The sequence below is a fragment of the Triticum aestivum genome, chromosome 2B (assembly GCF_018294505.1).
Source record: "Triticum aestivum cultivar Chinese Spring chromosome 2B, IWGSC CS RefSeq v2.1, whole genome shotgun sequence".
In the NCBI taxonomy this organism is placed as follows: domain Eukaryota; kingdom Viridiplantae; phylum Streptophyta; class Magnoliopsida; order Poales; family Poaceae; genus Triticum; species Triticum aestivum.
In genome coordinates this window covers 209,276,066-209,348,154 of record NC_057798.1, presented here as the reverse complement: position 1 = coordinate 209,348,154, position 72,089 = coordinate 209,276,066, and positions in this window count along the sequence as shown.

Below are 72,089 nucleotides of genomic sequence, written 5' to 3'. Positions count from 1 at the left end.
TACGCTGTGGTGTTCCATGTGGCGTGAACTTGTGAAACTATTCCATATTGTTTAAAATGAAGGCCAAACTCGTAACTCAAATATTCTTCTCTACGATCAGATTGTTGAAACTTTATTTCCTTGTTACGATGATTCTCCACTTCACTCTGAAATTCTTTGAACTTTTCAAATGTTTCAGACTTGTGCTTCATTAAGTAGATATCCGCATATCTGCTCAAATCATCTGTGAAGGTCAGAAAATAACAATACCCGCCACGAGCATCAATACTCATTGGACCACATACATCGGTATGTATTATTTCCAACAAGTTAGTAGCTCGTTCCGTTGTTCCGGAGAACAGAGTTTTAGTCATCTTGCCAAAAAGGCACGGTTCGCAAGCATCAAATGATTCATAACCAAGTGATTCCGAAAATCCATCTTTATGGAGTTTCTTCATGCGCTTTACACCGATATGACCCAAACGGCAGTGCCACAAATAAGTTGCACAATCATTATTAACTTTGCATCTTTTGGCATCAACATTATGAATATGTGTATCACTATGATCAAGATTCAATAAACCATCACCATTGGGTGTATGACCATAGAAGGTTTAATTCATGTAAACAGAATAACAGTTTATTCTCTATCTTAGATGAATAATCGTATCGCAATAAACATGATCTTATCATATTTATGCTCAATGCAAACACCAAATAACATTTATTTAGGTTTAACACTAATCTCGAAAATATAGGGAGTGTGTGATGATGATCATATCAATCTTGGAACTACTTCCAACACTCATCATCACTTCCCCTTCAACTAGTCTCTGTTTATTCTGTAACTCCTATTTCGAGTTACTAATCACAGCAACCGAACAAGTATCAAATACTCAGGGGCTACTATAAACACTAGTAAGGAACACATCAATAACCTGTATATCAAATATACCCTTGTTCAATTTGTCCATCCTTATTATCCACCAAATATTCAGGGCATTTCCGCTTCCAGTGACCATTTCCTTTGCAGTGTAAGAACTCAGTTTCAGGCTATGTTCCAGCTTTGGGCTTCTTCGCAGGAGTGACAACTTGCTTGTCTTTCCACTTGAAGTTCCCTTTCTTTCCCTTTGCCCTTCTCTTGAAACTAGCGGTCTTGTCAATCATCAACACTTGATGCTCTTTCTTGATTTCTACCTTCGTCGATTTCAACATCACGAAGAGCTCGGGAATCGTTTTTGTCATCACTTGCATACTATAGTTCATCACGAAGTTCTAGTAACTTAGTGATGGTGACTAGAGAATTCTGTCAATCACTATCTTATCTGGAAGATTAACTCCCACTTGATTCAAGCGATTGAAGTACCCAGACAATCTGAGCACATGCTCACTAGTTGAGCGATTCTCCTCCATCTTTTAGCTATAGAACTTGTTGAAGACTTCATATCTCTCAACTCGGGTATATGCTTGAAATATTAACTTCAATTCCTGGAACATCTCATATGGTCCATGACGTTCAAAACGTCTTTGAAGTCCCGATTCTAAGCCGTTAAGCATGGTGCACTAAACTATCAAGTAGTCATCATATTGAGCTAGCCAAACGTTCATAACGTCTGCATCTGCTCCTGCAATAGGTCTGTCACCTAGCGGTGCATTAAGGACATAATTCTTCTGTGCAGCAATGAGGATAAACCTCAGATCACGGATCCAATCCGCATCATTGCTACTAACATCTTTCAACACATTTTCTCTAGGAACATATCAAAATAAACATATGAAAGCAACAATGCGAGCTATTGATCTACAACATAATTTGCAAAATACTACCAGGACTAAGTTCATGATAAATTTAAGTTCAATTAATCATATTACTTAAGAACTCCCACTTAGACAGACATCTCTCTAGTCATCTAAGTGATCACGTGATCCAAATCAACTAAACCATGTCCGATCATCACGTGAGATGGAGTAGTTTCAATGGTGAACATCACTATGTTGATCATATCTACTATATGATTCACGTTCGACCTTTCGGTCTCCGTGTTCCGAGGCCATATCTGTTATATGCTAGGCTCGTCAAGTTTAACCTGAGTATTCCGCGTGTGCAACTGTTTTGCACCCGTTGTATTTGAACGTAGAGCCTATCACACCCAATCATCACGTGGTGTCTCAGCACGAAGAACTTTCGCAACGGTGCATACTCAGGGAGAACACTTCTTGATAATTTTTAGTGAGAGATCATCTTAAAATGCTACCGTCAATCAAAGCAAGATAAGATGCATAAAGGATAAACATAACATGCAATCAATATAAGTGATATGATATGGCCATCATCATCTTGTGCTTGTGATCTCCATCTCCGAAGCACCGTCGTGATCACCATCACCATCGGCGCGACACCTTGATCTCCATCGTAGCATCATTGTTGTTATGCCATCTATTGCTTCTACGACTATCGCTACCGCTTAGTGATAAAGTAAAGCAATTACAGGGCGTTTGCATTTCATACAATAAAGCGACAATCATATGGCTCCTGCCTGTTACTGATAACTTCGGTTACAAAACATGATCATCTCATACAATAAAATATAGCAGCATGTCTTGACCATATCACATCACAACATGCCCTGCAAAAACAAGTTAGACGTCCTCTACTTTGTTGTTGCAAATTTTACTTGGCTGCTTCGGGCTGAGCAAGAACCGTTCTTACCTACGCATCAAAACCACAACGATAGTTCGTCAAGTTAGTTTTGTTTTAACCTTCGCAAGGACCGGGCGTAGCCACACTTGGTTCAACTAAAGTTGGAGAAACAGACACCCGCTAGTCACCTGTGTGCAAAGCACGGCGGTAAAACCAATCTCGCGTAAGCGTACGCGTAATGTCGGTCCGGGCCGCTTCATCCAACAATACCGCTGAACCAAAGTATGACATGCTGGTAAGCAGTATGACTTGTATCGCCCACAACTCACTTGTGTTCTACTTGTGCATATAACATCAACGCATAAAACCTAGGCTCGGATACCACTGTTGGGGAACGTAGTAATTTAAAAAAAAATCCTACGCACACGCAAGATCATGGTGATGCATAGCAACGAGAGGGGAGAGTGTTGTCCACGTACCCTCGTAGACCGTAAGCGGAAGCGTTATGACAATGCGGTTGATGTAGTCGTACGTCTTCATGATCCGACCGATCCAAGCACCGAACGTACGGCACCTCCGAGTTCAGCACACGTTTAGCTCGATGACGATCCCCGGACTCCGATCCAGCAGGGTTTCGGGGATGAGTTCCGTTAGCACGACGTCGTGATGATGATGATGATGTTCTACCGACGCAGGGCTTCGCCTAAGCACCGCAACGATATAACCGAGGTGGAATATGGTGGAGGGGGCACCGCACACGGCTAAGGAACGATCACGAAGATCAACTTGTGTGTCTAGATGTGCCCCCTGCCCCCGTATATAAAGGAGCCAAGGGGGAGGGGGAGGTGCCGGCCGGCCAAGGAGGGTGCATCAAGGGGAGTCCTACTCCCTCCCTTCTTTCCTAGTTGGAGAAGGAGAAAGGGGGAAGGAGGAGGAAGAGGGGAAGGAAAGGGGGGGGGGCGCCCCACTCTCCTTGTCCTATTTGGACTAGGGAGGAGAGGGGGCGCAGCCCACCTCTTGCCTCCTCTCCTCTTCTCCCTTAGGGCCCATGAAGGCCCAATAACCCCCGGGAGGGTTCCGGTAACCGCCCGGTGCTCCGATAAAATCCCGATTTCTCCCGGAACCATTCCGATATCCAAATATAGGCTTCCAATATATCAATCTTTATGTCTTGACCATTTCGAGACTCCTCGTCATGTCCGTGATCACATCCGGGACTCCGAACAACCTTCGGTACATCAAAACTTATAAACTCATAATAAAACTGTCATCATAACGTTAAGCGTGCAGACCCTACGGGTTCGAGAACTATGTAGACATGACCGAGACACGTTTCCGGTCAATAACCAATAGCGGAACCTGGATGCTCATATTGGCTCCCACATATTCTATGAAGATCTTTATTGGTCAAACCGCATAACAACATACGTTGTTCCCTTTGTCATCGGTATGTTACTTGCCCGAGATTCGATCGTTGGTATCTCAATACCTAGCTCAATCTCGTTACCGGCAAGTCTCTTTACTCGTTCCGTAATGCATTATCCCGCAACTAACTCATTAGTCACATTGCTTGCAAGGCTTATAGTGATGTGCATTACCGAGAGGGTCCAGAGATACCTCTCCGACAATCGGAGTGACAAATCCTAATCTTGAAATACGCCAACTCAACATGTACCTTTGGAGACACCTGTACAGCTCCTTTATAATCACCCAGTTACATTGTGACGTTTGGTAGCACACAAAGTGTTCCTCCGGTAAACGGGAGTTGCATAATCTCATAGTCATAGGAACATGTATAAGTCATGAAGAAAGCAATAGCAACATACTAAACGATCAAGTGCTAAGCTAACGGAATGGGTCAAGTCAATCACATTATTCTCCTAATGATGTGATCCCTTTAATCAAATAACAACTCATGTCTATGGCTAGGAAACTTAACCATCTTTGATTCACGAGCTAGTCAAGTAGAGGCAACCTAGTGACACTATGTTTGTCTATGTATTCACACATGTATTATGTTTCCGGTTAATACAATTCTAGCATGAATAATAAACATTTATCATGAAATAAGGAAATAAATAATAACTTTATTATTGCCTCTAGGGCATATTTCCTTCAAGTTCCTCTCTCATAATAATTTTCAGTAGCATCATGAATAGATTCATCAATATAACCATCACATAAAGCATTCTTTTCATGATCCAAAAGCATAGAAAATTTATTACTCTCCACATAAGCAATTTTATTCTCATTCTCAATAGTAGGAGTATCATACGAAACTTGAATACTAAAAATTGTTCCCACATTAAAATAGTAATGTTCAGCAAAGGGATAATCAAAATCATGACAATAATTATCACTACTTTTTATAACATAAGTATCATCACAATAATCATCATAAGTAGGAGGCATGCAATCATCATAGCAAATTTGATCATTCAAAGTAAGGGGACTAAAAAGATCCTCTTCATTAAGCATAGCCTCCCCAAGCTTGGGACAAACATTAATTGCAGCAAATAAATTCTCAAAAATATCATTATCATCAAACATAGCATCCCCAAGCTTGTGGCTTGGCATATCATAAGCATAACCACTCTCATCATTAATAGTATGAATAGCACCAACGGTATAACAATTGCTATCATCATAATTTCCCAAGTTGGTGCCAAAAAGATTTCCAAGATTATAAGGAGTACCATTATCTTCCCAATCATAATCATCACAACAAGCAATAGTCATAACAAAATCATCATCAATAGTGCTTTCGGTCATTGTGCCATAAGACATAGAAGCAATATCATCATCAAGTGCATCATCCTCCACAATTATTTTTGATTCATTTTCATGAGGCACAACAATAATAGGAGCAACATTATTTGGGAAAGATACCTTTTTACCTCTCTTATTTCTTCTTTTATTCTTCTTCACCACATCATATGTGGGTTTGATTAATTTTTTCAAGCTTCTTATTGATGAGATTGGTTGGATAGGAAGCTCCTCCTCGTTACCTAATTCATCATGATAAACACTAGGAGGGTTTTGGGAAATATTTTCCCTTTCATTAGTACTCTCTTCATATTCCATTTGTTTTCTTGTCTTTAGGTAGTTGGCAATATAAGGATTCTCAATGCAATTTACCACACAAAACATATAAATTTCTTCTAGATCAAAATCAAGAAACCTCTCTGGATTTGGAAAACCCTTAGTTATACGTTTCATTTCCTCATACCCCACAAGAAGACTAAGCTCTTTATGACGCTCAAGGGTAATCAAGTTATCACAATTTTTGGACACGATTTGATCATGAAATAATTTGCATTGGAGATTTAAATGACCATGTTTATTGCAAAGTTCACAAGGATGGCGAAAAACCACATCTGTTAGCACAATCATCTAGCCTCTCTTGCAACTTTTTTGTTTCTAAATATTTATGCTTCTCACAAAATCTATCTTCCCTTTTTGGTGTGCAAAGGCACTCCCAATTCACTCCGCAAAAAGTGACATGCTTATAAGAAACATTTTTGTCATGACGTGCAATCGTCATTAGAATTTTGGATATCCAAAGAATTCACACTAACAACATTGCAATCATGCTCATCATTCAAATATTTTGTGCCAAGCATTTTATTGACTTCTTCTTCTAACAATTGAGCACAATTTTCCGATGCATCATTTTCAAGAAAGATATTATAAAGATGATCAATAATATGATGCAACCTCAATCCGTTTTTTTGTAGTTTTCTTTTATAAAACAAACTAGTGATAAACAAGAAACTAAAATATCTGATTGCAAGATCTAAAGGTATACCTTGATGCACTCACCTCCCCGGCAACAGCGCCAGAAAAGAGCTTGATGTCTACTACGCAACTTTGTTCTTGTAGACACGTGTTGGGCCTCGAAGCGCAGAGTTTTGTAGGACAATAATTTTTTTCCCTCAAGTGGATGACCCAAGGTTTATCAATCCATGGGAGGTGTAGGATGAAGATGGCCTCTCTCAAACGACCCTGCAATCAAATACAAGAAATCTCTTGTGTCCCCAACACACCCAATACAAAGGAAAATTGTATAGGTGCACTAGTTCGGCGAAGAGATGGTGATAAAAGTGTAATATTGATGGTAGAAATATATTTTTATAATCTGAATAAATAAAAACAGCAAGGTAGCAAATAGTAAACAGGTACAAAAGTGGTATTGCAATGCTTAAAAATGAGGCCTAGGGTCCGTACTTTCACTAGTGCAACCTCTCAACAATGCTAACATAGTTGGATCATATGATTATCCCTCAAAGTGTAACGAAGAATCACTCCCGAATTCCTATTAGTGGAGAACAAAAGATAGGAATTGTTTGTAGGGTACGAGACCACCTCAAAGCTATTCTTTCCGCTCGATCTATTCAAGAGTTCGTACTAAAATAACGCAAAGCTATTTTTTCCGTTCGATCTATCCTAGAGTTCGTACTAGAATTACACCAAAGCATATTCATATTCATAATACTCAATCCACACAAAGAACTACAAGGAGACCCCAAAGTTTCTATCAGAGAAAAGATAATAAAAACGTGCATCAACTCCTATGCATAGGTTACCCCAATATCACCGGGGGAATCTGCGAGTTGAATGCCATAACACATATCAAAGTGAATCAATATGATACCCCAATTGTCACCTCAAGTATTCATACTGCAAGACATATATCATGTGTTCTCATCTCTGAATATTCAATCCGACAAGACAAAACTTCAAAGGGTAAAGACTCAATTCATCACAACAAGAGTTTAGAGGGGAGAAACATCATATGATCCGACTATATTAACAAAGCCCATGATATAGATCACGAGAGAGAGAGAGAGAGAGAGAGAGAGAGAGAGACCAAACACATTGCTATTGGTACAAACCCTCATCCCCGAGGGTGGACTACTCCCTCCTCATCATGGTGGCCCACGAAGACATTCGTGTCGAAGATAATGACATGTGAAGACACTCACTTGAAGATAATGGAGTGCGAAGAAATAGTTTGTTCCGTAGTTTCATTCTCTTCTTTCTTGAGTCATAGGAACCACAGAACTGTCAAATGGGGTCCAGGTGAACAAAGTCAGAAAACTAACATGATGCTCAACCCAAAACGTATATCTTCGAGTGAAGACAATGAGATAAAATCTTATCCTGAGTTGGATAGGCCAGCTTTGCTTGTAGCCCAAGTCAATGTAGCAACCCGACCTCAGACGGTCAAGTCTCTGTGCTTAAGTGTCATCCCTGGAAGAGAAAGAAAAGCTTGTGTGCGGTCAAGTTGGATATGATGAAGGCGTATGATAGGGTGGAGTGGGAGTTTCTGGAGAAGATCTTGGTTCGATATGGTTTTGCTCCTGCCTGGATAGCGATGATTATGCGATGTGTCACCTCAGCGAGTTTCTCAGTCAAGCTTAATGGTGGATGTTCTAGGGGTTTTCTTCCTTCTCGTGGTCTGAGACAAGGTGACCCGCTCTCCCCATACCTTTTTTTGTTCTGTGTGGAAGGTTTCTCGGCTCTGCTTAAAAAGGCTCAAACGGATGGAATGATCAAGGGTGTTTCTTTTGGGAGCACTGGCCCCCATGTAACACACCTGTTATTTGCGGATGATAATATAGTCTTCTTAGAGGGTTCCAAAGAGAACATGGAGGCTCTGAAGGAGATTTTGGTTACCTATGAGAGAGCTTCGGGGCAAAAAGTTAACTTGGAGAAATCTTCTATCTTCTTTGGGAAGGGGTGCCAGGATGGGGTTAAGTCTGAGTTGAAAAGTGTTTTAGGGATTCAGTCTGAAGCCCTAAGTGAGAAGTACCTTGGACTCCCAACACTGGTTGGTAGATCTAAGGAGGGGACTTTTAAGTATGTAACAGAATGTGCAAAAGGAAAAGTGACAGGTTTGAAGGGACAAGGACTGTCTAAGGCAGCAAGAGAGGTGCTTGTTAAGTCTGGTCTCCAGGCAACACCTACTTTCACCATGAGTTGTTTCCACCTAGCACAGAAAACGTGCCGGAACCTGACTTCGATCTCGTCGAAATTCTGGTGGGGTGGAATAAATGACGAAAGGAAAGTGCATTGGATCTCATGGGAGAAAATGTGCGCTCCAAAGAGAGATGGTGGGCTTGGCTTCAGAGACCCGATGGCCTTCAACCAAGCACTGTTGGCAAAGCAAGCATGGAGGATTTTGACGGTGCCGGAGTCTTTGGTGGCTAGAGTTATCAAGGCTAGACATTTCAAGGACAACACAATATTAACAGCCACTTGTCCTTCTAATGTGTCCTATACTTTCAGAAGTGTACTGCATGGTAGAGATTTGCTGCGGAGTGGACTCATCTGGAGAATTGGTGATGGGTCAAAGGTGTTGATCCATCATGACAACTGGATTCCAAGAAAAGGAAATTTGAGGCCGCTTGGACAAGAGTATGTGCATGGAATGACCAAAGTGGCCGACTTGATGGATGAGGCCGGATCATCATGGGGCAGTGATAAAATTGATGCTGTGTTCAAGGCCAGCGATGCGCATGACATTAAATAGATTGCCATTGGGGGCCCCATTCGGAGGACTGCTTGGCGTGGAATTACACAAAAAATGGGGTGTTCAACATGAGGTCAGCGTATCATTTGTGTATGTCAATGAGAAGGGCGAGGTCTGGACAGCCAGAATCCTCAAGTAATGTTACTAAACACAAAGGGTACCTGGCACTCTGGAATACTAATGCACCAGCAAAGGCGAAGATCCACGTTTGGCACATGATTAGGAATGGATTGGCAGTGGGTGCTGAGCTCCATCGTCGTCGAATCAAACCTTGAGTTTTTTGTGTTGCTTGCGGGAGAGAAGAAACCATTTTTCATCGTTTTTGGGCTTGTCAACATTCCACTCAATTTTGGTAGACGTTGTGCTCGGAAAAGGGCGTCTCGGTGGCCTCCCCACCGATCCCGATCGACTCCCAGGGCGCCTTGTCTCGCTGGTTATTGCAGTGGTTCTCAGGGGCGACTGACGAAGAGAAGGAGGCAATGGTGCATGTTGTCTACGGTCTTTGGTTGGCTCAAAATGAGGCGAGGGATGGAAGGAAAATTGCCCCACCACATGAAATAGCGGATACTGTATGTGCTTTGATTTTCGAATGGCGAAATATTCATGTGCCAAGGGTGAGACAGGAGAAGCATTCTATCAACCAGCGATGGACGCCGCCCGATGTGGGGTGGATCAAGGTAAATTCAGACGGAGCAGTCACAAGGAATATCAATAAGATTGGTGGTGGAGCAGTGTTGCGAGATCATCAAGGAGCCCTGGTTGCTGCTACATGTCAAGTATTCCATGCTCAGACTGACCCGGAAGCAGTGGAGATATTAGCATGCAGGGAGGCGCTGAAGCTTGCGGTGGACAGAGGTGCTACAAATGTCCATGTGGAGATGGATAGTCTTGCTGTGGTGCAAATGCTCAAAGACCCGAATCGAAACATGGCTGCAGTTGGCCCGTGGATACAGGAGTTAAAAGAGGTGCTTCGTTCCTTTGATAATTTCAAAGTAGAGTGGGTCAGACGATCTGCTAATGTTGTCGCGCATAAGTTAACTAAGGTAGGTGTTGGTGACGAACTTTGTAAAGTTTGGATTGGGGTTCCCCCAGACTTTATTCTCGATGTAATCTCGGATGACATTCCAAGCTATGGTTAAATAAAGCGGCAATGTTAACCTAAAAAAACATTTTTATATTATGAGACGCGGCAGTAATAAATAAATAAACGACCACCACCGATTGACTCAAAGTTTAACTTGTAGGGGGCCTGGATTATCGACGAGAAGCTTCGGGGTCTAATCTAAAAATAAAGTGGGAGTACCAGCGTTTGTCAGGCCCGGTTGGCCATGTTGCCAATTATACGTTTCTTTGGCGCGTCCTCTTTGATTGCTTTACGTCTGTTCCTTCCAACCACTAGCCGCGGCGCAGTTGCCGATGTTGATCGTCAGTTCAATACTGCGCGTGGACGGGCGTCGCCAACGCGACCGCCCCCAACTTTTCCGTTTCCTTCGCGAAAGGCATGAAGAGAGAACCCATCTCGTTTGCTTCTGTTCTGTGCGTGCCCAAGTGTCCTTCGCGCCGAACACGGTGACGGGTCTCCATCGAGTCTCGCATGGCAAGTGGTGAGCGCAGCCAGACACGCGGTCCGGCGGTCGAGTTCGGCCGGACGCATCATGCATGTTTTTTTCCCCTTTTAGATAGAGAAGCATCATGCATGCATCCCAGGACCAGGATGTACCGCTCGTCTTCTTGTGTTGGCTTCAAATATGAACAATGTGAATCTACCGCTGGGAGCGTCGAAAAATGCCAACGAAGGCCGAGCTCCACTGAGCTCGTCTTCAAATTTTTTTTTTCATAGCGCAAAAAATTCTAAATTTATTTGTGAACACACGTACACATGTATACTATGCATGTGTAAAATTTGGATATAGAAAAAAGACATACACATTTTTTAACGGGCCTTTTATTTTAATTATTGAGCGGGAATTTTGTCCTTTTTGCACAGCCGACAAATCACAACAATTTTTTGACGAAATTAAACACGTTCCTGTGGAATACATAGTCTCCATGGATTTTTTTCAGATTATTTTGAAATTTAATATCCTTTCTGATATTTTCAAAATACCGAGCTTACTAGAGCTCGGCCTCCAGAAATCCGCACTCCGGGAGCGCGGGCTACTGGGCCGGTTGTTGAGATAGGTAGGACTCGGCCACATTTTTGTACTAGTGATGCGTCTATTACACACAGACAAGTTTGGAAAATACCCCTGGAAAAAAAAGATAAGTTGGGAGATTTTCGTGGAATCCAAGCTAGAAGAGAAGTTGGAGATTCCTTAAAAAATAGACTACAAGTGCGAACCAACCCGTAATTGAGATGGTTAGGTGGACAGTGGTATCCCAAACCCATCAAGGTTCAAATCCTGGTGCTCACATTATTCCTGGATTTATTTCAGGATTTCCGGCGATGCGCTTTTAGTGGGAGGAGACGTTCCCGTCGACGACAAGCGCCTACGGTGACTTTGTAAATCTCAAGATGATATGCCGGCTCAGTCTCTCGGAGGTGCTTATAGGGGTAGGGTGTGCGTGTGTGCGTTCATAGGGGTGAGTGTATGCGTGTGTATATGAGCGCTTGTGTCTGCACTGATGCTAAAAATAGACTACAAGTGGAGATGCATGGTTGTACAATTTGCGGCAATAAAAAATCTTTTTGCAGACTATAAGTGCTAGAAGAATAAAGGGCATTCGATAGTCATCGGAGCAGAGTCGTCCAAGGAATAAAACAGTTCGATAACTAGGTGCACATTTTTTTTTGAACAAAGCAAGGCACCACAGGTGCCCAAATCCATTGACAGCTTCATCAGAGGTACAAGAGAGAGTACAGTAGTCTTAAGGTGTACAGAGGAGCTGAATGGAGAAGCAAAGATAGGTCGAGAACAAGCCAACCAGCTGAACCACATGTAAGGAAGTAGAAATAACAAAAGGTGAGAGAGGACTATCTTTAAAAGGCTAAGCAATGAAGAAAGTAGAAGCCTCTCGGACATAAATATAGAAGAGTGAAGTGCATCCTAGGTCCCCGAACTATTTCGAAGGTGTCATGTAGGTCCGCAAACTATGAAAAGTGTCATCTAGGTCCTCAAAAATCCTTGAACTGTAATAAGTGTGTATATATGTGACACCTCCGAAATAGTTCAAGGACCTACATGACACCTTTGAAATAGTTTGAGGACCAGGATGACACACATATTGCACTTTGAGGACATGGATGACGATTTTCATACTTCGAGTACCTACATGACACCTCTGAAATAGTTCGAGGACCTATGACGCACTTCACTCAATATAGAACTTCTTGGTTGTTGTTTGAGTGGAGAGCATGTAGAAGACCGAGCGCCAGATCAGAGAGCATTCAAAGTTCGTTGAGAGCAATTGCTGGCTGGAAAGGACAACATGGGAGATTTGTAATCTGCAACATTAGAAACATTAGAAATAGTACACTTTATGTATCTGAAATCCTGAAAGATTGGATTGTTGCAAGCAGGTCGTAACAGGACAGAGTGCAGCTGTATGATTAGCAGAAGAGCAGTCGAAGACTGGACCAAAACTGTTTTGATAAACCTGCTGTGCAAGGTTATGAGCCACACCATTATTGTTGCGCGAAATATGAAAAATTTGAGCCTGCATATGAGAAATAATCTTAAGAATTTCAGCTATTCCTTTTCTAGTATTCAAAGGGGCAGCAGAGTGCATAAAATTTCTAGCAACCACCGAAGCAAGATTAAGACAGTCCGTTAAGAAAATGGGTTGTTGAATGTGCAGAACATTAGTAAGCTGCGCTGCAAAAACAAGAGCAGTCACTTCAGCCTGAAGCGGAGTCGAAGTTGGAGGAGCTGAAGCCTGAACCTGAATGTTGAGTTCACCCTGAGATAAAGGAAGACATAAGTAAACACCAATACACGTTTTACTCTGACCATTGATGGTACCAGGTACTTTTTTAGTTCTGAAAGCAGCATCAGTATAGATTTTCGGGCCCTTGAGCATCATATCTGAAGTAATAGTCCGACCTTGAGGAGGTATGTGCTGAGAATCATGTTGATTATTAATGCAAATTTGATTATTAGGGTTTAACAAAGATTCATTTTGCAATGTATGATCCAAAGCAGCATTAATAATGTGAACTTGTTGAGGATGGTAATTCTTGCGATCAAACAGGAAATCATTTCTAACTTTCCAAATGCACCATAAAAAATTAAGAAGGCGCGCAAGAATGAGATGCATAGAGTTGAGCCCTTGAACAATAGAGTGGGATCTAATGAACCAAGGTTTGGAGAACCAAGCCGCTCTAGCAAAGTCACAAAGAAAAAACAGATGAATATCATCCTCGTGTAAATCACATCTAGAGCAGGTCTGAGTGATGTGAACAGAGAACCTACCTGCTCTCATACCTGTTGGCAAAGCTTTTCTGAGTAGTCTCCAAGCAAAAGTTTGAACCTTTGATAACAAACTTTTATCCTTCCAAACAGATTTAAGGAACTTTTTAAGATCTGAAGAACCTGCATAGGAAGTGATGAGGGGGTGCTATGGATCTCCTGCAAGCAAAGTTTATAAGCAGATTTAGGGGAGCATGTGTCGTTAGTTGCCAACGGCCAACAGAGTAAATCATCGTTGTCATCCTCAATAATTTCGGTGCTGATAACCTGAGAAGCGAAAGTATGTTGAAATAAAGCGAAGATGAGAGGACAATTCCAAGCTCTTTGCCCTGGAAGCCAAAGATTTTTAACCAAGGCAGGATAAACAAATCCAGAGTTTTGTGGAATAAGGAAATCATAAATAGAATTCCACGGAGGACACCAAGGCATGCTCCATAAAGAAATATTACCAGTAGTAATTTGATAAAAAGCATGTTGTTTAAGTTTGGGGAGCATTTTTATAATAGAAGCCCAGAAACCAGATTTAGGAGGAGAAGAATTGGCCCTCCAGATAGTCGAAGCAGGAAAATACTTAGCACGAAGAACACAAGATAAATGAGAAGAGGGATTGTTTGCCAACCTCCAAGCCGCAGCAAGGATGAGACTTTCATTGATAGCTTTAAGATTCCTTATTCCTAAGCCTCCTTCGTCTTTGGAATTAGTTATGTCCTTCCAAGCTCTGAGACAAAGACTTTTCCTGGATCCATCCTCCCTAACACCTGTCCACCAAAAAGTCCTAATGATAGCACTACTAGGAAAAGGACTACTAATGGCGCACTGGTTTTGCCTACTAATGGCGCATTAACAGTGCGCCATTAGTATCACGCCACTAGAATTTTTTACTAATGGCGCATCACTGGTGCGCCATTAGAATCTGGTATTCTAATGACGCACCACTCAGTGCGCCATTAGTATTGCCCACAGTGCGCCACTATTATCTGCTATACTTATAGCGCACCACATGGTAGTGCGTCATTAGTAACAATTTTTTTAATTTGTTTTTGTTTTTTCTTAATCTCAGGTCACTATTTCACATATGAGATATTCAACACATATATATACAACAAGCATCCATATAACAATCATATCCAACACACAAGTTTCATCATATATACATACATAGCCAATACATAGTTCCGTCGTTACATATTACAAAAGTTTCACATTGTTCATCCAAGCAGACTAAGGCATAGCCTAGTGGTGGGAAGGGGCTGATGCCTTCCCACCCATCCAGTTTCAAGGCATGGTACTTGCAATTTGGGTTTGTTGCACCAATTATATTGTAGGGGGTTCCCTTACAGTCTTTCTGTCAAAAAAAAAACACCGTTATCCATCAATTCACAAAAGTTTCACATTGATACAAAATAAAAACACAAATGGAAAAGAAGCACTCCATCCATGCAAGCTTCCGTCAATTAAATCAAATCTGCAAAATGATAAACAAGAAGTTAGAAGAAGAAGAAGTTAGGTAACTTAGGTAAAATGAAGCTAACCTATGTCATTTTGGAAAAGAAGAAGAATAAGAAAAAGACTATAAGCTTATTATGTAAACTTTATCATTTTGTGCTAACATAAGTTATTTTGAAGCTAACCTACAGGAAACTAAGCATATAAGCTCTAAGTTAGTATATTAGAGCCAACTTAGGTAAAAATGAAGCTAACCTATAGGAAACTAAGCATATTAGAGATAACATAGGTAACTAAGTATATATATATATATCATTTTGGATAGCTAACCTATAGGAGATCTGACATACCTGACAAGGTTCAGTTTTCATGCATTATTCTTCTCCTTCTTCTCCTTCCTCTCCCTGATGCGCCTAGAGCGGCGAGGCGGTGGAGGCAGTGGAGGCAGTGGGATGTAGTCTTCTACCACAATTGGCGTGGTCATGTCGCCCAGCTGTGGGATCGCCGGCGCCACCACCGGTGCATGGTCATTGTCAGGCACCACCACCATCGCGAGGCCACCTTCAGGCACGACCATCGCTAGGTCATCCTCAGCCACCTCCATCTCTTGCCCATGGTCAGCCACCACCATCTCTTGCCCTTGGTCAGCCACCACCAGCGCTAGGTCATCCTCAGCCTGATGCCCATTGTCATCCTGCAGCTCCTCATCCTCACTCTGCTCCTCTTCTCCCGCACTCCAGTCCGGATCATCCTTCTTGTTGTCTATGCTGCTGCCAGAATCGCTGCTGCTTTCGCTACAGCCAGAATCGCTGCTGCTTTCGCTACAGCCATAGTCGCTGCTGCTTTGGCTATAGCCAGTGTCGCTGCTGCTGCTCCCATTACCTGTCCAAAATGCAACAATGACCGTTAACAATCGATGTGAGACAAAGCCAAATGTAGAGGAATAAGAAGAGGCAGAACGTACCGGCGTCATCATCGGCAGCGTAGCGCATGCTACACATAGTCTTGTTGAACACCTTCACGATGAGCATGTTGGCATCGTCGTTGTACCTGAAGAGAAGGAAGTACCCCAGCTACAGGTCGTAGGCACGGTAGAACTTCTCCCACCCACGAGACAAGTACATGTGGCCCTTCTTGATCGCCAACTGAACATCCCACTGCCCGCAAAACCCGCTGCCGGCCTGTCGCAACTTCACATTATTTGGCGGATCTTCACCCATCAGCATGTTCATAAAACTGTCAGGCAGCCTCTGCAGTTTGGGACAATGAGTGATGTAGCAAACAACAGATATCGTAATGAGATGGGTGAAGGGGAGATCTCTCGTTTTATATACCTGCGTCATGGATGATACTGAAGCCTCAAGTATGATAGTGAAGAACTCGGAAGCATCCAACTCATACTGCGGTGTCGCAGATCGGCGGTGGCTGCTTCCCGCCATCTCTGATAAGCAGCAGAAGAGACCAATTAGTACCTATGCATGATAACAGGCATTAGTCGCAAGTACCCCATATGTCCTATTTTTAGCAAAGTAATGCTAAAATTCACGGAAAATGTCAGCATTACCTTTGCTGAAAATAGGACATATGGAGTACCCGAATTTGCCGGAACGGAAGTTAATCGACATTCCGGCAAACTCAAGGGCCTCTCGGGGTACCTGCAAATTCATCACGACACAATGGTCGGAGACAAAACCCAGCAAACTAGCACCACAAAGCACATAACAAAATTCAGTAAATTTCCAGCAACTACTCCTAATGCAAACAAGATTCACCTAGCAAGGTTTATTTGACATGGAGTAGTTTATTTCATAGAGTAAACATTAGCACTATTTGACAGTAAAAGGTTTTAGCTAATTTGAATTAACTGAAAGCAGCAGTACATCATTTACACTATCAGTACACTAGCAGTAAAATGTTCATTTACTTTGAATAAACAAATATTCAAGCAGATTTGCTTGTCCTACTCCTGCAGATCACCAAGCATCTTTTTTAATCCAGCTAATTAACTGAAACTTGCACTAAACTACTGTTGTCCCGCACTACTGCAAGTGCCATACTACTGCAAGTGCTATACTACTGCAGAGAATTATGCCCACTTGAGTTGGAGTTAATGACCTCGATAGACTGTCACTGGCAGTAAGAGAGTAGCACTACTAGTAATAGCCTTATAGGCATATTTATTTGGTTCAGCAAACATCCATAGCAGGAGATAGTTGTAGGTCTAGGCCATATAGGCATATTTCTGCATATGTTTGGGATGTCAGTAAGTGATGATACATGAACCGTTAGGAGCCTATCAAACCATCAACCCGCGTGTTGTCGAAAAGAAGAAAAGCCAGTTACCATTATCTTAATATTTTGCAATACTCCTAAGTCTTTGGTACTGGACAGTTGTGTCAAACATTAAACTGAATTTGTGTCAAACATTAAACTTGGAGTATATGTTGGTGCTTAACATTGCTTGAGGGAAAATATTGAAGGCAATTTATTTTATGAATTGCGTATAAAACAGACCAAGGATGTTGAATTCTCTTCTAAGTTTCCCCTACACTGAATGAATTAAGGCGATTTACTTATGAATCAGAACACTTAAAATATTGGATGAGTGGTCCATACTCTATTTTTTGTTTCTACTGTTCAAAGCATAATTTTAATTAAAAGCATAATTCTCTTGATCTTGTTGTCCAGGACATGGAGAGAGAGGGAGAAGGGGCAGGGAAGCTCACCTTGGATGGCGCAGAGAGGAAGCAGGGGAGCTCGGGGTTGGCGGCGAGGGTCACGACACCGTCCTTGGCTCGCCGGCTGCTACGGAGGTGACCGGTGGCGGAGGACGGCAGGGGCAGGCGGGGTGGGCGCGTCGGGGCCGCGCTTGCCGGCTGCTGCAGGGGCCGGAGGAGGCCCTCGCTCGTCAGAGGGAGGAGGAGAGGAGAGTAGCGGGCGGCGGGGTGAGGAACCCTAGCGCATGCGCTCGACCGATCCCGTTCGGGGGGCGCGGGGGCGGCAGGGGTGGAGTCCGGCGGCGGTCGGGGCGGCGGCGTCGGGGCAGCACAAGAACACAGCCAGGAGAGGCGGCGGCGTCGCTGACGGCGTGCAAGCGGGGCGGACGGAGGGGGTGAAGCAAGGCGGGACGACGAACATGGGGGGGGGGGCAGCGGGTGAGATCGATGAGGCAGGGGAGAGATTAGGGAGATTGGGGATTTAATTAGTGTATGACTATTCTAATGGCGCATCACCATCTCGTGCGCCATAAGTACGACTATTCTAATGGCGCACCAGCGCTCGGTGCGCCATTAGAATTTTATTCTAATCTAGCCCACTAGCCCTATCTACAACCTAACCCTATCTACAACATAACCCACCCACTAGCCCGACTGGTCAGCACGCAGCACACACACCAGGAGGTCCTGGGTTTGATTCCTAGGCTCCCCAATATTATTTTATGCATTTTAAATGCTGTTTTTTATATTTATTTGTGTTTAAATATGTTCAAACTTGTTTAAATCATAACAGTAATATTTTTTATAAAAACAGTAATAATTTTTTAAAAAATATGTTCAAATTTGTTACTTGGAAATATCATCGACGGCGGCGGTGGAGCGGGGGAGGGTGCGGGGGGTGCCCGTTGGCGGCGGTGGAGCGGGGGAGGGTGCGGGGGGGGGGTGCTCGTCGGCGACGGTGGAGCGGGGGAGGGTTGCGGTGGGTTGTCGGCGATAGTGGAGCTAGCGGGGGAGGGTGCGGGGGGTGCCCGTTGGCGGCAGTGGAGCGGGGGAGGGTGCAGGGGGGCCGGGTGCTCGTCGGCGGCGGTGGAGCGGCGGAGGGTTGCGGTGGGTCGTCGGCGGCGGTGGAGCTAGCGGGGGAGGGTGCGGGGGGCCGGGTGCTCGTCGGCGGCGGTGGAGCGGGGGAGGGTTGCGGTGGGTCGTCGGCGGCGGTGGAGCTAGCGGGGGAGGGTGCGGGTGGGATCGAGATCGAGATCAAAAAGTGTCCATGAAAATATACACGGTGCGCCATTAGCAGTTTTGCAAAAAAGTAAAAGAAATTATATACTAATGGCGCACTGCTTACAAGGTGTGCCATTACTTGGTAGAACTAGTAATGACGCACTTTGGCACCATACGCCATTAGAGTGTATGGAAAAATGGAAAAAAAATTCAATACTAGTGGCGCACCCAGTGCCTGGTGCGCCATTAGTGTCTTCCACACTAATGGCGCACCTCCGACCGGTGCGCCATTAGTATATAGTAGTGGCGCACTGCTTACCAGGTGCGCCATTATTATCAATCCTATCTATAGCCCTTTTCCTAGTAGTGTAGCAGTAAGTTTCGTAATGAATTTTTTTGAGAATAAAATATTAGCCATGTAGTAGACCGGAATGGCTGAGAAAATAGACCGAATAAGTTCCAAGCGAGCTGCATGGGAAAGCATATTAGCTTTATAAGAGGGCAACTTGTTTAAGAATTTGTCTAGCACAAAATTATAAGCAGAGGCTCTATTTTTAGGAGGTAAAATCAGAGGATGACCAAGGTGAGTGAACCTGTCATCAAGGTTAGCCACTGGAAAGATAAGTTTGATATCATTAATGATAGTTTGACTACATGGCTGCTAAAGAGAATAGCAGACTTATCCCAGTTAGGAATTTGACCCGAGAGGGTACAAAAGTGGTGGATCAAGTCAAACATAGTGTGAGCTTCCTGCAAAGTAGCCTGACCACAGACCAGGAGATCATCTGCAAAAAGAAGAGAATGAACAGAAGGGCAGTTTGGTCCAAGCGAAATTCCCTGCAAATGATTGGCCCGCAGAGCTTCATTAAGCATGATAGAAAGTTCATTTATGGCCAGGACAAAAAGATAAGGAGACATGGGACAACCTTGTTTGATACCTCTATGCGTTTTAAACTTAGGGGAAGGTTGACCATTAATGAGAACACAGAACATGGGAGAGGAAATACAGGCATGCACCAAGTTGATAAAATGACCATGCAGCCATTTAGGAGCAAGAGCAGAAACAATGAAATTCCACTCTAAACGATCAAAAGCTTTAGCCGGATCAATTTTAAGCATGAAAGCATTTTGTTTCCAGGATTTGAGAGAAAAGGAGTGTGCAATTTCTTGAGCAACAATAATATTGTCTGAAATACGCCTACCTTCGATAAAAGCTTGCTGAGCTGGATCAACATAGTCAGGAAGGTGGGGTTTAAGTCTATTAGCCAAGGACTTAGCAATAATTTTGTAAATGACATTGCACAGGCTAATCGGACTATAATACATGGGAACAAGAGAGACCAACTTTTTCAGAATGCGTGCAATATTTGTGTCATTAATGTGTGGAGGAAGGATACCAGTAGCATAAAAGGTAGAATTCAGGTTCGTTACCTCTTCGCCAATCCAATCCCATGTGGCTAAGTAGAACTCCATGTTGAATCCATCCGGTCCTGGGGAAGCATTAAGTTTCATATATTTAAGGATTTGGAAAATCTCATCTTTATCAGGCGTGGAATAAGTAGGATCATTGTTATCAGTGAAAGAATTCTGTTGAGGAAAAGGCCTGCACAGAGAATCATTAGGAGAAGAGAAAATATATCTGAAATAGTTAACAAAGGTTTGCATGACAGCAGAAGGTTTAAAGTGGATGATATTGTTTTCATCTTTAACTGAACAAATAGTGTTTCTTTTTCTACGTTTAAGAACAGCTTGATTAAAAAACTTCGTGTTACGATCACCTTTTGAGACCCAATTCTTTTTACTACGCTGTCTGTAGTATTGATTCAGCTGAGTAAGGGTAAACTCATACCTAGCAATGAGAGAGCATTCCAAGTCATGGTCTTGTTGATGAAAAGGCAATTGCTGCAAACCATTGATCTTGGCTTCTAAATGAGTCAGAGTCTGCTGGAGAGGCTTTTTCTTTTTACACCAAGTTTTGAGAGAACCTTCCAAAGAATGTGATTTCACTGCAAAAGAGGTGAGAGAGCTAGCTCTCCAAGCATTCTTAGCAAAGGAATGGAAATCATCTTCAGTAAGCCACCGCTTTTCAAATTTAAAGGCTTGCTTAGGCTTGACAAACTGACTGTCAGTCGAAATTAAAATAGGCGCATGATCACTGAGAATAATGGGGAGATTTAGAACTTTTGTATTAGGATAGTGGAAGCTCCAATCGGAGTTAACCAAAGAGCGATCTAGACGACGATGAATAGGTTTGGAAGTATTCTGCCTACCACGCCAAGTATAAGCAGGACCACTATAACCAATATCAAACAAGCCACAGTTTTTAACAAGAGAACGAAAAGCATGCATACGATAGTAGCTGATATTACCATTACAACCATCAACATCATAAAGGATATCGTTCACGTCTCCCATACATACCATGGGTTTACCTAGATTATCATAAACAAAAGAATCAACCTGATCCCAGATAACATTAGTCTGTTTATGATAGGGTCGCCATATATTCAAATGAGGCAAAAGTTGACCCCTGACGCAACATGAACTACGTTGGCTAGAATATAGTGAAAAGCAGCAGTATGAACAGAAACTTTGAGCTCATCAGTCCACATAAGCCAAAGACCACCCGAAGAACCTCTAGAAGGAACAACAAAGGCATTAGCAACGTCAAACCTATTGACAAGATTAGCAGAATGAACTTTGGAAGACTTAATTTCTGAAACAAAAGTTACCTGAGCATTAGTGGACTGGACCGCATAAGATCCGCAAGGTAAAGCATCCTATCACTGCCAAGGCCCCTGCCTATACCTCGGTAGTTCCAGGCAATGGCTTTCATGGCGGAGGAGGCGCGTTAGGGCCTTGCGCCGCTGCCCGAGAAAGAGTGAAATCCATTCCTTCAGCTTGCTGATAAGTGAGAGAAATGCGAGCTGCTTGCTAACTTTCGTTAGGATGATCTGCATTCCTTTGGCCAGTGGAGCTAATGTTATCTTGATCATCCACTGCGGCTTCACCTTTGCCGTCATATGCGCTACCACCAACATCCATACCCAAATAGTGGAGGCAATCGCATCTAGGAGGTGAGATAGGACCTTGATAGGAACTGTCTGCATCCGCACTAAGAGAGTCTGAAGGCGTCCTGATCGGCCAAGGATCATAACTTGCTCCTGCTTCATTGCCCTGTTCCTGAGAGTATCTGCTTTGGCCAACAGGCGATGCGACACCCAGACTTACCATAGATTTGCCGCAACCTCCGCACAAAGCACTGCTAGGAACCACCATACCAGTGCCACTATCACGGTGCCAAGTGGTAGCACCATAGCTACGCCTATGAAACTGACTGAAAGCGGCACGCATACCTCTAGATCTCCCAATCAAGGGAACATCCCATCTGCTAGTACCAGGTCGGCGGTGGCCCCTCGATTGATATGCATCAGTTGCTTGGGGGGGTCCAGATTTGATTCTTGAGGAAGAATCACCAGCGCGCGCAGCTCTTAGAGATCCCAAGCAGAGGTGGGGGAGGGACCCAGAGGGGGCCACATCTAGCTGAACCTCCATCGGCGGCGGAAGAGAAGAGGGCCGCGTGGACCAGAGGTGCTTCGAGGAGGCCCTGGCCAGCGAAGGCGGCACCAAGCGGCGCAGAGGCGACTCGGTGCGGATCTGGAGGAGCGCTGCCGACTGGGTCCTCCCGTGCGACGGAGTTAGGCTGAACTCCATCCACAGTCAGCTCGATTCTCTTCAGTGGTGGCAGAGGGGGATTAGGAAGAGCTGCAAGGGGGCGCTTGGAGTAGTATCTTGGTGGAGAAGGACTATACCTTACCTGGCCAAACGGGCCGGCCCGGCACGGCACGGCCCAGCCTGCGCTAATCGTGGCTGGCCCGGCACGGCCCGCCATGGCACGTTTAATAGCCGGGCTGTGCCGTGCCGGCCCACGGGCGCTGCTCCTTGGCCCAGGCACGGCCTGATTAGTAAACGGGCCGGCCCAATGGCCCGTTTAGCACGCTGGGCTGCACATATTCAGCCCGTTGGGCTGTTTTTAGGCCTATTGGGCTGTATTTTAGATATAAATATATAAAAAAAATCTGAAAATTATATAAAAAAATTAAACGGGCCGTGCCGTGCCGGCCCGCGTGCCCAGGCTCCAGGCCCAGGCACGGCCCAAGGCGTGCCGCGTGCCGGGCACGACCCGTTTAGCCCGTGTCGTGCCTGGCCCATAACGGGCCGTGCCGGCGTGCTCGCGGGCTGGCCTGCTTGGCCCGGCCTGTTTGGCCAGCTATAAGAAGGACTCTGTCTGTGTGTAGATGTAATAGGAGCTGGAAAAGGAAAATTCTCCATATTGGCAGAGAATGTAGTAGAAGAGCATATTTGAGAAGTGAGAGGAGCAGGCTGTGAACCCAAAGTAGTCAGATATTGGGGAGAAGTGGGATTTGCAGGTTCGTGCTGACGAGTGGTATGTAGGGTTGAAGACGAAAGGGCAAGGGAGGTGGGAGGAACAAAAGGACCAGTTTGCCCCTGCTTAGCCCGGGTAGGACCAAAAGGTTGTTGGCCCAACTGTGGCCCATGTGTTACTGATCCAACATTCTCCTCAAGTCCAGAGTTATACCGTGGGTCTATCAGGTGGTGCAAACTTGGGCCTGCCTGATTTCCTTCCCCCGTCTGAATCGGGACCGACAAGGCGGCCGTCAAGTGAGCTGGTCTGTTAGAAACTTGAATAGTGTTGTCTGGCGCGTTATTGCACCGCTCTATCTCTGACTGAGGAATTACTGCAGTAGGTAGTGGAGCAGTGAACCACAACTTGGACTGTGAACAGTAGCATTGAGAGGCTGTGTGACACACTAGTGATGCTGGTGTTGATTTTGAATCCCTATCTTGAGAGGAGTCTGTTGCTGCATCGGCTGAACTAGGATGCTTACTTTCCGTGATGACAAATCTTATATGCTTCACTCTAACGCTGTTCTTGAGAAGTTTCTTGAGATTTTCCTTTAATTTCCTTCAGGGTCTACTTCTGAAGCCTAACCAACTGGGGATTGTGGAAAACAGAGAAAGCAGATTGTTGTTCTTGAGCAAGAACATCTGAAGCTGTAGGGATGAGCTCTGCTTTATTCATCCATTGACCAAGATGAACTGATGGAATTTGCTCCAGCTGAATATGCAGTCTTTGTCTAGAAATAAGCAGATTATTTCTAGCATCACAATGTTGAACACTGTGAAACATTAAACCACAGTAAGTGCAAATACGGCCAATTCTTTCATAAACAGATAAATCCATGCAGCAGAGTCCTTCTGAAATGAAACCCAAACTTTATCCCTAACTAGTTTAGTAACAGCCATCCTAATAGTGCCCCACATATATTTAGATTTTGCAAAAAGCATGGCCTGACTAAAAGGGTGGAACTCTGACTGCTGACCAACACTATCCAAGATCTTTTGTAGAAGTTGTTGAGATCGAAAACGCAGAGGAACACCATACATACAAACAGTAACAAAAACAGAATCAAATTTGTAGTCTTGAATATCTTTTGTGGTGTCATTCGGATCCATAAACTCAATCAACAGATTATCAGAACCGATGCTCCAAGGCTAACGAGTGAAAACAAACATGGCTGCATCCAGAGTTTGGAAATGAGCAACAAAGATGTACCTCAAAAGCTGCGATATACCTTGATAATTATCTCTCCAAGCTCTGTACATGGATTGCTGCACCGTGCTGAGATAGATAATCCTTGGAGCTCCCCCTGTGACGGCTATTTTCATCAAGATATTGTATCTCGCATCCTGCAGCTGTTCCTCTCTTGCTTCTTGCAACTGAATCTGTAAAACTGGAGGATCTTACAGGGATAGACTTTGAATGTTGATCTCAATCCCTGGATCTGGGACGAAACTTTGAGAAGGTGGTTGGGAACCTACAATCGGCAGCTAGCTACGTGGATCATGTCTTTCCATCTCAAACATAGGAGGGTGAAAAGGAATGGGAAAGAAAGATGAAAGCAGGAAGAAATCAGCTAGAGAAAGCAGGGGAAAACAGAGTGGGAGGGGTGAAAGAGAGAAGAGCTTGATAGAAGGAGAGTAAGAGAGGAAGGAAGAGGCATGAAGCTAGTCCAGAGAGTCCTATACTAGGTGCACATTTGATGATTCCATATGCCAAATATATATAGTTTACGACCAAAAAAATCCATATGCCAAGGTAGACTCAGAGATTGACACAAATGAAGCTACATATTCTCCATAATCAAACTAAAGATCCGCACTATATATCTTCTAAGAATGATACTAAACGGATCTTGACGGACGACATAGTTAGCTTCCAACTTGTTTCTACTATGCTACTATGATCATGACTCTGCAAAACAAAGACATAGACAAGTTAAAGTACAATACAGAAATACGTACTAGCTCATGCAGCCATGAATGAACCTATCTCCAAAAAAGGAAAATGATTCAGTTTGTTCGGAACAAATTAGTTACCTGCAGAATTGCCCAATTATGGAGCAGCTTCAGGGGCTGGTGCGGCCCTCAGCGGTGGCACGGGTCCTGCTCCCCAAAACAAAACAAAATCACATTGATCATATTTGAACACGAGATAATGCACACAGTTAATATATACTCCCTCCGTAAACTAATATAAGAGTGTTTAGATCACTACTTTAGTTATCTAAACGCTCTTATATTAGTTTACAGAGGGAGTATAAGTAAGGAGAATAATAACTTACCTTCGTAAGATTCATAATCACTCAGACCCGCGTTACAGATTGTCTCCAGACCAAGGAAGTTTGCTCTGTCCAGGGGTGCTGACATGAGCTTGTCAAGGTCGCGGTTCTCCGATATGCAGCAAAGGCAGATGGGAGCATTCTCGAAGAGCGACCTCGGAGCATCTCCGGCCGTTTGTTAGGATCACAATGGTGTAGCTCTCGATATATTGCACTCGCTCGCAAATTCGCGTCTCAAGTAGCGATTACAAATTTGGGTACAAGAATGGAGAGAGGGGATCAGGAAGTGAAGAAGAACAATGTCGCCGCCGTTCTGATCCACTAGATACCCTAGTCTTCGAGGGGGGGAGCGCCTTAAGTAGCCGGCCAGTAGGTTGGGCTCACCGAGTCCACATCGGCCCAGTGTTGGCTTGGTTGGCCGCCTGATCCTGGTGGGTCGGGAGGCAGCGATGGAGTTGCTGCCACCTGGGTGCTCCTTGTCAGCGACTGGTGTAGGGTTAGCCGCAGTAGGGGCACTAACATCCCCTCCTCCTTGCGACGAGGCTTGCCCCCAAGCCTTAGCTGCTGGAAAATGGGCTTGCAGCACCACTCGGTCCTCCCAGGTGTCTTCAAGGGCTGACGCGTCGGACCAGCGAACGCGAAGCTGCTCGATCATGGTGCCATTTTTCTTGCGCCATCGCTGCTGGAGGACTGCGACAGGAACCACAGGAGCATCAATACGATGCAGGAGTTCAGTTTGAGATAGCGTACCGGGCTGTAGGCAGTTGCGTAGCTGGGACACATGGAAGACAGGGTGCACTTGAGCATGAGGCGGCAACTCCAGTTTGTAGGCCGAATCGTTGCTCTTCATGAAGGAAATATGCCCTACAGGCAATAATAAAGTTGTTATTCATATTTCCTTATATCATGATAAATATTTATTATTCATGCTAGAATTGTATTAACCGGAAACTTGATACATGTGTGAATACATAGACAAAACAGAGTGTCTCTAGTATGCCTCTACTTGACTAGTTCATTAATCAAAGATGGTTAAGTTTCCTAGCCATAGACATGTGTTGTCATTTGATGAACGGGATCACATCATTAGAGAATGATGTGATGGACAAGACCCATCTGTTAGCTTAGCATAATGATCGTTTAGTTTTATTGCTATTGCTTTCTTCATGACTTATACATGTTCCTCTGACTATGAGATTATGCAACTCCCGAATACCGGAGGAACACATTGTGTGTTATCAAACGTCACAACGTAACTGGGTGATTATAAAGATGCTCTACAGGTGTCTCCGATGTTGTTTGTTGAGTTGGCATAGATCGAGATTAGGATTTGTCACTCTGAGTATTAGAGAGGTATCTCTGGGACCTCTCGGTAATGATCATCACTATAAGCCTTGCAAGCAATGTGACAAATGAGTTAGTTGCGGGATGATGCATTACGGAACGAGTAAAGAGACTTGCCGGTAACGAGATTGAGCTAGGTATGATGATACCGACGGTCGAATCTCAGGCAAGTAACATACCGATGACAAAGGGAACAACGTATGTTGTTATGCGGTTTGACCGATAAAGATCTTCGTAGAATCTGTAGGAGCCAATATGAGCATCCAGGTTCCGCTATTGGTTATTGACCAGAGATATGTCTCGATCATGTATACATAGTTCTCGAACCCGTAGAGTCCGCACGCTTAACGTTCGATGACGATTTATATTATGAGTTATGTGATTTGACGGCCAAAGTTTGTTCAGAGTCCCGGATGAGATCACAGACATGACGAGGAGTCTCAAAATGGTCGAGACATAAAGATTAATATATTGGATGATGTTATTTAGACACTGTATGAGTTCTGAGATAATTATCGGAGTGCCGGAGGGTTATCGGCACCCCCCGGGGGAACTAATGGGCCTTTATGGGCCTTAGTGGGAAGAGAGGAAGTGCCAAGAGGGGCTGGCCATGCCCCCTCTGAAAGCACAAGTGCTCCCTAGGTGGTTTTGGTAATTAATGTCAACATATCTCTTGTTGGACTAACACTTTTATCTAGTATATTTCAGATAAGTTCAACAATGGAGTGGCATGGACTAAAGGATGTGGGAACTCCTTCAAGATGCTAAAGACAAAGGATTGGCTCAAGCTTCAAGCTCAAGACTCTTCATTTTACATTTTTAGTGGTCTAAGATCACATTGAGTCTATAGGAAAAGCCAATACGATCAAGGAGGGATGAGGTGTTGCTTAATGAGCCTCTTGCTTCATGTGCTTTGTGATATGCTCCAAAACCCTCAACTACTTTCCCACTTCCACAAATGACCTAAACCCAAAGCCAAAATCGGTCACACCGAAACTTCCTATCCGGCGCCACCGATTCCATAAGTCATAGCCACTGCCACAAACCCTAAGCAAATCGGTGTTACCGATAGGGATCTCGGTCTCACCGAGATGGGATTGTAATCTCTCTGTGTATGTCCATTATCAAATCGGTCTCACCGAGTTTGAGCAATCGGTACTACCGAGATTACAATGCAAACTCTCTGGAAACTTATTACCAAAATCGGTCCCACCGAGTTTGAGTAATCAGTCCCACCGAGTCTGCCTGACCAACTCTCTGGAAAGCTTATTACCAAAATCGGTCCCACCGACTTTGTGTAATCGGTCTTACCGAGATGACGTTATGCCCTAACCCTAATCATATCGGTCTCACCGAGTTGCATTTTGGTCCCACCGAAAACCCTAACGGTCACATTATTTGCTAAATCGGTATGACCGTGTTTAACGATTCGGTCCCACCGAGTTTGGCAGATTGTGTGTAACGGTTAGATTTTGTGTGGAGGCTATATATACCCCTCCACCTCCTCTTCATTCGTGGAGAGAGCCATCAGACTGAACCTACACTTCGAGCATACATTTTCTGAGAGAGAACTACCTACTCATGTGTTGAGACCAAGATATTCCATTCCTACCATATGAATCTTGATCTCTAGCCTTCCCCAAGTTGCTTTCCACTCAAATCTTCTTTCCACCAGATCCAAACCCATTGAGAGAGAGTTGAGTGTTGGGGAGACTATCATTTGAAGCACAAGAGCAAGGAGTTCATCATCAACGCACCATTTGTTGCTTCTTGGAGAGTGGTATCTCCTAGATTGGCTAGGTGTCACTTGGGAGCCTCCGACAAGATTGTGGAGTTGAACCAAGGAGTTTGTAAGGGCAAGGAGATCGCCTACTTCGTGAAGATCTACCGCTAGTGAGGCAAGTCATTCGTGGGCGACGACCATGGTGGGATAGACAAGGTTGCTTCTTCATGGACCCTTATTGGGTGGAGCCCTCCGTGGACTCGCGCAGCCGTTACCCTTCGTGGGTTGAAGTCTCCATCAACGTGGATGTACGATAGCACCACCTATCGGAACCACGCCAAGAACATCTGTGTCTCCAATTGTGTTTGAATCCTCCAAACCCTTCCCTTTACTTTCTTGCAAATTGCATGCTTTACTTTCCGCTGCTCATATACTCTTTGCATGCTTGCTTGATATGTATTGTGAATGTTGAAATTGTGCCTAAACTCCACTCAAACTTTAAAGAATCTTAAAAACTGCAACTTTGGTACTTAGTGTCTAATCACCCCCCTCTAGACACCTCTTCTCAAGGTCCTATAAGTGGTATCGGAGCATTGGTCTCCATTGCTATGGTTTAATCACCATTGGAGGAAGATGGATGAGTCTACTATTGGGAGTATTAGACATAGAGTGCCTATTCTTGATGGGGAGTATTTTTCATGAGTGGAAAAATGAGATGCTTGTTATCTTCAATCAATATCATTTTAACAAGTACATTGCTAGTCCTTGTGCACCTTATGTTGATCCTATGCATCCTACCCATGATGAGTCAATTGACATGATTAGGAATCTTAGAACTGCCGATCTTATCATTAGAGGATTGCCTAGAAACTTGATTGGATGTTTGCCTACTTTTAAGTGTGCCTACACCATATGGAAATTTCTTGAGGAACGATTTCCCGATTATTCCTTGAAAAATCTTGATGAAATTCTCCATAATTCTATTGCCTTGAGTAAGATGAATACTAGTGATCCTATGTTTGGTGATCGTCTATTTGAGCTTACAAACCTTATGCGTGCCAAAGGAAATGTTGGTATTATTAGTGACATTATTTCCGAAGCTATAAAAATTCATAAGCAAGATTATCAAACTCATTCTAATGAATCAGCCTCTCTAGGACTTGATCCACCACATGACGATGTTGAACATGGATACTATGAAGAGGATGATGAGAGTGACTTTGATCTTGATGATGCAATGAGACACTTTGGTCTTATGGCAAATCTTCGGGGATATATGTCAGGAGGAAAGGAATGGGTTCTTGATAGTGGATGTACCGATCACATGACCGGAGATAAAGACATGTTCCGTGAGCTTGCTGATAATGATAGTCCTCGAAAGTATGTCACTTTCGGTGACAACTCAAAGGGTAAGGTGGTTGGCCTCGGTAAGGTGGCCATATCACATGATAGCTCCATACAAAATGTCATGCTCGTTGAATCTCTTGGTTACAACTTACTTTCAGTATCTAGACTTGCTGATTTCGGTTTCAATGTTCTATTTACTGAAGTAGATTGCCAAGTGTTTCGTCGAGATAATCATAAAATGGTCTTTAACGGTGTACGTAGAGGTGATCTATGCATTGTTGATTTCACTAAAAAGGCTCAACCTAAAACTTGCTTCATTGCTAAATCCTCAATAGGTTGGTTATGGCATAGACGACTTGGTCATGTTGGTATGCGAAACCTTGACAAGCTTATTAAAGGAAATCATATCCTTAGAGTTAACGATGTCATATTTGATAAGGATAGACTTTGCAGCGCTTGTCAGGCAGGTAAACAGGTTGGAGGAAGGCATCCCGTGAAGAACATCATGACCACAAGGAGGCCACTCGAGCTACTTCATATGGATCTTTTCGGTCCCAACTCTTACAAGAGTCTCGGTGGAAATTCTTTTGGTCTAGTTATAGTTGATGATTTTTCCAGATTTACGTGGGTGTTCTTTCTCGATGATAAATCGCAGGTCCAAAAGATCTTCAAAAACTTCGCTAGGAAGGCCCAAAATCAATTTGAAGTGAAGATCAAGAAGGTTCGCAGCAACAACGGAACGGAGTTCAAGAACGCAAATGTGGACACCTTTCTTGACGAAGAAGGGATTTCAGACGAGTTCTCGGCTACGTACACACCTCAACAAAATGGAGTTGTTGAGAGGAAGAACCGGGCGCTCATTGAAATGGCGAGAACGATGCTTGATGAGTACAAGACGCCGAAGCACTTTTGGGTAGAAGCGGTTGAGACAACTTGTCACGCAACAAATCGCTTGTACCTTCACAAGCTACTCGGCAAGACGGCATACGAGCTTCTCACCGGTAACAAACCCCAAGTTGGATACTTTCGAGTATTCAGCTCAAAGTGCTACATTCTTGATAAGCATTGTCGCTCTAAATTTGCCCCTAAGTCTCATGAAGGTTTCCTACTAGGTTATGGCTCAAACTCCCACACTTACCGTGTCTACAACAATTTCACCCGAAAGGTTGAAGAGACGGTAGATGTGAAGTTTGATGAATCTAACGGCTCGCAAGTAGAGCAATTGCCAATTGATGTAGGTGACAAAGATCCTTCGGAAGCAATTCAAGACATGGACATTGGCAAGGTTCGTCCAACGAAGGTGAAGGAGAGTACCTCGTTCGTCCAAGTGGAAGCTTCAACTTCACAACAAGCTGAACCAAGAGTTGATACAGAAGCATCCACAAGCGGGACACACCAAGATGAAGGAAACGAGGAAGTGCATCAAGATGAACGCCAACAACCTTCTTCTCCACCACGACAAGAGAACGACAATGCCAACAATGAGGAAGGCCAAGAAGAAGAAGAACAAGATGAAGAAGATGTTCAACGAAGACCCAAGCAAAAGCTTTCACGAGTTCGAGCAAGAGTTGCTAAAGATCATCCCGTCGAGCAAATCTACAATGACATTCAAACCGGGAGAATCACTCGCTCTAAAACTCATTTAGCTAACTTTTGTGAAAACTATTCTTCCATCTCTAGCATTGAACCTATGAAGGTCGAAGAAGCATTGGAAGATCCGGATTGGATAAATGCTATGTATGAAGAGCTACATAACTTTGAGAGGAATCAAGTTTGGACATTGGTTGAGAAGCCCGACAACAACCACAACATCATCGGTACCAAATGGGTGTTTCACAACAAGCAAGATGAAGATGGACAAGTAGTTCGCAACAAAGCACATCTCGTCGCTCGAGGCTACACACAAGTCGAAGGTATGGACTATGGTGAGACTTATGCCCCCGTTGCTAGACTTGAGTCCATTCGCATCTTACTTGCCTATGCCAATCATCATGATATCACCTTGTACCAAATGGACATTAAAAGTGCTTTTCTAAATGGCGAAATAGAGGAGGAAGTTTATGTTAAGCAACCTCCCGGTTTTGTCAATCCTAAGAAACCCAATCATGTTTACAAACTTCACAAAGCACTTTATGGTCTTAAACAAGCTCCTAGAGCTTGGTATAAATGCTTGACCAAGTTTCTTATTGAAAAAGGCTTTGAAATTGGGAAAATTGATTCTACTCTTTTTACTAAAAGGGTTAATGGAGAACTATTTGTATGCCAAATATATGTTGATGATATCATATTTGGTTCAACTAACCCTCATTTTAGTGAAAATTTTGGGAAGCTAATGTCGCAGAAATTTGAGATGTCCATGATGAGTGAACTCAAATTCTTCCTTGGGCTACAAATCAAGAAAACTAAGGAAGGCACCTTTGTTTCTCAAATGAAGTACACCAAGGACTTATTCAAGAAGTTCAATACGCAAGAATGCAAAGGTATGTCTACACCCATGCCTACTAGTGGACATGATGACTTGACCAAAGACGGTGAACCGGTTGATCAAAAGGTTTATCGCTCTATGATCGGTTCATTGTTATATCTATGTGCTTCACGTCCCGATATCATGCTAAGTGTGTGCATGTGTGCACGATATCAAGCTGCTCCTAAGGAATGTCATCTTAAGGCTGTGAAAAGGATAGTGAGATACTTAATCCATACACCAAACTTTGGCATTTGGTATCCTAAGAGGGCCTCTTTCGATCTTGTTGGCCATTCCGATTCAGACTATGCCGGAGACAAGGTTGACAGAAAGTCCACTTCGGGTACTTGTCAATTTCTTGGTAGATCTCTTGTGTCTTGGTCCTCCAAGAAACAAAACTCGGTATCCTTGTCCACTGCCGAAGCTGAATATATTGCCGCTGGTTCATGTTGTGCTCAATTACTTTGGATGACCCAAATTCTTTAGGATTATGGGATATATGTGAGACATGTTCCATTGCTTTGTGACAATGAAAGTGCTATTAAAATTGGTCATAATCCTGTGCAACATTCTCGAACTAAGCATATTGAAGTTCGTCATCATTTCATTCGAGATCATGTTGCTAAGGGTGACATTGATCTTAAGCATGTTCGCACCGAAAAGCAATTAGCGGATATATTCACTAAACCTCTTGATGAGAAAGTGTTTTGCAGGTTAAGAGGAGAATTGAACATCATTGATGCTTCAAACTCGGAGTAGAAACTCCATTGGATACATGCAAGACATGAGCTTATGACTAATCCTTGATATTTCTCTTATGATGAATACCTTACGTCTTGGACATATTTGTATCTTGCATGTTATCTAACTCTTGTAGGTACTTGGTGGAATCCAACTCCATGAGATTGTAATCTACTCATATCTTGAGCAATCTCTACATCACCAAGTCTCTACACTATGGTGGTTGAAGACAAGGAAGCATGGAACCCCACAAACATATCCTTTGACAAATTCTATGTTGAGCTTCATGATTGTCATTTTTGGATACACAAGTGCTCTTCCTTGCAAGAACTAACCCATGTAGGTAGATGGACTAAAATTTCAAGTGGTGCTCCAAATTCTTGATGAGCTACCTCAACCTTGAGCAACCCACACAAGTTCAACTACATGGACTACACCACCAACCAAGGTATGTCATTCCATCTTAGAGAAGCTTTACTCCAAGTCATGAGCTAAAGCAACTCGACAAGATGTGAATACATCAAGATGCTTAAACCAAAAATGGCAACCCCATTTTGAGCTTAAACAATGAGTATGACCTATGATCAAGTGATCTCACTTGACTCCTAAGTCAATATACTCTAACATAGGTGACTTTGTCGCCGACCATCTCTAGATGAAGTTCTCTTGTGTTCGTTTCTGTGTTTTTGCATTTGTCTCATGCATATTTGTTTCCCCTTTCAAAAAAACTTCATCTAGATTTATTTCTTTCTATTTGTTCTGCATTTTCTGCATTCCAATTCATTGCACATCTTTCAGTAAATTCCTTGCAAATCTTTGTGAGATCTTACTAGTCTAGTGAGCTGAGGTGACAAGTGTTTTCTCTGCAATGAACTCGGTTTCACCGATTTGTTATTTTCAGCCCAACCGAATCCTTTCGGTCCAACCGAAGCAACTCACTCGGTGCCACCGATTTCAAAACAGGAAAAACAGTTTGCCACATAATTCTGTGTTTCTTTCGATCCAGCTCCACTCAATGAATCTTGTCCTCTACAAGCATCACATTTTTATCATTGCTTTGTTCTGTGTCTCAAGGATCAAACCCATTCGACAGATTCCAGAAGACCCTTCTTGGAAATTGATGTCAAAGGGGGAGAGAGAGAACATTAAAGCTTATCATTTGGAGAGAGAGAAAGCATCAAAGCTTATCACCTTCTTAAGGGGGAGAGAAATATCATATCATCTCCCAAAGGGGGAGAGACACCTTCCTAGGGGGAGAGACCCTCAAAGGGAAGAGAGAGATCTCCAGGGGGAGAGAATACTTAAGTACAATGTATTTCTCAAGGTTCCCAGATGCTTGGTGTTCAAGAGGAGAGATGTCCACATGTCTTCTTGAGGGGAGAGACATGTTCATATGATCTATTGTGCTTACTTGCATTAGCATACATTAGCTCTAAACATTAGCTCTGATCATCATTCATATCTTTCAGGTCTATTGTCTTTCAGCTCTGATTCTCTGTTCCCTATCTTCTCCCAGTATCCCATGTTAGATTCAGGGGGAGCAAGACATCTAAGGGAAAGAGATCATTTAAATTCATTGCATATCTTTACTATTGGGGACATGTCTAATCCAATGTGGTACTTGGTACTCACTCTCTACATGTCATCCCAGTCTTGGTATTCTTGTGGTTTCTTTTGTTTGCTCTGGCTAGTAAATGCATCTGTGTTATCTAACCTTGTTTACACAGGTTCATTCCATCCTAAGACAACTCAAGACTACAAGGTAAGTATATGCATCACAACCATGTGTATGAGGGATTCTTGCTGATGTACATATTGTTTGCAAGAAGAACTCATGAGCATGAAGGTATTTTCATTAACATTCTTTGCTCTGATGCATATGGCCAAGATACATGTAACACATTGCCTGCTCTATCATGTTTATGCTCTCACATGCTTCTACATTCCATATTCACATGATTGCATACATGTAGGGGGAGCCTATGTTTGTTACATGTCTTTCCAAAGCTTTACTTGCTACTCTTTATATCTTTATCTAAAGCTTTGATGTATGTTGCCATCAATTACCAAAAAGGGGGAGATTGAAAGCACAAGTGCTCCCTAGGTGGTTTTGGTAATTAATGTCAACATATCTCTTGTTGGACTAACACTTTTATCTAGTATATTTCAGATAAGTTCAACAATGGAGTGGCATGGACTAAAGGATGTGGGAACTCCTTCAAGATGCTAAGGACAAAGGATTGGCTCAAGCTTAAAGCTCAAGACTCTTCATTTTACATTTTTAGTGGTCCAAGATCACATTTGAGTCCATAGGAAAAGACAATACTATCAAGGAGGGATGAGGTGTTGCTTAATGAGTCTCTTGCTTCATGTGCTTTGTGATATGCTCCAAAACCCTCAACTACTTTCCCACTTCCACAAATGACCTAAACCCAAAGCCAAAATCGGTCACACCGAAACTTCCTATCCGGCACCACCGATTCCATAAGTCATAGCCACTGCCACAAACCCTAAGCAAATTGGTCTTACCGATAGGGATCTCGATCTCACCGAGATGGGATTGTAATCTCTCTGTGTATGTCCATTATCCAATCGTTCTCACCGAGTTTGAGCAATCGGTACTACCGAGATTACAATGCAAACTCTCTGGAAACTTATTACCAAAATCGGTCCCACCGAGTCTGCCTGACCAACTCTCTGGAAAGCTTATTACCAAAATCGGTCCCACCGAGTTTGTGTAATCGGTCTTACCGAGATTACGTTATGCCCTAACCCTAATCATATCGGTCTCACCGAGTTGCATTTCGGTCCCACTGAAAACCCTAACGGTCACATTATTTGCTAAATCGGTATGACCGAGTTTAACGATTCGGTCCCACCGAGTTTGGTAGATTGTGTGTAACGGTTAGATTTTGTGTGGAGGCTATATATACCCATCCACCTCCTCTTCATTTGTGGAGAGAGCCATCAGACTGAACCTACACTTCCAGCATACATTTTCTGAGAGAGAACTACCTACTCATGTGTTGAGACCAAGATATTCCATTCCTACCATATGAATCTTGATCTCTAGCCTTCCCCAAGTTGCTTTCCACTCAAATCTTCTTTCCACCAGATCCAAACCCATTGAGAGAGAGTTGAGTGTTGGGGAGACTATCATTTGAAGCACAAGAGCAAGGAGTTCATCATCAATGCACCATTTGTTACTTCTTGGAGAGTGGTGTCTCCTAGATTTGCTAGGTGTCACTTGGGAGCCTCCGACAAGATTGTGGAGTTGAACCAAAGAGTTTGTAAGGGCAAGGAGATCGCCTACTTCGTGAAGATCTACCGCTAGTGAGGCAAGTCCTTTGTGGGCGACGGCCATGGTGGGATAGACAAGGTTGCTTCTTCGTGGACCCTTCTTGGGTGGAGCCCTCCGTGGACTCGCGCAGTCGTTACCCTTCGTGGGTTGAAGTCTCCATCAACATGGATGTACGATAGCACCACCTATCGGAACCACGCCAAAAACATCCGTGTCTCCAATTGCGTTTGAATCCTCCAAACCCTTCCCTTTACTTTCTTGCAAATTGCATGCTTTACTTTCCGCTGCTCATATACTCTTTGCATGCTTGCTTGATATGTATTGTGAATGTTGAAATTGTGCCTAAACTCCACTCAAACTTTAAAGAATCTTAAAAACTGCAACTTTGGTACTTAGTGTCTAATCACCCCCCTCTAGACACCTCTTCTCAAGGTCCTACACCCCCGGGTCCAAAATGGACTAGGGGAAGGGGGCGGCGCCCCCCTTTCCTTCCCTTCCCCCTATTCCTTCCTTCTTCCCCCTCTTCCTTAAGTGGAAACCTACTAGGACTTGGAGTCCTAGTAGGATTCCCCTCTCCTGGCGCGCCCTAGGAGGGTCGGCCGGCCTCCCTTCCCCTCCTTTATATATGGGGGCAGAGTGGCACCCTAGAACACACAAGTTTCTCATAACCGTGTGCGGTGCCCCCCTCCACAGTTACACACCTCGATCATATCGTTGTAGTGCTTAGGCGAAGCCCTGCACCGGCAACTTCATCATCACCGTCGCCACGCCGCAGACGGAACTCTCCCTCGGCCTCAACTGGATCAAGAATTTGAGGGACGTCATCGAGCTGAACGTGTGCTGATCGTGGAGGTGTCGTACGTTCGGTACTTGGATCGGTTAGATCACGAAGACGTTCGTCTACATCAACCACGTTACTAAACGCTCCCTCTTTCGGTCTACGAGGGTACATGGACACACTCTCCCCGCTCGTTGCCATGCTTCTCCTAGATAGATCTTGAATGATCTATGAATTTTTTTGAAATACTACGTTCCCCAACAGTGGCGTCCGAGCCAGGTCTATGCGTAGATGTTATGCACAAGTAGAACACAATGAGTTGTGGCCGATAATAGTCATACTGCTTACCACCGACGTCTTACTTTGATTCGGTGGTATTGTTGGATGAAGCGGCCCGGACCGACGTTACATGACCGTGTTCATGAGACTGGTTCTATCGACGTGCTTTGCACATAGGTGGCTAGCGAGTGTCAGTTTCTCCAACTTTAGTTGAATCGAGTTTGACTACAGCTTGTCCTTGTTGAAGGTTAAAACAACACACTTGACGAAAAATCGTTGTGGTTTTGACGCGTAGGTAAGAACGGTTCTTGATAGAAGCCCGTAGCAGCCACGTAAAACTTGCAACAACAAAGTAGAGGACGTCTAACTTGTTTTTGCAGGGCATGTTGTGATGTGATATGGTCAGGACGTGATGAGATATAAATTGTTATATGAGATGATCATGTTTTGTAAAGTTATCGGCAACTGGCAGGAGCCTTATGGTTGTCTCTTTATTGCATAAGATGCAAGCGCCATGTAATTGCTTTACTTTATCACTATGTGATAGCAATAGTTGCAAAAAGCAATAGTTGGCGAGACGACCATGTGATGACACGTTGATAGAGATCAAGATGATGGACATCATGGTGTCATGCCGGTGACAGTGGAAATCATGAAGGTACTTTGGAAATGGAGATCAAAGGCACAAGATGATGATGGCGATATCATGTCACATATTTTGATTGCATGTGATGTTTATCTTTTATGCATCTTATTTTGCTCAGTACGACGGTAGCTTTATAAGATGATCCCTTACTAAAATTTCAAGGTGTAAGTGTTCTCCCTGAGTATACACCGTTGCGACAGTTCTTCGTGCTGAGACACCACGTGATGATCGGGTGTGATAAGTGAAGGAAATATGCCTTTGAGGCAATAATAAAGTTATTATTTGTTTCCTTATTTCATGATAAATGTTTATTATTCATGCTAGAATTGTATTAACGAGAAACTTAGTAAATGTGTGGATACATAGACAAACAGAGTGTCAGTAGTATGCCTCTACTTGACTAGCTCGTTGAATCAAAGATGGTTAAGTTTCCTAGCCATAGACATGAGTTGTAATTTGATTAACGAAATCACATCATTAGAGAATGATGTGATTGACTTGACCCATTCCGTTAGCTTAGCACTTGATCGTTTAGTATATTGCTATTGCTTTCTTCATAACTTATACATGTTCCTATGACTATGAGATTATGCAACTCCTGGATACCGGAGGAACACTTTCTGTGCTACAAAACGACACAACATAACTGGGTGATTATAAAGGTGCTCTAGAGGTGTCTCTGAAAGATCGAGGATGTCGCCTAGAGGGGGGGGGGTGAATAGGCGCTTTAAAATAATTATGGTTTAGGCTTGAACAAATGCGGAATAAACCTAACGGTTAATTTGTCAAGCACAAAACCTAAAACAACTAGGCTCACCTATGTGCACCAACAACTTATGCTAAGAAAGATAAGCAACTATGTGATAGCAAGATATATGACAAGGAACAATATGGCTATCACAAAGTAAAGTGCATAAGTAAAGGGCTCGAGTAAGAGATAATCGAGGCACGCGGAGACGACGATGTATACCGAAGTTCACACCCTTGCGGATGCTAATCTCCGTTTGGAGCGGTGTGGAGGCACAATGCTCCCCAAGAAGCCACTAGGGCCACCGTAATCTCCTCACGCCCTCGCACAATGCAAGATGCCGTGATTCCACTAAGGGACCCTTGAGGGCGGTCACCGAACCCGTACAAATGGCAACCCTTGGGGGCGGTCACCGAACCCGTACACTTTGGCAACCCTTGGGGGCGGTTATCGGAACCCGTCAAAATGCTTGGGGCGATCTCCACAACCTAATTGGAGACCCCAACGCTTGTCCGGAGCTTTACACCACAATGATTGAGCTCCGAACACCACCAACCGTCTAGGGCGCCCAAGCACCCAAGAGGAACAAGCTCAAGGGCACCAAGCACCCAAGAGTAATAAGCTTCTCAACTTATAACTTCCACGTATCGCATGGAGAACTCAAACCGATGCACCAAATGCAATGGCAAGGGCACACGGAGTGCACAAGTCCTTCTCTCCCAAATCCCACCAAAGCAACTAATGCTAGGGAGGAAAATGAGAGGAAGAACGAAAGAAGAACACGAAGAACTCCAAGATCTAGATCCAAGGGGTTCCCCTCACTTAGAGGAGAAAGTGTGTGGTGGAAACGTGGATCTAGATCTCCTCTCTCTTTTCCCTCAAGAACTAGCAAGAATCATTGGAGGGATTGAGAGATAGCAAGCTCGAAGAAGGTCAACAATGGGGGAAGAACACGAGCTTAAAGGATTAGGTTCATTGGGGAAGAAGACACCTTTATATAGTGGGGGAACCAAACCAACCGTTACCCCACTGTACATCCCCGCACAGAGCGGTACTACCGCTTGGGCAGGGCGGTACTACCGCTCCCACCCAGCGGTACTACCGCACTGACGAGGAAGACAGGGTCCTGGCCCCAGAGCGGTACTACCGCGGGAGTAAGAGCGGTACTACCGCTTGGAGCGGTACTACCGCCACTACTACCGCTCCTAGTACCGCAAAACCCGACACGAAAAACATCGTTCTCGAATCGAGGCGGTAGTAGCCCGGAACCACAGCGGTACTACGGCCGAAGCCCACAAGCGGTACTACCGCTCTTGGAGCGGTACTACCGCTGAGAGCGGTACTACCGCTTCGTGGAGCGGTACTACCGCTTGAGAGCTTCGGCGGTACTACCGTTGAGGACCGCGGTACTACCGCTGGCGCCACCCTTATGCCACTACCACGAAAACAAAGTATACTCCACGGAAAACCAGAACTGCCATAACTTCTTCAAATGAGCTCCGAATTGAGCAAACTCAAGCTTGTTGGATAGAGGAAGATGAGTAGCATCAAAACAGCGAAGAACCGGCATACCCTCCAACATCGAAAACATCATAGAATATGCATGTGAACTCCGTTTTAATGTCATAAAAATGACCATAAGCTCCAAAACTCACAAGGAGAACCAAACAGGAACCAAGAAACATGATGCAAGGATGCAATGGTTTGAGCTCTCGACGAACGATATGATCAAGCTACTCACTTGATAGCCCCCCTTGATAGTATGGCTATCAATCCTATAACCCGGTCTCCCAACTACCACCATGAGACCGGTAAAATAGAAAACTTATCAAGGGCAAACCTTTGCCTTGCACATGATCCACTTGAGCTAGATGATGACGATCTTGTCCTCCTCAAGATGGACCACCTTTCTTGATTGCGTTGGGTCGTTGGAGACTAGATGATTGCTCCCCCATACTCCACTATGGGTGAGCCACTCTTCGGCACATCTTCACAAGTCCATTGACACCACAATGGATGGCAAGCTTCAAGCACTTGATCTCTTCGCGATGCTCCACTTGAACTTGCACACATCAATCTTGATGACGATCACCACTTGATGTCATCCTTTCCATGGGTTGTATGATATCTTCCTCTTGATGCAAGCCTATGGACACGTACCTAACCCCACATAGACTCTCACATAGAACATGGGTTAGTACAAAAAGTGCAATGCGCAATGCTTACCATACCATGGGATCACTTGATCCCTCTCGGTACATCCTTTACGCTTTGTGTGTTGATAAACTTGATTCACTCTTTGACTTAGTCTTGATCAACCTTGAATCTTTCCAACTCTCTTCATTTGGATGATGTCTTGAAGGTAAACATGAATGATCACACACTCTTCTTCTTCAAGACATGCTTGCTATAAGCACAACATTTATATGACCAATCTTTGGATAATTCCTTAATAGCACCTTGGTCATCACAAACTCTCCTTGAAACCAACAAATGGACTCCAAGAAAAGCCTATGGACAAACCCTTCAAATATAACTCAAGTTGACCATTAGTCCATAGAGATTGTCATCAATTACCAAAACCAAACATGGGGGCACCGCATGTTCTTTCAGTCTCCGATGGTACTTGTTGAGTTGGCATAGATCGAGATTAGGATTTCTCACTCCGATTGTCGGAGAGGTGTCTCTAGGCCCTCTCGGTAATGCACATCACTATAAGCCTTGCAAGAAATGTGACTAATGAGTTAGTTGCGAGATGATGCATTATAGAATGAGTAAAGAGACTTGTCGGTAACGAGATTGAACTAGGTATTACGATACTGACGATCGACTCTCGGGCAAGTAACATACTGATGACAATGGGAACAACGTATGTTGTTATGCGGTTTGACCGATAAAGATCTTCGTAGAATATGTAGGACCCAATATGAGCATCCAGGTTCCGCTATTGGTTATTGACCGGAGATGAGTCTCGGTCATGTCTACATAGTTCTCGAACCCGTAGGGTCCGCACACTTAACATTCGGTGACGATCGACATTATGAGTTTATGTGTTTTGATGTACCGAAGGTAGTTCGGAGTCCCGGATATGATCACGCACATAACGAGGAGTCTCGAAATGGTCGAGACATAATGATCGATATATTGGACGACTATATTTGGACATCGGAATGGTTCCGGGTGAGATCGGGCATATACCAGAGCACTGGGAGGTTACCGGAACCCCCCGGGAGGTATATGGGCCTTATTGGGCCATAGTGGGAGAGAGGAGAAGGGAGCAAAGGAGGGAGCGCCCCCTCCAAGCCCAATCCGAATTGGGAGGGGGTGGCCCCCCTTTCCTTCCTCATTCCTTCCCCTTCCTTCTCTCCTAATCCAACTAGGGAAGGGTGGGGGATCCTACTCCCGGTGGGAGTAGGTCTCCCCTTGGGGCGCGCCTAGGAGGCCGGCCTCCTCCCCCTCCTCCACTCTTTATATGCAGGGGAGGGGGGCACCCCATAGACACACAAGTTGATCCTTGATCTCTTAGCCGTGTGCGGTGCCCCCCTCCACCATAATACACCTCGGTCATATCGTCGTAGTGCTTAGGCGAAGCCCTGCGCTAGTAGCTTCATCATCACCGTCATCACGCCGTCGTGCTGACGAAGCTCTTCCCCGACACTGTACTAGATCGTGAGTTCGTGGGATGTCACCGAGCCGAACGTGTGCAGATCGCGGAGGTGTCGTACCTTTGGTGCTAGGATCGATCGATCGTAAAGACATACGACTACATCAACCGAGTTGTCATAACACTTCCGCTTACAGTCTACGAGGGTACATAGACTACACTCTCCCCCTCGTTGCTATGCATCACCATGATCTTGCGTGTGCGTAGGATTTTTTTTTGAAATTACTACGTTCCCCAACAATAAGCTCTACGTTCACATACAACGGGTGCAAGCTAGTTTTGCACGTGCAGAATACTCGGGTTAAACTTGACGAGCCTACCATATGCAGACATGGCCTCAGAACACTGAGACCGAAAGGTCGAACATGAATCATATAGTAGATATGATCAACATAGAGATGTTCGCCATTGAAAACTACTCCATCTCACGTGATGATCGGACATGGTTTAGTTGATATGGATCACGTGATCATTTAGATGACTAGAGGGATGTCTATCTAAGTGGGAGTTCTTAAGTAATATGATTTTGAACTTTAATTTATCATGAACTTAGTCCTGATAGTATTTGCATAACTATGTTGTAGATCAATATCTCGCGATGTAGCTCCCAGTTTATTTTTGATATGTTCCTAGAGAAAAATAAGTTGAAAGATGATAGTAGCAATGATGCGGACTTGGTCCGTGATCAGAGGATTATCCTCATTGCTGCACAGAAGAATTATGTCCTTGATGCAACGCTAGGTGACAGACCTATTCCAGGAGCAGATGCAAACGTTATGAACGTTTGACAAAGCTCGGTATGATGACTACTTGATAGTTTAGTGCGCCATGCTTTACGGCTTAGAACCGGTACTTCAAAAATGTTTTGAACGCCACGGAGCATATGAGATGTTCCAAGAGATGAAATTGGTATTTCAGTCTCATGCCCATGTCGAGAGGTATGAGACCTCTGACAAGTACTTTGCCTACAAGATGGAGGAGAATAGCTCAACGAGTGAGCATGTGCTTAGAATGTCTGAGTACTACAATCACTTGAATCAAGTGGGAGTTAATCTTCCCAATAAGATAGTGATTGACAGAGTTCTCTAGTCACTATCACAAGTTACTAGAACTTCGTGATGAACTATAATATGCAAGGGATAACGGAAACGATTCCAAGCTCTTCGTGATGCTGAAATCGGCGAAGGTAGAAATCAAGAAAAAGCATCAAGTGTTGATGGTTAACAAGACCACTAGTTTCAATATAAAGGGAAAGGGAAAGAAAGGGAAACTTCAAAAGGAATGACAAGAAAGTTGCCACTCACATGAAGAAGCCCAAAGCTAGACCCAAGCCTGAAACTGAGTGCTTCTACTGCAATGGAAATGGTCACTGGAAGTGGACTGCCCTAGATATTTGGCGGATAAGAAGGATGGCAAAGCGAACAAAGGTATATTGGATATACATGTTATTGATGTGTACTTTACTAGTGTTTATAGCAACCCCTCGGTATTTGATGCTGGTTCAGTTGCTAAGAGTAGTAAATCGAAACGAGAGTTGCAAAATAAAAAGAGACTAGTTAAGAGCGAGGTGATGATGTGTGTTGAAAGTGATTCCAAGGTTGATAAGATCACCATCACACACTCCCTTTACCTTCCGGATTAGTGTTGAACCTAAAATAAATGCTATTTGGTGTTTGCGTTGAGCATGAATATGATTGGATCATGTTTATTGCAATACGATTATTCATTCAAGTCAAAGAATAATTGTTGTTCCATTTATATGAATAAAACCTTCTATGGTCATACACTCAATATAAATGGTTTATTGAATCTCGATTATGAATCACTTGATGCTTGCGAACCATGCCTCATGGGCAAGATGACTAAAGACTCCATTCTCTGGAACAATGGAGCGAGCAACTGACTTATTGGAAATAATACATACTGATGTATGCGGTCCGATGAGTGTTGAGGCTCACGATGGGTATCGTTATTTTCTGACCTTCACAGATGATTTGAGCAGATATGGATATATCTACTTAATGAAACATAAGTTTGAAACATTTGAAAAGTTCAAAGAATTTCAGAGTGAAGTGGAAAATCATCATAACAAGAAAATAAAGTTTCTACGATCTGATCATGGATACGAATATTTGAGTTACGAGTTTGGCCTTCATTTGAAACAATGTGGAATAGTTTCGCAACTCATGCCATCTGGAAAACCATTGCGTAATGGTGTGTCTGAATGTCATAACCATACTTTATTAGATATGGTGCAATCTATGATGTCGCTTACCGATTTACCACTACCGTTTTGGGGTTATGCATTAGAGACAGCTGCATTCACATTAAATAGGGCACCATCTAAATCTGTTGAGACGACACCATATGAAATGTGGTTTGGCAAGAAACCTAAGTTGTCGTTTCTTAAAGTTTGGAGCGGTGATGCTTATGTGAAAAAGTTTCAACCTGATAAGTTCGAACACAAATCGGAGAAATGTGTCTTTATAGGATACCCAAAGGAAACTGTTGGTACACCTTCTATCACAGATCTGAAGGCAAGATATTCGTTGCTAAAAATGGATACTTCCTAGAGAAGGAGTTTCTCTCGGAAGAAGTGAGTGGGAGGAAAGTAGAACTTGAAGAGGTAATTGTACCTTCTCCCGAATTGTAAAGTAGTTCATCACAGAAATCAGTTCCAGTGATTCCTACACCAATTAGTGAGGAAGCTAATGATGATGATCATGAAACTTCAGATCAAGTTACTACCGAACCTCGTAGGTCAACCAGAGTATGGTCCGCACCAGAGTGGTATGGTAATCCTGCTCTGGAAGTCATGTTACTAGACCATGATGAACCTACGAAGTATGAGGATGCGATGATGATCCCAGATTCCGCGAAATGGCTTGAGGCCATGAAATCTAAGATAAGATCCAGGTATGAGAAGAAAGTGTGGACTTTGGTGGACTTTCCCGATGATCGGCAAGCCATTAAGAATAAATGGATCTACAAGAGGAAGACGAACGCTGATAGTAGTGGTACTATCTACAAAGCTCGAATTGTCGAAAAAGGTTTTCGACAAGTTCAAAGTGTTGACTACGATGAGATTTTCTCACTCGTAGCGATGCTTAAGTATGTCCGAATCATGTTAGCAATTACCGCATTTTATGAAATCTGGCAAATGGATGTCAAAACTGCATTCCTTAATGGATATTTTAAAGAAGAGTTGTATATGATGCAACCAGAAGGTTTTGTCGATCCTAAAGGTGCTAACAAAGTGTGCAAACTCCAGCGATCCATATATGGACTGGTGGAAGCATCTCGGAGTTGGAATATATGCTTTGATGAGTTGATCAAAGCATATAGTTTTATACAGACTTGTGGTGAAGCCTGTATTTACAAGAAAGTGAGTGGGAGCTTGATACGTCTTCAACGTATCTATAATTTTTGATTGTTCCATGCTATTATATATTCTGTTTTGGATGTTTAATGGGCTTTATTATACACTTTTATATTATTTTTGGGACTAACCTGCTAACCCAAGGCCCGGTGCAAATTGCTGTTTTTTTGCCTATTTCAGTGTTCCACAGAAAAGGAATATCAAATGGAATCCAAACAGAATGAAACCTTCGGGAGAGTGATTTTTGGAACCAACGTGATCCAGAGGACTTGGAGTGGACGTCAAGAAAGAAGGGAGGAGGCCACGAGGCAGGGAGGCGCACCTGCCTCCCCTGGGCGCGCCCCCACCCTCGTGGGCCCCTCGCAGCTCCACCGACCTACTTCTTCCTCCTATATATACCCATATACCCCGAAAACATCCAGGAGCACCACGAAACCTATTTCCACCGCCGCAACCTTCTGTACCCGGGAGATCCCATCTTGGGGCCTTTTTCGGTGCTCTGTCGGAGGGGGAATCGATCATGGAGGGCTTGTACATCAACACCATGGCCTCTCTGATGATGTGTGAGTAGTTTACCTTAGACCTTCGGGTCCATAGTTATTAGCTAGATGGCTTCTTCTCTCCCTTTGGACCTCAATACAAAGTTCTCCTCGATCTTCTTGGAGATCTATTCGATGTAACTATGTTTGTTGAGATCCAATGAATTGTGGGTTTATGATCAAGATTATCTATGAACAATATTTGAATCTCCTCTGAATTCTTTTATGTATGATTTGATATCTTTGCAAGTCTCTTCGAATTATCAGTTTGGTTTGGCCTACTAGATTGATCTTTCTTGCAATGGGAGAAGTGGTTAGCTTTGGGTTCAATCTTGTGGTGTCCTTTCCCAATGACAGCAGGGCAGCAAGGTGATACGTCTCCAACGTATCTATAATTTATGAAGAATTCATACTATGTGTTTGATCTCTCTCTCTCTCGTGTTCTCTCAATGGCATGATCTTGATGTATCGCGAGCTTTGCTATTATAGTTGGATCTTATGATGTTTCTTCCCCTCTACTCTCTTGTGATGAATTGAGTTTTCCTCTTGAAGTTGTCTTATCGGATTGAGTCTTTAAGGATATGAGAACACTTGATGTATGTCTTGCCGTGTTTATCTGTGGTGACAATGGAATTTCACGTGCCACTCGATGTATGTTTTGGTTACCAACTTGCGGGTTCCGCCCATGAACCTATGCATAGGGGTTGGCACACGTTTTCGTCTTGACTCTCCGGTAGAAACTTTGGGGCACTCTTTGAAGTACTTTGTGTTGGTCGGATGAATTTGAGATTGTGTGATTCATATCGTATAATCATGCCCACGGATACTTGAGGTGACAATGGAGTATCTAGGTGACATTAGGGTTTTGGTTGATTTGTATCTTAAGGTGTTATTCTAGTACGAACTCTTGAATAGATCGATCCGAAAGAATAACTTTGAGGTGGTTTCTTACCCTACCATAATCTCTTCGTTTGTTCTCCGCTATTAGTGGCTTTGGAGTGACTCTTTGTTGCATGTTGAGGGATTGTTATATGATCTATCTATGTTATTATTGTTGAGAGAACTTGCACTAGTGAAAGTATGAACCCTGTGCCTTGTTTCCTACCATTGCAATACCGTTTACGCTCACTTTTATCATTAGTTACCTTGCTGTTTTTATATTTTCAGATTACAAATACCTTTATCTACCATCCATATTGCACTTGTATCACCATCTCTTCGCCGAACTAGTGCACCTATACAATTTGCCATTGTATTGGGTGTGTTGGGGACAGAAGATACTCTTTGTTATTTGGTTGCAGGGTTGCCCGAGAGAGACCATCTTCATCCTACGCCTCCCATGGATTGATAAACCTTAGGTCATCCACTTGAGGGAAATTTGCTACTGTCCTACAAACCTGTGCACTTGCAGGCCCAACAACGTCTATAAGAAGAAGGTTGTGTAGTAGACATCAAGCTCTTTTCTGGTGCCGTTGCCGGGGAGGCTAGGTAAGTGGCACTCACACCCCGTCAACTAAGCTCTTTTCTGGCGCCGTTGCCGGGGAGGTGAGTGCTTGAAGGTATATCTTTAGATCTTGCAATCGAATATTTTTGTTTCTTGTTTTATCACTAGTTTAGTTTATAAAAGAAAAACTACAAAAAATGGATTTGAGTTTGTCTCATACGCTTCATCTTTTCAATATCTTTCGTGAGAATTATGGAAAGGAAAATTATGCTCAAGTGCTAGAAGAAGAAATCTATAGAATGTTTGATACTAAATCTTTGAATGATGAGCATGATTGCAATGTTGTTAGTATGAATTCTTTGAATATCCATAATGCTAATGATATGCAAAGCCACAAGCTTGGGGAAGCTATGTTTGATGAATATGATATATTTTGTCCCCCAAGCTTTGATGAGCAAATTTATTATGATGAAAGCATGCCTCCTATTTATGATGATTATATTGATGAAAGTGGGTTTGGAAGAGTGTCAACTTTAGGAAGTAGTGATCCCACTATTTTGGAGGATGTTGAATCTTATTATGAACATGAAAGTGGATTTGGAAGAGTGTCAACTTTATTTAGTGATGATTCCACTATCTTGGAAGAGGTTTCAATCGATTATGATGAGAACAAAGTTGCTACTTATGATGATTATTGTGATGAAACTTATGCTATAAAAAGTAGTGATGATTATATTTATAGAACTTGTCATGATTATAATTACCCTTTTTCTGAACATTACTCTTTTAATGTGAAAACAATCTATAGTATTCAAGTCTCTTATGATACTCCCACTATTTCGAATGAGAAGGATTTTGCTTATGTGGAGAGTAGTAAATTCTCTATGCTTGTAGATCATGAAAATAATGACTAAGGTGTTGGTTATATTGTTGAATTCATTCATGATGCTACTGAAAATTATTATGAGGGAGGAATATATGCTAGTAGGAATTGCAATAATGTCAAGTTTCCTCTCTATGTGTTGAAAATCTTGAAGCTATGCTTGTTTTACCTTTCTATGCTAGTTGATTATTGTTCCCATAAGTTGTTTGCTCACAAAATCCCTATTCATAGGAAGTGGGTTAGACTTAAATTTGCTAGTCATATGCTTCATGATGCTCCCGTTATGTTTCAATTCTTATCTTTTATGTGAGCATCATTGTCATCATCATGCCTAGCTAGAAAGGCACTAAAGAAAAGCGCCTGTTGGGAGACAACCCAATATTTATCCTTACTGTCTTTGTGTGTTCACATGATTATGCTACTGTATTAATCATGTTTTATAGCTTTTTTTCAATAAAGTGCCAAGTAAGACCTTTAGGATAGCTTACGGTGATAGTTGTGTTGATCCTGCTGAAAATAAGAAACTTTTGCACCCAGTAAATTAGTTTTGTTAATTCACAGGAACGTGCTCTTGATCGCATTCTTTTTTCTCTGGATTTGTACATGAATTTCTTAGGTCTTCCTAATTTGGTAGGAATTTTGGAGTTCTAGAAGTATACATTTGATACATATTACTACAGACTGTTCTGTTTTTGACAGATTCTGTTTTCTATGTGTTGTTTGCTTATTTTGATGAATCTATGGCTAGTATTAAGTGGTATGAACCATACATAAGTTGAAGTACAGTAGATATTACACCAATTTGAATTTAGAATGAGTTCATTACAGTACCTAAGTGGTTGTTTTATTTTCTTATACTAACGGAGCTTACGAGTTTTCTGTTGAGTTTTGTGTTGTGGAGTTTTCAAGTTTTGGGTAAAGATTCGATGGACTATGGAATAAGGAGCGGCAAGAGCCTATGCTTGGGGATGCCCAAGGCACCCCAAGGTAATATTCAAGGACAACCAAGAGCCTAAGCTTGGGGATGCCCCGGATGGCATCCCCTCTTTCGTCTTCTTTCATCGATAACTTTACTTGGAGCTATATTTTTATTCACCACATGATATGTGTTTTTCTTGGAGTGTCATTTTCTTTTGTTAGTATTTGTTTGCTGTTACTTATAATAATGTTTTTCATCTTTAGTTTCAATAAAAATGTCAAGGATAGCCTTTGCCATGCTTATTTTGCTAGTATACATGTTGCTGTTTGAAAACAGAAAGTTTACTGCTGTTGCAAAAATTCCCTAGAAAAGTCGGAGCATGATATAATGTTGAAACTTTTTGCATAATGAGCTCTGATAAATCTTCTACAGCATAGTATTTTTCTCATAATTTTTGGAGGTAGGTAAGTATGATGAATCTTGCATTCTTTACAGACTGTACTGTTTTGATAGATTGCTGTTATGTTTGCATTGTTTGCATATGTTTGCTTGTTTAATGATTCTATTTGAAGATAGGAGTATTAAATATGTAAAGGCATTTAGTATTAAATGTTGAATAATAATTTTAGTGATTTGTTACAGTAGAAAATGATAAGGTTTTGCATTGGTTTATACTAACCTATCTCACGAGTTCTTGTTGAGTTTGTTGTGGATGAAGCCTTTGATAAAAAGAGAAACCATGATATGAGAGGAATTAGGGAGACACAAAAGTTCAAGCTTAGGGATGCCCAAGGCACCCCAAGATAATATTCCAAGAAGTCTCAAGCATCTAAGCTTGGGGATGCCCCGTTAGGCATCCCACCTTTCTTCTTCAACAACTATCGGTTAGTATCGGTTGAACCTAAGTTTTTGCTTCTTCACATGAGTTGTGCTATCCTTGGAATGTAATTTTACCTTGTTTTGCTTGCTGTTTGAATACAATACCAAGATCTTTAATCCTTAAATGAGAGAGAGTCTTCTCATAGTTACATAGTTATTTAACTACTCGTTGATCTTCACTTATATCTTTTTGGAGTTGTTTTGCATTTACTCGTGTGCTTCACTTATATCCTATGAGTAAATTGTTGAATGAGTTGATTGTCATAAATCTGAAATTATATATGTTTCATTTTCTTATCCCATGGGGAGTAATGCCTTCACATCTAAGAAGTAGAGGCTTTAAATTTATTGAAGGTTAGCAAGCATTGTATTGGTCATTTGAATAATTCATGAAAGAATATTGAAGGAAGAAAGATTTCACATATAAATACACTATCCTAGACATCTTTTATAATTGGGAGCACTCATTAAGTATGACATGCTAAAGAGTTGATGTTGGACAAGGAAGACAACATAATGGGTTATGTTTTCGCACATCTCAGTTAAAGTATATTGTCATGGATCATTCAAACATGTTGAGCTTGCCTTTCCCCCTCATGCTAGACAAATTCCTTGCACCAAGTAGAGATACTACTTGTGCTTCCAAATATCCTTAAACCCAGTTTTGCCGTGAGAGTCCTCCATACCTACCTATGGATTGAGTAAGATCCTTCAAGTAAGTTGTCATCGGTGCAAGCAATAAAAATTACTCTCTAAATATGTATGATCTTTTGGTGTGAAGAAAATAGCTTTATACGATCTTGTTATGGAAGCAATAAAAGCGACGGACTGCATAATAAAGTTCCCTATACAAGTGGCAATATAAAGTGACGTTCATTCGCATTAAGATTTTGTGCATCCAACCCTAAAAGCGCATGACAACCACTGCTTCCCTCTGCGAAGGGCCTATCTTTTAATTTATGTCTTTTACTTTATGCAAGAGTCAAGGTGATCTTCACCTTTCCCCTTTTCATTTTATCCTTTGGCAAGCACCTGGTGGTGGGAAGATCCTGATATATATATCCAATTGGATGTAAGTTAGCATGAACTATTATTGTTGACATCACCCAAAGGTGAGTACGTTGGGAGGCAACACTATAAGCCCCTATCTTTCTCAGTGTCCGATTGAAACTCAATAACCATTAGTATTGCGTAAGTGTTAGCAATGGTAGAAGACTATATGATAGTTGAGTATGTGGAGTTTGTTATTCCTGAAAATAAGATGAATTGCAATTGTTTGATGACTGAGAATGAAGTTTGCTAGTTTTCAAGAAAGTTTATGGTCTATGCTTTGACATGTGAATTGCTTGTTACTTTATCGTGAGAAGTTTTATGAGATAAACTACTGTTATGTCATATTATCATGCTAGAAAAGGTGATTGAAATTATCATTGATCAAACTTGTGCACCTTCTAGCATTCACACTTCATAAATTCTTTCTTTCATCATTTACCTACTCGAGGACGAGTAGGAATTAAGCTTGGGGATGCTGATACATCTCCAACGTATCTATAATTTATGAAGCATTCAAGCTATTTTATTATCTGTTTTGAATGATTATCGGATTTATTATACACATTTATATTACTTTTGGGACTAACCTATTAACCGGAGGCCCAACCCATATTGCTGTTTTATTGCCTGTTTCAGTATTTCGAAGAAAAGGGATATCAAACGGAGTCCAAACGGAATGAAACCTTCGGGAGCGTGATTTTTAGAAAGAATATGACCCGGGAGACTTGGAGTTCATGTCAGAAGATCATCGAGGAGGCCACGAGATAGGGGGGCGCACCCTACCCTCTCGTGGGCCCCTCGAGGCTCCCCCGACCGACTTCTTCCGCCTATATAAGCCTATGTACCCTAAAAACATCGAATATCAAGATAGATCAGGAGTTCCGCCGCCGTAAGCCTCTGTAGCCACCAAAAACCTCTCGGGAGCCCGTTCCGGCACCCTGCCAGAGGGGGACCCCATCACCGGTGGCCATCTACATCATCCCGGCGCTATCCATGATGAGGAGGGAGTAGTTCACCCTCGGGGCTGAGGGTATGTACCAGTAGGTATGTGTTTGATCTCTCTCTCTCTCGTGTTATCTCTATGGCACTATCTTGATGTATCGCAAGCTTTTCTATTATAGTTGGATCTTATGATGTTTCTTCCCCTCTACTCTCTTGTGATGAATTGAGTTTTCCTCTTGAAGTTGTCTTATCGGATTGAGTCTTTAAGGATATGAGAACACTTGATGTATGTCTTGCCGTGTTTATCTGTGGTGACAATGGGATTTCACGTGCCACTCGATGTATGTTTTGGTTACCAACTTGTGGGTTCCGCCCATGAACCTATGCATAGGGGTTGGCACACGTTTTCGTCTTGACTCTCCGGTAGAAACTTTGGGGCACTCTTTGAAGTACTTTGTGTTGGTCGGATGAATTTGAGATTGTGTGATGCATATCGTATAATCATGCCCACGGATACTTGAGGTGACAATGGAGTATCTAGGTGACATAGGGTTTTGGTTGATTTGTATCTTAAGGTGTTATTCTAGTACGGACTCTTGAATAGATCGATCCGAAAGAATAACTTTGAGGTGGTTTCTTACCCTACCATAATCTCTTCGTTTGTTCTCCGCTATTAGTGGCTTTGGAGTGACTCTTTGTTGCATGTTGAGGGATTGTTATATGATCTATCTATGTTATTATTGTTGAGAGAACTTGCACTAGTGAAAGTATGAACCCTATGCCTTGTTTCCTACCATTGCAATACCGTTTACGCTCACTTCTATCATTAGTTACCTTGCTGTTTTTATATTTTCAGATTACAAATACCTTTATCTACCATCCATATTGCACTTGTATCACCATCTCTTCGCCGAACTAGTGCACCTATACAATTTGCCATTGTATTGGGTGTGTTGGGGACACAAGAGACTCTTTGTTATTTGGTTGCAGGGTTGCTTGAGAGAGACCATCTTCATCCTATGCCTCCCACGGATTGATAAACCTTAGGTCATCCACTTGAGGGAAATTTGCTACTGTCCTACAAACCTGTGCACTTGCAGGCCCAACAACGTCTACAAGAAGAAGGTTGTGTGGTAGACATCACAAGGCACGTATTGTATTGTTGCCATTAAGGATAAAAAGATGGGGTTTATATCATATTGCTTGAGTTTATCCCTCTACATCATGTCATCTTGCCTGATGCGTTACTCTGTTCTTATGAACTTAATACTCTAGATGCATGTTGTATAGCGGTCGATGTGTGGAGTAATAGTAGTAGATGCATAATCTTTTCGGTCTACTTGTCGTGAATGTGATGCCTATATACATGATCATGCCTAGATATTCTCATAACTATGCACTATTCTATCAATTGCTCAACAGTAATTTGTTCACCCACCGTAATACTTATGCTCTCTTGAGAGAAGCCACTAGTGAAACCTATGGCCCCGGTCTATTTTCTATAATATTAATCTCCCGTCAACTAGGTATTTCTGTCGCCATTTATTTTGCAATCTTTACTTTCAATCTTTATCATAAAAATACCAAAAATATTATCTTATCATCTCTATCAGATCTCACTTTTGCAAGTGGCCGTGAAGGGATTGACAACCCCTTTATCACATTGGTTGCAAGGTTCTTATTTGTTTGTGTAGGTATGAGGGACTTGCGTGTGGCCTCCTACTGGATTGATACCTTGGTTCTCAAAAACTGAGGGATATACTTACGCTACTTTGCTGCATCACCCTTTCCTCTTCAAGGGAAAACCAACACATGCTCAAGAGGTAGCAAGAAGGATTTCTGGAGCTGTTGCCAGGAAGTCTACGCACAAGTCAAGACATACCAAGTACCCATCACAAACTCTTATCCCTCGCATTACATTATTTGCCATTTGCCTCTCGTTTTCCTATCCCCCACTTCACCCTTGCCGTTTTATTCGCCCTCTCTTTCTGTTCGCCTCTTTTTCGCTTGCTTCTTGTGTTCTTGTTTGTTGGATTGCTTGCTTGTCACGATGGCTCAAGATAATACTAAATTGTGTGACTTTTCCAATACCAACAACAATTATTTTCTTATCACCCCGATTGGTCCTATTACCGATGCTGAATCTTGTGAAATTAATGTTGCCTTGCTGAATCTTATTATGAAAGGTCAATTCTCTGGCCTTCCTAGTGAAGATGCCGCTACACACCTAAACAACTTTGTTGATTTGTGTGATATGCAAAAGAAAAAGGATGGGGATAATGATATTGTTAAATTGAAGCTATTTCCGTTTTCTCTTAGAGATCGTGCTAAAACTTGGTTTTCGTCTTTTCCTAAAAATAGTATTGATTCTTGGAATAAGTGCAAAGATGCTTTTATCTCTAAGTATTTTCCTCCCGCTAAGATCATCTCTCTTAAAAACGATATTATAGATTTTAAGCAACTTGATCATGAACATGTTGCACAAGCTTGGGAGAGAATGAAATTAATGATACGTAATTGCCCTACGCATGGTTTGAATCTATGGATGATTACACAAAATTTTTATGCTGGATTGAAATTTTCTTCTAGAAATCTTTTAGATTCGGCCGCGGGAGGCACTTTTATGGAAATCACCTTAGGAGAAGCTACTAAACTCCTAGATAAGATTATGGTTAATTATTCCCAATGGCACACCGAGAGATCTACTAGTAAAAAGGTTCATGCGATAGAAGAGATTAATGTTTTGAGTGGAAAGATGGATGAACTTATGAAATTGTTTGCTAATAAGAGTGTTTCTTCTAATCCTAATGATATGCCTTTGTCTACTTTGATTGAGAATAATAATGAATCTATGGATGTGAATTTTGTTGGTAGCAAATTTTTTGGTAACAACGCTTATAGAGGAAACTTTAATCGTAGGCCGTTCCCTAGTAATTCCTCTAATAATTATGGTAATTCCTACAACAATTCTTATGGAAATTTTAATAAGTTGCCCTCTGATTTTGAGACTAGTGTTAAACATTTTATGAATTCTCAAAAGAATTTCAATACCTTGCTTGAAGAAAAATTGCTTAAGGTTGATGAGTTGGCTATGAACATGGATAGAATTTCTCTTGATGTTGATTCTTTGAAACTTAGATCTATTCCACCTATGCATGATATCAATGAGTCTCTCAAAGCCATGAGAATTTCCATTGATGAGTGCAAAGAAAGAACCGCTAGGATGTGTGCTAAAAAAGATTTGTGAAAGCGTGTTCTTCTAGTTTTCATGATAATAAGGATGAAGATCTAAAAGTGATTGATGTGTCTCCAATTAAATCTTTGTTTTACAATATGTATATTGATAATGATGGGACTAGATATGAGTCAACTTTAGTTAAAAGGTGTCCCAATGAGTCGGAGTTTTTAGATCTTGATGCAAAAACTGGTAAAAGTGGGATTGAAGAGGTCAAAACTTTACATAGCAATGAACCAACTATTTTGGATTTCAAGGAATTTAATTATGATAATTGTTCTTTAATAGATTGCATTTCCTTGTTGCAATCCGTGCTAAATTCTCCACATGCTTATAGTCAAAATAAGGCTTTTATCAAACATATCGTTGATGCTTTAATGCAATCCTATGAAGAAAAGCTTGAATTAGAAGTTTCTATCCCTAGAAAATTTATGATGAGTGGGAACCTACTATTAAAATTAAGATTAAAGATCATGAATGCTATGCTTTATGTGGTTTGGGTGCTAGTGTTTCCACGATTCCAAAAACTTTGTGTGATGTGTTAGGTTTCCGCGAATTTGATGATTGTTCTTTAAACTTGCACCTTGCAGATTCCACCATTAAGAAACCTATGGGAAGAATTAATGATGTTCTTATTATTGCAAATATGAATTATGTGCCCGTATATTTCATTGCCCTTGATATAGATTGCAGTCCTTCATGTCCTATTATTCTTGGTAGACCTTTCCTTAGAATGATTGGTGCAAGTATTGATATGAAAGAAGGGAATATTAGATTCCAATTTCCGTTAAGGAAAGGCATGGAACACTTTCCTAGAAATAAAATTAAATTACCTCATGAATCTATTATGAGAGACACTTATGGATTGCATGCCAAAGATGATAATACCTAGATCTATCCTTGCCTTTATGCCTACCTAGGGGCGTTAAACGATAGCGCTTGTTGGGACGCAACCCAATTTTATTTTTGTTCCTTGCTTTGTGTTCCTGTTACTAATAAATCTTTGATCTGGCGTATGGTTATATGTGGTTTTATGTTTTAATTAGTGTTTGTGCCAAGTAAAACCTATAGGATCTTCTTGGATGATAGTTATTTGATCTTGCTGAAAAAAGTCAGAAACTTTCTGCTCACGAAAACAATTGTTGAAGTTAACCAGAACGTGATAAAATACTTATTCCAATTGAAGAAGATCAATAAACAAATTATCTAGGTCGTCCTATTTTGGTAGATTTTTCTGGGTTACAGAAATTTGCGTTAGATACAGATTACTACAGACTGTTCTGTTTTTGACAGATTCTGTTTTTCGTGTGTTGTTTGCTTATGTTGATGAATCTATGGCTAGTATCGGAGGTTAGGAACCATAGAGAAGTTGGAATACAGTAGGTTTAACACCAATATAAATAAATAATGAGTTCATTACAGTACCTTAAAGTGCTGGTTTGTTTTATTTCGCTGACGGAGCTCATGAGATTTTCTGTTGAGTTTTGTGTTGTGAAGTTTTCAAGTTTTTGGGTAAAGATTTGATGGATTATGGAACAAGGAGTGGCAAGAGCCTAAGCTTGGGGATGCCCATGGCACCCCAAGATAAAATTCAAGGACAACCAAAAGCCTAAGCTTGGGGATGCCCCGGAAGGCATCCCCGCTTTTGTCTTCGTCCATCGGTAACTTTACTTGATGCTATATTTTTATTCACCACATGATATGTGTTTTGCTTGGAGCGTCTTGTATGATTTGAGTCTTTGCTTTTTAGTTAACCACAATCATACTTGCTGTACACTCCTTTTAGGAGAGACACACATGAATCGGAATTTATTAGAATACTCTTTGTGCTTCACTTATATCTTTTGTGCTAAATAATTTTGCTCTAATGCTTCACTTATATCTTTTAGAGCATGGTGGTGGTTTTATTTTATAGAAATAATTGATCTCTCATGCTTCACTTATATTATTTTGAGAGTCTTTTAGAACAGCATGGTAATTTTCTTTGGCTATAAAATTAGTCCTAATATGATAGGCATCCAAGATGGATATAATAAAAACTTTCATGTAAGTGCATTGAATACTAAGAGAAGTTTGATACTTGATGTTTGTTTTGAGATATGGTAGTGATATTAAAGTTGTGCTAGTTGAGTAGTTGTGAATTTGAGAAATACTTGTGTTGAAGTTTGCAAGTTCCGTAGGATGGACGCATGGTAACCGTTGTGTAACAAATTTGAAACATGAGGTGTTATTTGATTGTCATCCTTATGAGTGGCGGTCGGGGACGAGCGATGGTCTTTTCCTACCAATCTATCCCCCTAGGAGCATGTGCGTAGTGCTTGGTTTTTGATGACTTATAGATTTTTGAAATAAGTATGTGAGTTCTTTATGACTAATGTTGAGTCCATGGATTATACGCACTCTCATACTTCCATCATTGCTAGCCTCTTCGGTATCGTGCACTGCCCTTTCTCGCCTTGAGAGTTGGTGCAAGCTTCGCCGGTGCATCCAAACCCCGTGATATGATATGCTCTATCACACATAAACCTCCTTATATCTTCCCGAAAACAGCCACCATACCTACCTATTATGGCATTTCCATAGCCATTCCGAGATATATTGCCATGCAATTTTCCACTGTTCCGTTTATTATGACACGCTTCATCATTGTCATATTGCCTTGCATGATCATGTAGTTGATCGTATTTGTGTCAAAGCCACCATGCATATTATTTCATACATGTCACTCTTGATTCATTGCCCATCTCGGTACACCGCCGGAGGCATTCATATAGAGTCATATTTTGTTCTAGTATCGAGTTGTAATCATTGAGTTGTAAATAAATAGAAAGTGTGATGATCATCATTAATAGAACATTGTCCCAAATAAAAAAAGAAAGGCCAAAAAAAGGGAAGGCCCAAAAAAAAGAGAAATAAAAAGGGACAATGCTACTATCCTTTTTCCACACTTGTGCTTCAAAGTAGCACCACGATCTTTATGATAGAGAGTCTCTTATTTTGTCATTTTCATATACTAGTGGGAAATTTTCATTATAGAACTTGGCTTGTATATTCCAACAATGGGCTTCCTCAAATGCCCTAGGTCTTCGTGAGCAAGCAAGTTGGATGCACACACACTTAGTTTCTTTTGTTAAGCTTTCATACATTTATAGCTCTAGTGCATCCGTTGCATGGCAATCCGTACTCCTTGCATTGACATCAATTGATGGGCATCTCCCTAGCCCGTTGATTAGCCGCGTCAACACTAGTAGAAAAAGGACCTAATGTGAGACACATTAGCGCCGGTTCGATTTTGGCCTGGTACTAATGGTACCATTAGTGCCGGTTCGAACGGCTATGCATTAATGCTGGTTCATTTTGAACCTTTAGTACTGGTTCGTGCCATGAACCGGTACTAAAGGGGTGGTGGCAGGCTGGCGTCAGGCCGGGGCCCCGCGATCACCTTTAGTACCGGTTCATGGCACAAACCGGTATTAAAGGGCTAACCTTTAGTACCGGTTCGTGCCACGAATCGGTACTGAAGGGGTTTGACCTATAGTACCGGTTCGTGGCACAAACTGGTACTAAAGGGCAATTTTCAATCTCTACCCCCCTATATCGCCATTTCAGTTTTGAAAAATACAAAAGAAAATGATAAAAAATTCAAAAAATAAAATTCTTCGAGATGTAGTTATATTACTACATCTACTAGTTAGGAAAATTAAAAAACTTAAATTTGGACATGTTTTGCAAAAAGTGTAGGGAAAATGTAAAACGGCTATAACATTTGCATACGATGTCGGAAAAAACGTATAATATATCAAAAAAATTCAGCACTAAAATCCGCATCCGATTTTGACAGCCTATGGCCTGTTTGCAATTTTTTAGAATCCTCAAATTCCAAAAGGAGAAAAAGATATACTCAAATTTAAGTTTTTTTTTAATTTTGGTTAAATCCGGTCAAACTATGGTCAAACTACTTATTCAAGAAGTATTAATGTTACTACATACTTATTCAAGAATATTAGTGTTACTAAATAATTATTTCAATTTTTTGAATTTTGGTCAAATCTGGTCAAACTGTGGTCAAACTATGGTCAAACTTATTTAAGAAATATTAGTGTTACTAAATAATTACTGTTTTTTAGAATAATAGTTTCAAACTCAAACGGTGAAATGTGTGACCTAATGCTCAAGCTAAACTGCTGAGGGTTAATAGGATTGACAGCTTACATTTGTCAGGAAAACAACAAGTGCAGACTTGGAAAGTAGGGGGAATAGAACTCCGAAGTTAAGCGTGCTCAGCCTGGGGGAGTGAGAGGATGGGTGACCGGTTGGGAAGTTAGACGATTTGGAACGAGTGATCCACACTTGAGTAGTTAAGAGGGGCGATTATAGACTAAATCATCAAATAATTCAGAAAATTGAAAATAAAAAAATTCATTTTTTTTCAAAATTTTCAAAAAAAAAATTCAAAAAAAACTTTTAGTAACACCAACCGGTATTAAAGGTCCCCCATACCACGGCGCGAGCTCACGCCATGTGGTGGGCCTTTACTGGCGGTTCGTGCCGAACCGGTACTAAGGGGGGGGGGCCTTTAGTCTCCACTCTTTAGTGCCGGTTGCAGAACCGGTATTAAAGGCCCTTATGAACCGGTATTAAAGCTCCATTTTTTACTAGTGCAATGTGAGACTTTCTCCTTTTTTGTCTTCTCCACATAACCCCCATCACCATATTCTATTCCACCCATAGTGCTATATCCATGGCTCACGCTCATGTATTGCGTGAAAGTTGAAAAAAGTTTGAGATTACTAAAGTATGAAACAATTGCCTGGCTTGTCATCGGGGTTGTGCATGATGAGAGCATTCTTTTGTGACAGAAATGGAGCATGACCAAACTATATGATTTTGTAGGGATGAACTTTCTTTGGCCATGTTACTTTGAGAAGACATGATTGCTTAGTTAGTATGCTTGAAGTATTATTATTTTTATGTCAATATTAACTTTTTATCTTGAATCTTTCAGATCTGAACATTCATGCCACAACAAAGAAAATTACATTGAAGAATATGCTAGGTAGCATTCCACATCAAAAATTCTGTTTTTATCATTTACCTACTCAAGGACGAGCAGGAATTAAGCTTGGGGATGCTTGATACGTCTTCAACGTATCTATAATTTTTGATTGTTCAATGCTATTATATATTCTGTTTTGGATGCTTAGTGGGCTTTATTATACACTTTTATATTATTTTTGGGACTAACCTACTAACCCAAGGCCTAGTGCAAATTGCTATTTTTTTGCCTATTTCAGTGTTTCCTAGAAAAGGAATATCAAATGGAATCCAAACGGAATGAAACCTTCGGGAGAGTGATTTTTGGAACAAACGTGATCCAGAGGACTTGGAGTGGACGTCAAGAAAGAAGCGAGGAGGCCACGAGACAGGGAGGCGCGCCTGCCCCCCTGGGCACGCCCCCACCCTCGTGGGCCCCTCGCAGCTCCACCGACCTACTTCTTTCTCCTATATATACCCATATACCCCGAAAACATCCAGAAGCACCATGAAACCCTATTTCCGCCGCCGCAACCTTCTGTACCCGTGAGATCCCATCTTGGGGCCTTTTTCATCGCTTCGCCGGAGGGGGAATCGATCACGGAGGGCTTCTACATCACCACCATGGCCTCTCCGATGATGTGTGAGTAGTTTACCTCAGACCTTCGGGTCCATAGTTATTAGCTAGATGGCTTCTTCTCTCTCTTTGGACCTCAATACAAAGTTCTCCTCGATCTTCTTGGAGATCTATTCGATGTAACTCTTTTTGTGGTGTGTTTGTTGAGATCCGATGAATTGTGGGTTTATGATCCAGATTATCTATGAACAATATTTGAATCTCCTCTGAATTCTTTTATGTATGATTTGATATCTTTGCAAGTCTCTTCGAATTATCAGTTTGGTTTGGCCTACTAGATTAATCTTTCTTGCAATGGGAGAAGTGCTTAGCTTTGGGTTCAATCTTGCGGTGTCCTTTCCCAATGACAGCAGGGGCAACAAGGCACGTATTGTATTGTTGCCATCGAGGATAAAAAGATGGGGTTTATATCATATTGCTTGAGTTTATCCCTCTACATCATGTCATCTTGCCTAATGCGTTACTCTTTTCTTAGGAACTTAATACTCTAGATGCATGATGTATAGCGGTCGATGTGCGGAGTAATAGTAGTAGATGCATAATCTTTTCGGTCTACTTGTCGTGGACGTGATGCCTATATACATGATCATGCCTAGATATTCTCATAACTATGCACTATTCTATCAATTGCTCGACAGTAATTTGTTCACCCACCGTAATACTTATGCTATCTTGAGAGAAGCCACTAGTGAAACCTGTGGCCCCAGGTCTATTTTCTATAATATTAATCTCCCGACAACTAGCTATTTCTGTCGCCGTTTATTTTGCAATCTTTACTTTCAATCTTTATCATAAAATACCAAAAATATTATCTTATCATCTCTATCAGATCTCACTTTTTCAAGTGGCCGTGAAGGGATTGACAACCCCTTTATCACGTTGGTTGCAAGGTTCTTATTTGTTTGTGTAGGTACGAGGGACTTGCGTGTGGCCTCCTACTGGATTGATACCTTGGTTCTCAAAAACTGAGGGAAATACTTACGCTACTTTGCTGCATCACCCTTTCCTCTTTTAAGGGAAAACTAACACATGCTTAAGAGGTAGCAGAGCTCTATAGCATTTCTGATATTATATGTGGATGACATATTGTTGATTGAAAATGATGTAGAATTTTCTGGAAAGCATAAAGGAGTGTTTGAAAGGAGTTTTTCAAAGAAAGACCTCGGCGAAGCTGCTTACATATTGAGCATCAAGATCTATAGAGATAGATCAAGATGCTTGATAAGTTTTTTCAATGAGTACAGACCTTGACAAGTTTTTGAAGTAGTTCAAAATGGAACAGTCAAAGAAAAAGTTCTTTCCTGTGTTGCAAGGTGTGAAGTTGAGTAAGACTCAAAGCCCGACCACGGCAGAAGATAGAGAGAGAATGAAAGTCATTCCCTATGCCTCAGCCATAGGTTCTATAAAGTATGCCATGCTGTGTACCAGACCTATTGTATACCCTGCCCTGAGTTTGGCAAGGGAGTACAATAGTGATCTAGGAGTAGATCACTGGACATTGGTCAAAATTATCCTTAGAGGACTAAGGAAATATTTCTCGGTTATAGAGTTGATAAAGAGTTCGTCATAAAGAGTTATGTCGATGCAAGCTTCATCACCGATCTGGATGACTCTGAGTCTAGATCTGGATACATATTGAAAGTGGGAGCATTTAGCTAGAGTAGCTCCGTGCAGAGCATTGTAGACATAGAAATTTGCAAAATACATATGGATCTGAATGTGGCAGACCCATTGACTAAACCTCTCTCACAAGCAAAACACACCTTATTACTCTTTGGGTGTTAATCACATGGCGATGTGAACTAGATTATTGACTCTAGTAAACCCTTTGGGTATTGGTCACAAGGCAATGTGAACTATAGAGTGTTAAATCACATGACGATGTGAACTATTGGTGTTAAATCGCATGGTGATGTGAACTAGATTATTGACTCTGGTGCAAGTGGGACACTGAAGGAAATATGCCCTAGAGGCAATAATAAAGTTGTTATTTATATTTCCTTATATCATGATAAATATCTATTATTCATGCTAGAATTGTATTAACCGGAATACATGTGTGAATACATAGACAAAACAGAGTGTCCCTAGTATTCCTCTACTTGACTAGCTGATTAATCAAAGATGGTTAAGTTTCCTAGCCATAGACATATGTTGCCATTTGATGAACGGGATCAAATCATTAGAGAATGATGTGATGGACAAGACCCATCTGTTAGCTTAGCATAATGATCATTTAGTTTTATTGCTATTGCTTTCTTCATGACTTATACATGTTCCTATGACTATGAGATTATGCAACTCCCGAATACCGGAGGAACACCTTGTGTGGTATCAAACGTCACAACGTAACTGGGTGATTATAAAGATGCTCTATAGGTGTCTCCGATGGTGTTTGTTGAGTTGGCATAGATCGAGATTAGGATTTGTCACTCCGAGTATCGGTGAGGTATCTCTGGGCCCTCTCAGAAATGATCATCACTACAAGCCTTGCAAGCAATGTGACTAATGAGTTAGTTGCGGGATGATGCATTACGGAACGAGTACAGAGACTTCCGGTAACGAGATTGAACTAAGTATGATGATACCGACGATCGAATCTCGGGCAAGTAACATACCGATGACAAAGGGAACAACATATGTTGTTATAGGGTTTGATCGATAAAGATCTTTGTAGAATATGTAGGAGCCAATATGAGCATCCAAGTTCTGCTATTCGTTATTGATCAGAGATATGTCTCGGTCATGTCTACATAGTTCTCGAACCCGTAGGGTTCGCACGCTTAACGTTCGATGATGATTTATATTATGAGTTATGTGATTTGTTGACCGAAGTTTGTTTGGAATCCCGGATGAGATCACGGACATGATGAGGAGTCTCGAAATGGTTGAGACATAAAGATTGATATATTGGACGATGTTATTCGGACACCGGATGAGTTCCGAGAGGTACCGGATAATTATCGGAGTGCCGGAGGGTTATCGGAACCCCCCAGGGGAACTAATGGGCCTCGATGGGCCTTACTGGGAAGAGAGGAAGGGACAAGAGGGGCTGGCCGCGCGCCCTCCCCTTGGGTACGAATTGGACTAGGGGAAGGGGCGGCGCCCCCCTTTCGTTCCCTTCCCCCTCTTCCTTCCTTCTTCCCCCTCTTCCTTAGGTGGAAACCTACTAGGACTTGGAGTCCTAGTAGGATTCCCCTCTCCTGGCGCGCCCTAGGAGGGCCGGCCGGCCTCCCCTCCCCTCCTTTATATATGGGGGCAGAGGGGCACCCTAGAACACATAAGTTTCTCATAACCGTGTGCGGTGCCCCCCTCCACAGTTACACACCTCGGTCATATCGTCGTAGTGCTTAGGCGAAGCCCTGTGCCGATAACTTCATCATCACCATCGCCATGCCGTCGTGCTGACGGAACTCTCCCTTGGCCTCAACTAGATCAAGAGTTCGAGGGACGTCATCAAGCTGAACGTGTGCTGATCGCGGAGGTGCCATACATTCGGTACTTGGATCGGTTAGATCGCGAAGACGTTCGACTACATCAACCGCGTTACTAAACGCTTCCGCTTTCGGTCTACGAGGGTACATGGACACACTCTCCCTGCTCGTTGCTATGCTTCTCCTAGATAGAACTTGCATGATCGTATGATTTTTTTTGAAATACTACGTTCCCCAATAGTGGCATCCGAGCCAGGTCTATGCGTAGATGTTATATGCACGAGTAGAACACAATTAGTTGTGGGTGATAATAGTCATACTTCTTACCTCCAACCTCTTACTTTGATTCAATGGTATTGTTGGATGAAGCAGCCCGGACCGACATTACATGACCGCGTTCATGAGACTGGTTCTACCGACATGCTTAGCACATAGGTGGCTAGCGGGTGTCAGTTTCTCCAATTTTAGTTGAATCGAGTTTGAATACGGCCGGTCCTTTTTGAAGGTTTAAACAACACACTTGACAAAAAATCATTGTGGTTTTGATGCGTAGGTAAGAACGTTTCTTGCTAGAAGCCCGTAGCAGCCACGTAAAACTTGCAACAACAAAGTAGAGGACGTCTAACTTGTTTTTGCAGGGCATGTTGTGATGTGATATGGTCAAGACGTGATGAGATATAAATTTTTATATGAGATGATCATGTTCTGTAAAGTTATCGGCAACTGGCAGGTTCCTTATGGTTGTCTCTTTATTGCATAAGATGCAAGCGCCATGTAATTGCTTTAGTTTATCGCTATGCGATAGCAATAATTGCAAAAAGCAATAGTTGGCGAGACGACCATGTGACGACACGTTGATAGAGATCAAGATGATGGAGGTCATGGTGTCATGCCGGTGATGATGGAAAGATGACGGTACTTTGGAAATGGAGATCAAAGGCACAAGATGATGATGGCCATATCATGTCACATATTTTGATTGCACGTGATGTTTACCTTTTATGCATCTTATTTTGCTCAGTACGACGATAGCTTTATAAGATGATCCCTTACTAAAATTTCAAGGTATAAGTGTTCTCCCTGAGTATGCGCCGTTGCGACAGTTCTTCGTGCTGAGACACCACGTGATGATCGGTTGTGATAAGCTCTACGCTCACATACAACAGGTGCAAGCCAGTTTTGCACGTGCAGAATACTTGGGTTAAACTTGACGAGCCTAGCATGCAGATATGGCCTCGGAACGCTGAGACCGAAAGGTCGAATGTGAATCATATAATATATATGATCAACATAGAGATGTTCACCATTGAAAACTACTCCATCTCACGTGATGACCGGACATGGTTTAGTTGATATGGATCACGTGATCATTTAGATGACTAGAGGGATGTCTATCTAAGTGGGAGTTCTTAAGTAATATGATTTTGAACTTTAATTTATCATGAACTTAGTCCTGATAGTATTTGCATAACTATGTTGTAGATCAATAGCTGGCGATGTAGCTCCCCGTTTATTTTTGATATGTTCCTAGAGAAAAATAAGTTGAAAGATGATAGTAGCAATGATGCGGACTTGGTCCGTGATCATAGGATTATCCTCATTGCTGCACAGAAGAATTATGTCCTTGATGCACCGCTAGGTGACAGACCTATTGCAGGAGCAGATGCAGACGTTATGAACGTTTGACAAAGCTCGGTATGATGACTACTTGATAGTTTAGTGCACCATGCTTTACGGCTTAGAACCGGGATTTCAAAAATGTTTTGAACGCCACGGAGCATATGAGATGTTCCAAGAGATTAAATTGGTATTTCAGTCTCATGCCCATGTCGAGAGGTATGAGACCTTTGACAAGTACTTGGCCTACAAGATGGAGGAGAATAGCTCAACGAGTGAGCATGTGCTCAGAATGTCTGAGTACTACAATCACTTGAATCAAGTGGTAGTGATTGACAGAGTTCTCTAGTCACTATCACCAAGTTACTAGAACTTCGTAATGGACTATAATATGCAAGGGACAACGGAAACGATTCCAAGCTCTTCGCGATGTTGGAATCGGCGAAGGTAGAAATCAAGAAAAAGCATAAAGTGTTGATGGTTAACAAGACCACTAGTTTCAAGATAAAGGGCAAGGAAAAGAAAGGGAAACTTCAAAAGGAATGACAAGAAAGTTGCCACTCCCATGAAGAAGCCCAAAGCTAGACCCAAGCCTGAAACCGAGTGCTTCTACTGCAAAGGAAATGGTCACATGAAGTGGAACTGCCCTAGATATTTGGCGGATAAGAAGGATGGCAAAGTGAACAAAGGTATATTGGATATACATGTTATTGATGTGTACTTTACTAGTGTTTATAGCAACCCTTTGGTATTTGATGTTGGATGATTGCTCTCTGACTATAGCGCCAGAAAAGCTCCTATCTGCTAGGACTACGTCGGTATTTCCCCAAAGAGGAATGGATGATGCAGCACAGGGATGGTAGGTATTTCCCTCAGCGATGAAACCAAGGTTATCGAACCAGTAGGAGAACCAAGCAACACAACGTAAATAGCACCTGCACACAAATACAGTACCTCGCAACCCGACATGTTAAGGGGTTGTCAATCCCTTTCGGGTAACGATGCCAGAAATTTGTAATAAATTGAAATAATAGACCGCAAATAAAATAAAGTGCAGCAAAGTATTTTTTGTATTTTTGGTTTAATAGATCTGAATAAAAATTCAAAGGAAAAATAGATCGCAAGCAAATATATGAGAAAGAAGACCCGGGATCGTAGGTTTCACTAGTGGCTTCTCTTGAGAAAAATAGCAAACGGTGGGTAAACAAATTACTGTTGGGCAATTGATAGAACTTCAAATAATTATGATGATATATAGGCAATGATCATTACATAGGCATCACGTCCAAGATTAGTAGACCGACTCCTGCCTGCATCTACTACTATTACTCCACACATCGACCGCTATCCAGCATGCATCTAGTGTATTAAGTTTATGGAAAAACAGAGTAATGCAATAAGAACGATGACATGATGTAGACAAGATCCGTTTATCTATTGCGTAGATATAGATCCCATCTTTTTATCCTTAGTAGCAATGATACATACGTGTCGTTTCCCTTTCTGTCACTGGGATCAAGCACCGTAAGATCGAACCCACTACCGGACACCTCTTCCCATTGCAAGATAAATAGATCAAGTTGGCCAAACAAAACCCAAATATTGGAGAAGAAATACGAGGCTATAAGAGATCATGCATATAAGAGATCAAGGAAACTCAAATAACTTTCATGGATATAAAAAGATATAACTGATCATAAACTCAAAGTTCATCAGATCCCAACAAACACACTGCAAAAGAGTTAAATCATATGGATCTCCAAGAGACCATTGTATTGAGAATTCAGCGAGAGAGAGAAAGCCATCTAGCTGCTAACTACGGACCCGAGGGTCTACAAAGAACTACTCACACATCATGGGAGAGGCACTAGGACTTCATCTGATATTGATTTTCTGCGATGTAAAACATGGAAAAAACAGCAACTGGCACTTGGCACTATGTCAATAGGTTAGTACCAAAAAATGATATAAAATGATTATAAAACATCCAAGATTGATAATAAAATAGCATGGAACAATAAAAAATTATAGATACGTTGGAGACGTATCACTGATTCAGTTGCTAAGAGTAATAACTCGGAACGGGAGTTGCAAAATAAACAGAGACTAGTTAAGGGCGAGGTGATGATGTGTGTTGAAACTGATTCCAGGGTTGATAAGATCACCATCGCACACTCCCTTTACCTTCGAGATTAGTGTTGAACTAAAATAAATGTTATTTGGTGTTTGTGTTAAGCATGAATATGATTGGATCATGTTTATTGCAATACAGTTATTCATTTAAGTCAAAGAATAATTGTTGTTCTATTTACATGAATAAAACCTTCTATGGTCATACACTCAATATAAATGGTTTATTGAATCTCGATCGTAGTGATACATATATTCATAATACTGAATCCAAAAGATGCAAAGTTAACAATGATAGTGCAACTTATTTGTGGCACTGCCGTTTAGGTCATATTGGTGTAAAGCGCATGAAGAAAATCCATGCTGATGGGCTTTTGGAATCACTTGATTTATGAATCACTTGATGCTTGCAAACCATGACTCATGGGCATGATGACTAAGACTCCGTTATCCGGAACAATGGAGTGAGCAACTGACTTATTGGAAATAATACATACTGATGTATGCGATCTGATGAGTGTTGAGGCTCGCGGTGGGTACCATTATTTTTTGATATTCACAGATGATTTGAGCAGATATGGGTATATCTACTTGATGAAACATAAGTCTGAAACATTTGAAAAGTTCAAAGAATTTCAGAGTAAAGTGGAAAATCATCGTAACAAGAAAATAAAGTTTCTACGACCTGATCAAGGAGAAGAATATTTGAGTTAGGAGTTTGGTCTTCATTTTAAACAATGTGGAATAGTTTTGCAACTCACACAACCTAGAACACCACAGCGTAATGGTGTGTCCGAATGTCATAACCGTATTTTATTAGATATGTTGCAATCTATGATGTCTCTTACCGATTTACCACTATCATTTTGGGGTTATGCATTAGAGACAGTTGCATTCACATTAAATAGGGCACCCTCGGCCTCAACTGGATCAAGAGTTCGAGGGACGTCATCGAGCTAAACGTGTGCTGATCGCGGAGGTGCCGTATGTTCGGTACTTGGATCGGTTAGATCGCAAAGACGTTCGACTACATCAACCGCGTTACCAAACGCTTTCGCTTTCAGTCTATGAGGGTACGTGGACACACTCTACCTGCTCGTTGCTATGCTTCTCCTAGATAGATCTTGCGTGATCGCAGGCTTTCCCCAACACTTCGCAATGATTTGGTACGGTCCATAGTACTCGAATGCCAGTTTGTGGTTGGCGCGGCGGGCAACAGAAGTCTGAATGTAGGGTTGCAGCTTGAGGTAGACCGAGTCGCCCACGGAGAAGGTGCATGGAGATTGCCATTTGTCCGCTTGAGCTTTCATGTGCTGCTGCGCTCTATTCAAGTGTTGTTGCAGCAGGTCCTGAATGACGGCGTGCTCGTCCAGCCAAGAATGCAGTGCTGGCACGGTGAACTCACTGGTAGAAGTGATCCCCCGATGCCTCGGTTCATGCCCAAACATGGCTTTGAACGGCAACATGCCGATGCTGGAATGATACGAAGTGTTGTTCCCAAACTGTGCTAGCAGAATCCAGTGGCTCCATCTAGTTGGACAAGCATGCACGAAATAGTTGAGGTAAGTTTGGACACACTGATTGACTCCCTCTGTTTGCCCGTCGGTTTGCGGATGATTTGCCGTGGTCAGCCTCAGTTTTGTGCCCGCATACTTGAAAAGCTCCTGCCAGAAGTGATTCGTGAAGACGGGGTCGCGGTCCGACACAATAGAGGCTGGAAATCCATGGATCATGTAGACATTGTTCATGTAGACGAGCGCCACTTTGGCAGCAGTATAGGGGTGCGCCAGGGGAAGGAAATGGGCGAACTTGGTGCGCCTATCTACAATGACCCAGACGCAGTTGAATTTACCGGATTGCGGAATTCCGTCGATGAAATCCATAGTAATCATCTCCCGGGGTTGTTGCGGAATCGGCAGGGGTTGGAGCAAACCGAGGGACGCTGCTCTGTCCGATTTTTCTTGTTGACATAGTGGGCAACAATGCACATAATGCAGAACATGTGTCTTCATTTTGGGCCACACGAACAGCCGACAGATGCGTTGGAAAGTTGCCGGAAATCCAGAGTGCCCACCCAGGGGACTGTGGTGAAACACTGCCATGATATTCTGCTGAAGTGCCATCAAGCCCCCCCCAGCCAAATGCGTCCATGGAACCTGAGAATCCCACTCTACAAAGTAAAACGGCCTTTGGGATCTTCCTTCACAGCCAGTTGCTCCAGCAGTTTCTGTGCCTGAGGGTTACAGTTGTAACTTGCCGCTACATCTTCAAGCCAAGTTGGTTGACAGGAAGTGACAGCTGAGAGCATCTCTGAAGAACCTGCACGCGATAGAGCATCTACTCAAGTGTTTTCAGTTCCCTTTTTGTACCGTATGGTATAGCATAGACCCAAGAGCTTGGTGAAAGCACGCTGTTGCCAGGGGTGGAAAGGTGTTGTTCCTCTAGGTGTATCAGGATTTTCTGGTCAGTGTGGATGAAAAACTCGTTGTGCTGAAGGTAGGGCCTCCATTGATCCACATCGACGACAATGGTGTTCGCACACGAACACGTCACCGTGTACCCTCGACGCCGGGGGTGATGCACCGTAGCTCACGTCGAAGGAGACTCGTCTGGAAGCGCGATACGCAAGCAATCTAGCGGGTGCTTTTGAGGACCCGAAACCCCACACGCCCGGGAGGGACCCCGTCAGGGCGCGCGGCGGCTATGCGCTGCCCTAGGACGACCTGATCTCCCCTAGGGCCTCGAGGTTCCCCGCCCTGCAATAAGAAGAACAGACGAAGAACAAGGAAGAAGAAGAAATAGGGTTAAGGAAAAAAGATAAAAGATAAAAAGCGGTAGATGATTTGTTTGATTGTGTGTTGTTCAGTCGGTAGTCACCCCTTAGGTATATAAGAGGCGGCTGGACTTCCCATGCAAGGAAAATGCTTGGATTCACGTCCAAAACCCTAGTCAAATTCGGATTGGTTTTATTCGAACTTTCCAAAACTGTTCGGTTTAAACTGGCTGCACCTTGCGGGTCCTTTTTGTGGTGGTAAACGACCTCAGGTGTAAACGAGTTCAAAAGCAATCTTGACCGTTTCGACGAGACGAATAACTTTTATGTTGAACGTTTTTTGATCAAAGGTCATCTTGAGAGTCAAATCGCTCGTGCAAAATAGGCTATTATTCGCACTACCTCGCGCAAAACAGGCTATACTCGCACTACCCATCACACATGGCGTCTTGTGGAGCGTGCCATTTTCTGCCTCTTGACAGAGCTGCATTCCGATGGCTCTAA